This window comes from Empidonax traillii, unplaced genomic scaffold, assembly GCF_003031625.1.
Source record: "Empidonax traillii isolate 1590-97213 ecotype Southwest subspecies unplaced genomic scaffold, ASM303162v1 scaffold557:size1000685, whole genome shotgun sequence".
In the NCBI taxonomy this organism is placed as follows: domain Eukaryota; kingdom Metazoa; phylum Chordata; class Aves; order Passeriformes; family Tyrannidae; genus Empidonax; species Empidonax traillii.
The window spans coordinates 132,881-188,328 of NW_020955750.1; the positions used below are offsets into that span (position 1 = coordinate 132,881).

Here is a 55,448-nt window from a genome sequence, read left to right on the forward strand (position 1 = left end):
AGACAAGAGCCTCTCTATTCTGGTCCCTCGTCCCCACCTCTTGGATGCCACCTCTTTGCATCTGGTGGGGTAACAGCTTCTGTAACAGCCTGGGGAGTCTTTCATGGGGGTCCTCAGGTCTCAGCAGCTACTCAGCATATCCCCTGCCCCTTCCAACTTGTGCCTTGGACTGGCCAGCCTGGCATCAGAGCTGCTCATTAACACAACTTATTTGGTGGCTATTAAGCAGCAGAAAACATGCCCAGCATTGGTGGGGACCGGTTAGGGAGGATACAGCCCCCTCTGCCTGCTCATCCCTTCTTCCTGCTCCTGCAGCACCAGTGAAACCTGGGATACAACTCCATCAGCACTCACACCTGGGCTTATAGGCAAGACAGCCCAGGTGCTGCTGTTCAGGGTATTTAAGGCCTATTGGTGCCTGATGGGAAGGTATAAAAAGGCCTCTAAGCCCCTTTAAAATGTGTTTGTGCTACAGAAATGAAAGGTGGCTTGGCTGTCTGGTCTGGCAGAAATGAAAAGCTGGAAGTATTTTAACGGAATTAAGACTTCTGTTAGTTCCAGAAAGGTCAGTGAAGAGCTTTGGCTTATTTTACTCCTATTAGTTTTGTAGTAGTGGCTTTATTTTTTGTTTGAAGATGTATTTTTCTGTGATGCTGTGAAACTGTAATAGAAGCTCTTTAAAAGCTCCAAGGCATCTGTGGCAGGTGAACATTTGAAAGAAAGAAAATAAGCACCTAAAGAAGTGACAAAATAAGGGAAAGGAGTACATTTACACAGAAAGTACCCATTTCTAGGTACTAAGGAGTAAATTATAGCTAATTTCAAGTGAGTTTCCTGAAAGGTAAATAGTAACTAGCTAGAGGTTGTGTGTCTTAGTAAACTGTCTCTTTTATAGAACCAACCTCAGAAAAAGTAGTAGCTCAAACAGCTGAGGGCAGTAACTGATTTCAGGCTTTGTGGCTCTGTCTGCCAGCATTCAAAAAAATCAATGCTCTTACTGTAGTTTACTTATATTTGTTCATACTAATGATAAATTACAGATATTAAAACTATGGTTGGAGCAGGTGGGGAGCACATGTCAAAAACTACCCTCAAAAATATTGCTTGATTGATTGGTAACATTTTGCAGGAATGTGTTTGGTAAAAAAACCTCAAACAATAACAATAAAAAACAAATAAATAAAAAAAAATAACAGCCATAAAGAGAAAAACTAGCCCTAATCAGAGGTTGATTGTTAAGACTTGTCCTAAAGTTGATAATGCAAATTCAAGTCCTTGTGATACTAAGTTTAGTTTTGAGCCTGTTTCTTCAAGACACTGAAATCAAAATTGTGGTGACATCAAAAAGAAATTGTCGAATTCTTTTAAAAAATAAACTTTCATTAAAAAGCAGCATGACAAGAATAATAGGCAGCTGTGAAGTTGATATTCTGTGTTTTACGATAGTATTATAAACTCAGAAGCAACTGGCATTCTGTTCTTTCCTCTTCTATTGGGTTTTTAAATGGTCTGATTTCTTCTTTTCCTTGGTTAATGAAATAATTCAGAATTTCAATTTTCTGTGAAAAGTAGAGTTGTGGGTATTTTATTTCCATGGTTAAACCATGAGGTTTACCTTTCTCTTCTGCTTTTCCTCCCCCCTAGGGCAGGGTAGTGAGGGAAGGGCTGTGTGGTACTTGGTTGTCAGCTGATGGTTAAACCATGATGCCAACAAAAGAGAGAGGCTTGAGCTCTAGTCTCTGTTACTACTTCTTTTATTCTTAATTTAGGAATAAAATTTAGGCACAGATGGGGTCTTAGCTCAATATATATGAAGTGGAGGGAGCTGTGCTGACAGTAGAAAACCTTTGTTTCTGTTTTCCCTCTAATAGGAGTAACTCAAGGTGGAATATCTGCTTCCACAGAGCAAAAAGCCAGGCAGGCTTTAGAATGAGGGACCCAAAAATATTGGGAGCTCTCTCTTTAGCATTGGATGCTTTCACTTACCTTTTAATGTTTCAAATGGAAGAGCAGCTGGAGCTGAATGTGGCTGATGAACCAGGTGCCCTGGATTAACTGCACTTGGAAAGACCATCCCTGTGTTGCAAGTGCAGTAAATCTGGTATTAAAGCTAAATAAAAATCAAATATACTCTAAACAGATGAACCATCCAGGAGTGTTTCACTTAACCCTCAAATTAGAGAGGAGTTGTGGAGGGAGTTATAATGTATAGTTCGCAAAGTAATTTGCAGTAGATTTGGGGGTTTGTGTGTTTAAAGAAAAAATTACCAGAGTCTCAGTCTATTTCCCAGCCTTTTCTGTAACACTCAGGCTGCTCTGTAAGGTAACTGGTTCCAGAATGTCAGGGTATTCAGTATCCCCAGGAAGGAGCAGGAAGAAATGTAGGTGAAACACTATGAATTTTATCACAGTGATGTAAGCTGGGTCTAACCTGAGATTAGCTCTGCTGGTCAGAGAATGGGACAAATAACACCAGGGGTGTGAGTTTGATCCCTGCATGGGCCAATTCACTTAAGAGTTGGACTCGATGGTCCTTGTGGGCCCCTTCCAGCTTGGAATATCCTGTGATTGACTCAATCTTACAGAAGTCACTAAACTCACCTCTGTATAAAACTTGGCTAAGAGGAAACTAAGGAGAAGAATGAAATGCTGACCTTGGGGGAATGTTGTCACAGATTTGCAAAAGTAGGATTTAACCCTGGGAACAGCCTGTCTGTCCCCCTGCTGCTTTGGTGTGACTGTATTTCTGTGGTCTGTCCCTGCAAAAAGGGCTCCTGTGCCTTTGTGCTCCCGAAGAGTTGGCAGGTGTCTCCTTGTCTCTGGTGTGAGATGCGCCTGGAGCTGAAGAGCGTCCCTGTCTCGAGATGTGTGCCACTGCTACACACACAAAAATGGAGCTTCAGCTCTCAAAATCCATCTGATGGCAAAATGATGAATCTGGCAGTGTTCTGCCTTACCTTTTTTACTGAACCACCGCAACCCCAACCTGCATCGAGGCTGGAGGGGCACGCCCACAGACAGATAAACCGTTTGGATGTGTTGGGATGCCAACTGCAGCTTAGTTTTGGACATGACATCTGTAAACGCTCGGGTGGAGGTAGTGCTGCCCCAGTAACAGTGTCTGATGATGTGCTGCTGCAGTGAACAGCTGTGCAGGGGGGGTGGTGTTTGTAAAATACCTTCTGCTGGTTTTCACATTTGTTCACTGAGTACACGGGAACTTTCAGGAATGTTTCTTCCTGACTCAGCCCAAATGTGAGGGTTGAACACATGGGCCTAGCACAGCATTTAATTCCTCTACTGTGAGTGTGGCTGAGGATTAAGCTGTTAATTAGCACTCACCAGCTTTTTTCTCTTTCTGGCACCTGGAACTAGGAATTCGTGCTCTGGCCTCGTAGCCAGGATGTTAAGGAATAGGATCCTTTTTCTGCTAGGATTTCTGTGTAACTTTGACTAACTCAGTATCCCTGTGCTTTAATTTCCACCTATCAAAACAGTGCAAGTACTGTAATCCACCTCTCAGGGCTGTCTGAAGGTGAATTCCTTGCTTCTCATTACCCAGTCACAAGACTCATGGCCTTTCTAGGAGGCAACATGGACGCAAATCATGAGTTATTTGATGTGATCAGAATGCAAGGGTTTGTATTTCTCTGTGAAATGTTGTTAGCTGGTGCTTGAAAGAGCCAGTTCCTTGATGTCCCAGCCTGCAGGACACCGCTCAGGAGCAATGCCCATCCCTCACTGTGACAACTCCGAGGCAGGCCCTTGCTGTATAATATTTTTCACAAATTTACAGTGTTTCTAAAATCATAAACCTGCACAATTTCAAATTCAGCATTCTTGGATCATGAACATGCGTAGACATCACGTATCATCTTCATCCTTGGCAGGCCCCTTCCCAAGAGGCCACATAGAGACTTTCAGACAAGATCAATGTGCTGTACCATCAGCCTAAACAGTCTAAGGAAATATGTGATCACTTGGATGCATCATGTACATTGTTGATGAAATGAGGGCAAGAATGGGATAGAAACCCAAATATGGGATAACTTGCCTAGCTTGGTTAACCACTCTGTAAATATTTCCCAGTGGGTTGCAGATGGCTTTAGCTATTTCTAAATGTGCACGTTTCTTCATTCCATCCTCCCATGGTGTTGAATTTGTGGCTATTTTAACAGCAACTTCTATTAAAAAAAAAAAAAAAGGCTAATTTTTAATTTAGGATAGCTTTTGTAGCATAGCTCTTTATGGCTGGGACTGGGCCATAGGGAAAGGGAATTTCTAACTTGATCTGCTGTAGGTTTGATTGGAAATATTCATAGTGTGGCCTTGTGGGCACAGTGCTGGCCTGGGGTGTGGGTATCTGGATGCTCTTGCAAACTCTTCTGTGGGGGAAGATGGGTGAATTTTTGCCACCCTTCATTTTAAAGGGGGACAGAGAGCTGATCAAATTTTTGTGTTCATGGGAGAAAATACAAATCAATATCTATACCTAGCAATACTACCAATTATTTATACTTTATAATTATTAGTTTCCTGTTCCTTATTTGTGTCATTACAGTTGAAGGTGAATGGGTTTGGGGATAACTTCACTTTGGTAGATTAGGGCACTGAAGGCAAATTAATTTTCCAAGGCAGTATTAATATGGCTTTTGCTGTATTCTTACAGTAATTCTTTGTTGGAAAGCGTGTTTTTGGTGTATTATTTGCCTTATAGCAATTATTTGTTTTCAAGTATGCAGTGTGTTAGGGAAGGCAGATGACTGAGTGGCCTTTGGATATTTCTTTATTGCTGCATAATTAAATTGTGCAGCTGTCTCATGTAGAACTGGTTCCTTTTTGGGGAACCTGATGTGAACATCTGAGTGATTACCCAAAAAAAAAAAAAAAAAAAAAACACCAAATCCAACCAGTTCTACGGGAGTTTTGTGGTTATTATGGCTGCAACACCATCGGAACTGAAGCCCAGTAGGAGGTGAACTGGATGTGGCTGCTTTAGCACTACAGGCTGAGAGTTGTTTTTCCTTCTAAATGTCTCTGAATTTATCTGCCTCAAAGCAAGCTGATTTTTCTAATCTAATTTCTGAAGCCAATTACAGCTCCAGAAATGCCACTAATACAGCTGTCCCTGATGAGAAACAGTGAGACAACTTTCACTCGTTGACAACAGCTCAGCTTTCTGTGTGAAGATGAGCAACTGTGTGTGTGGATTTAAAGGCTTGGGATGGTGTTGGGCTAAGGACTCTGTGCTATGCTTTGCAGTGCAAACCCTTCAGGCACTTTTATCAAACCACTCAGATACCCAAGCAGCACCTCCTACCAATTACAGCTTTATAAATCTGGCCTCCAGGCTTGAAATCTGGCGGGGAAAAAAAAAAAAAAAAGTGTTAAAGAAAATTAACTACCATAGCCACACAGTCATTTTTTATAATCAGGGTGTAGAAAGTAAGAAAAAGTCATAACAAAGAAAGGAAACAAACAAACAAAAAAAAACCCAAAGAAAAATACGTGCTACTGAGGTGAGCAGGCTGGAATGGCAGAGGAGAGAGAGGATGATGATCCCAGAAAGGCAGTGTGAAAGTTGTCAGCCAAGGAAGAGTTGGAGGTGCTTAACCAGATGGAGGTGGAAGGGTCTGGATGCTGCAATGGATGTGCCAGGTTGCCTGCAGGGTGGGTGATGGCTTGGCACTGAGTCTGCTGCAGTCAGGAGCATGGAAGGTCTCAGAAGCTTAAGACTCAGAAATGGAGGTGGGTGGGAAATAGAGAACTAGACAAGGAGCCTAAAAGGTTTATATATTAGTGTGATCCATACTAAACTACTCCAAGTGTTGACTAGGACTCAAGATACAGACATTTAATGGCATTATTTGAATTGCATGAGCCCCAGTGGCATCTCAATGTGGTTATTCACGTTCTTAAAATGACCACGTGCTTGAACACTTTACTGCATGAATGTGTCAGTAATAAAGGTGTTTAAATGTGCAAACTTTGAGTGAGAACTGGTAGGAGTAATGTCATTAGTGGCACAGCTGACATAAAGTTTTGTTCATGTATCACACATACATGCACTTAAACTAGTCATAATGTAGTGTTTCAGAACAGATTCGAGTCAGGATAACCGTGATAATCAAGAAAATAGTTGTTGGTGGTTTCAGAGCACACCCCCCAGTCTTTCTGGGACACTGAGCCACTCACATGGTTCTCACAAATATTCCTGCTTCTTATTTTTAACTCCTGGAGTCATTCTGGGGGAGGAACTACATTTGTTTTACGAGACACTGAGCAAGATGTCTGTCATGTAGGACAGCCTGTTGGTAAGAACATAATTCTTACAGACTAGAACTGGTGAAAAATCCTGCTTCCCTCTCTTTGCTCAGCACCTTTGGAGCAGGTGGTGCCCTTGGTACATGTTACCTGTGAATTTAAACTACCCCAGTGCTGCCCCTCCAACACTGTCCTCAGCTGAATGTGCCTCTCTCATTCTCAAGATAAAGCAGGTAATACCTGTTATATTTATCATATAACTGGAGTGCTGCTTTTCAGTCTTCAGAAGAAGCTTTGAGGTGTAGGGTGTTTTGTTTTTTTTTATTGTCTGAGTCTGAAACTTGACTCGGTTTGATTCCTAAGTGTGTGGTGGAAAAAGAGGAAATTTAAGGGACTATTTCCTCTTCTGCAATTGTAGACAGTCCAGAGTGACAGCTTCTGTTTTGCAGATGTCCTGGACACTTCCCAATTGCTGCTCTGAGGAAAAGTGGCTGCTAGGTTCTAGCAGAACACTCAGCAGTGAGAAATAATGATGTTTGGAAAGATCCTGGAAAGGCAGAAGGAAGTGTGATGACAGATGCCTCGAGGAGGATGGTTGCTCAAAGCACCCAAATGTCATTCCTCCAGCTCACAGTGAAGAGCACAAGCTGCAGCTGTGCACTGTGATCCTGCTGCTGGGGGAGCACAGGGCTGAGCAAATCCCCCTCACAATTATCCCAGACTCTGGTGCAGCAGCAGGCATGTACTGCCCAAAGGGAGATGTGTTGCTCGAACACTTGTGTGAGAGAATTCCTCATTACGTAAATGAGAGCAGGCAGAACAGCTGTTGGCACCGCAGAAAGTGCAGCCTCGACTTTGCTAAGGCTTCTTGAGCAAGTGGTGGCAGCCACTGTAGTACCTTCAGTGTCTTCTTTCCAACCCTGACTGTTGCTCCCTGAAGGTTTGTGTGGCATGGGAAGGCAGAAGGCAGGGTCTTCCTTCTCCTTACCTGTGCTGGTTCTGCCTGGGGTGGAGTTAATTGTCTTTCCAGGGGCTGGTGTGGGGCTGTGTTTTGGATTTGTGCTGAACACAGTGATAGTTGGGGATGTTGTTGTTATTGCTGAGCTTGCACAGAGCCAAGGCCTTTGCTGCTTTTTGTGCTGCCAGGCTGGTGAAGAATTTAGGAGTGCATGGGAAACTGGGAGGAGACCCAGACAGGACAGGGGACCCCAAGGGGATATTCCAGGCCATGTGACATCATGCTCAGTGTATAAAGTGTGCAGAGGAAGAAGTGGGGGATGTTTGGAGTGATGGTGTTTGCCTTCCCAAGTCACCGTTACATGGGATGGGGTCCTGCTGTCCTGGAGATGCTGAACACCTGCCTGGCCATGGGAAGCAGGGAATTAATTCTTTGTTTTGCTCTGCTTGTGTGCTTGTTGCTTTTCCTGTTAAGCTGTCTTTATCTCAACCCATGAGTTTTCCAGCTTTTACCCTTCCAATCCTCTCCCTGATCCCACTGGTGGGGCAGTGAGTGAGCAGCTGTGAGGGGGTTGGTTGCTGGCTGGGGTTAAACCAGGACATTACCACAAGAAGCCGGTTCAGCAGGGAGCAGAAAGATATGTGAGCAATGCCTCCAGCATCACCTGCGTGGGTTGCAAAAGGCACAGGGAGAACAAGCCTCAGGTATCCAGGAGTGACTACGAAAAAACTCCCTGAACCTTCCATGTGTGTGAGGCACAACAGGTTCCGTGAGAGCAGTGGTGTTTCTTCAGGTGTCTGCGACAGAGATGAACCAAACATGTTCTGCTGTGCATCACTGCATGCCAGGCTTCCAGCCCACTCTGCCCTGCAAGTTTTGAAGTGATACACAACTGGAAAAGCAGACCTTTTCAGCTGCATTTAGAAATTTAAGCGCTTCACTTTTCAACTGCCAAATCCACGTGTTGACCATTGCGAAGTTAAGGGATTTTTTTTTTTGGCCCCGACCACCTCCAGCCCCATCCTGATCCTAATACTTTTAGCTAACTATTTGGTTCTTCAGACAGTCACAAGGACTGTGGCACAAGTATCTGCTGGCATCATGATGATTCTGGGTGTATCATCAGCTGCATCATGAAAGCACCCAAAAATAGCTGGGATGTAACGTGTCTTCTGCAAGTGGCTGCAGTCATCTCCTGTGGGCAGGCCAGTAATGAGGAGGGAGGTCACAGTCTTTCAAGACTGTGTCATATGTTCCTGTGTAACATGACTTATCTTAGCCAGACTCATTAATCAGGCTGGAAAATGATGTATGCTTTTATTACACCATACATTGTAACTTCAGTAGCAAGCCTGCCTGTTTTGCCAGATGTAATTGGGAGCCTTTGGGATAGAGTAACCTGCTATTATTTCTAATTACCTTTATAATCATAGTTCAGGTACTGAGTGCTAAGAAGCAGAGGTGCTCTGTTAGCAAAAAAAAAAAAGGTTACAAAACCATTAGACTGCAATTTAGATGATTTTAGACTCTTTTCTCACTGGTTTCTGTGGGACTGGTCATGGGAATTAGGGACATAAGTTCAGTGTCTAAAAAGAGGAGCAATACAAATCAGATGTACTTCAGGAGAGAGAGTATTGTTCTGAAGTTCAACTTTCCACTCAAGTTCCTAAACCTCCTCTTTCTGTTCTTATAAAATGTTGAGAATGTCTTTGTCTTGGGAGTGTTTTAAACATGTAGATGTGGTGCTTATGGACATGGCTTAGTGGTGGGCTTGGCAGTGCTGGGTTAGTGGTTGGACTTGGTGATCTCAGGAGATTTTTCCAACCTGAATGAGTTTATGATTTCTTAAAGCTTCCTCCCTCATAACAGCCTTTTCTGAGCTAAATGTGAGAGTGTTTCCAGATTCCCTGTGGTCCTGGTTCTTACCACCACACACTACAACTCCCAAGACTTCGTACTCGTTCCACCATCAGTTACACAGCAGAGCTGATATAACTTATTCCTCTCACTTGTCTTCTCCTGCAACCTTGGTGACCTCCACCAGGGCATCAATGTGTGACCACCTAGTGAAATGAAAGGTACCAAACTTAGGCAACAACTGATGGCCACTCATTTACTGAAGTTCACATAAAGCAGGAAGGGGGCATCAGAGTGCTAAGAGAAATTACAGCACAGGGGAGATGCTTTTATGACTTAGGAAAACTGAGTGAAAATGTACTTCCAGTTGAGAGGCAGCTGCAATGAGCACATAATTGAAATCTGCTGTGGGGATGGCCTGGAGGAAGTGCAATCTGTTGGTACTGGGCACTGACGCAGAGAGGGCAGTTCTAGGGAAAGAGGCTGTTAAAAAGAAGCTGTTGCCCAATAAGTTCTGCACTGGCAGGCTTGGGAGTTTCAGAACTGTCCTGGTTATGTTCAGTCAGTCCCTTGAGTGGCTTGTGCAGGAAACCATTCCAGGAACAAAAGGAGAGGTGTCTGAATCTGCCCACTCTGTTAAGCCTCAGAAATAAGTCTCCTTTGCTCAAAGACTAGCCTTTCTTGGGTTTACATTGAAGAACCCTGAATGAGGAACTGGGGCAAAAAAAGATGACAGACACATTTATGAGAAGGCTACAAATCCCTTCATCTCTTTGGACAGTGACTTAGTCATGGGGTTGTACACTGGGTAGGAATGAAGGCCCCCCCATGATTCCTATGGAAGCTGTGGAGCAGATAAGTTTTGGGGACAGGAGTAAGGAAAACTTCAGAAGTGCATCCCAGGAGTCCTTGGCTTCTTCCCCCCAGAATTACAAAGGAAAAGCTGTAGGATTAAGCAAAACAATAGTTACTGGACTATCTGTTACATATCTACTTGCAAATACCGTAATGCCACTCACTTTGTGCTCCATGACGATTTATGTCAGATAAATACTCCAGCACTGTGCTTTTCATCCTATAAATGTCTAGTGATATATTGCCCATTAGATCATAACAAATCTTAGTTTTAACTGCAAAACCTCAAGGAAAAAAGGTCTGTTTGTGTATAGATTCCTTGTGGTTTGTACAAAGTAGGTGAGCAGTTGGGTCTTCATCTGCTTTTTATTCCTTCTCTGTGAAGGAAGGCAAAAAAGTTAGAATGAGAAAAACAGATGTTCTATTTTCTACACATGATGTACTAATAATGTAGAATATATATATATAACAGTGTTAATAATAATGAATACAGAGGTAACATTCAGTGGTCCTTTGAATCTGCTGTTACACAGAGAAATCAACCAGTCACTTTGTAAAACACAGTTTCATGTAATCTCCTTTCAAATCCTATGCCTGACAGAAAGAGCATGTGGGAACTTTTTTCCCCCATAGTTTTCAGGGAAGGTCCAGCTGTTAATCTCTCACTGATGAATCCTAAAAGTATAGAAGGTCTGACGTCAGATGGTGGGCAGATTAATGGGGGCAGAGCTGCAGCATGTGCTGGAGGAAGGCTGGAGTGCTGCCTGGTGTTACAGCAACAGGGCAAGGGGTCTGCTGCCTACAGAGGGTAAAAGGCAAAGGAAAAAGGCCAGGCATTCCAGGAAGGGCGAGGAAAAGGGGGGCATTCAAGGACAGCCAGAGGCACAAGTGGCAGCGGTTGTAACGCCAGGAAGAGGAAGTCCTGGTGTGGTGTCTCCTTCTCTTCCAGTTGTTAATTGTAGTGAGTCACGGGGAAGAGCAGGTGAGTCCTGAGGAGGTGCTGCAGCTTGCTCAGCTCCCTGGGGCCATGAGGAGTCACCCTGCTTTGTCCTGACTTCCTGAGCCCGGTGTCTCCCAGACAGTGCTCCTCACGTTGGGCTCTTTGTCTCTGCCCCTTGGCTGCCTTGCCCTGACAGACATGCCCCCAGGCCAGCTCCCCAGTGAGCCTCAACTCTTGACTTCATGGCAAGGACATCTTTGAGAAATAACCTCCTGTCACGTCTGGATAGCAAATAGAAAGGGGAACCTTTACTTCTGTTGTTCCCTATTATAATCTTAATTATGTTCCTGGACGTACCTCAACCTCAGAAACAGTGAGGTGTGAAATGCAACCACCAAGTGGATGCCAGCAGAGCTCTGGGTGTGGAAACGCTTGCTGTAGGCTGCGGCACGTTCTCCTACACACTTGTCTATAGCAAAGGGGGTGATCTGAGACTTGCCAAAATTGAGTGAACAGCCCAGTAACAGCTGATGTGCATGGACTGAGACAGGTTGTTACTCACATTGGTGGCAGCTAATCGTGACTGAGACTTGCTATTTCCAGAGAGTGCATCCTGCTCTTTGGGGCCTGGATTTCCATGGCTCAACACTGAACAGCATTCCCTCGGTACTCATAAAAAGGCTGGGAAATGTAAGCAGGCACCAAGTGTCTCTTAAGTATTTAAATCCTTTATGCTAAGTTTGTGACGGACTAACACCTCAATCTATAAACCTATAATGCAGCAAAAGACCTAAAATTGTATTTTGGTGCTTATGCTGTTAGTTGCTCTGTGTGTATGTATATATATATATATTATTTTTTTGTGGTATAACAGGGGTAGGCGAAGCCACTTGGAAGTCTGTGAGTAGAGAAATATCGAATTAGACTGGAGAAACAGCTTATCCTGAGGATACAATGAAAGTTCCTGTCTATAAGGCATGATTATTTAGCTGAGCTTTGAAATGCCCCCATGAAATCGTGGTAAGCTTCTGGTTCTGCTTGGCAAATTTAATGCAAAATAAAGATTACTGCTAGCATTTTGTTTTTGTTTTCTGAATATGCAGAACTTGGGCTTATGTTGATCTTGGCAACAAATGAGATTAAAAGAGGTCATCTAAAGATAAGATTGCTTATCCCAACTACCTGTATTCTGTCTCCCTCTGAGTCTCCCAGTTAATCTTCACTTAGACTCTGCACGTCTGGGGTGGGAGGGGAAAAGCAGTGGTGTTTCTTCTGAGCTGTTGTAAATTATCTTCTCCCTTCCACAGAGATGATGGAACACTTTAGGTCTGGTAGGAGGAAAATACTGTGAGTTTGGAGAATAGAGAGGGTAAGAGGGTGAATCCTCTGCCTGCATGTATCACAGCTTCCTGTGATGTTGTGAATATCCGGGGAATAATCAGTATTAGCCTCATCTCTTGTGCAGCAAAATACATGTTATCCCCTTTTAGAGGTGGCAAAGAAGGGGCTGATCTGCTGAACATCATCTTTTGCTGAAATGAGGAGCACAATTCCAGCTAAATGTAATGGGGACTGTTTTTTTGCCTGGCTGTGTGTGCACGGTGGGAAATCAGTGGGCAGCAGGCTGGCAAACAGAGAGAAGGTCCCCTGGAAAAGGGGTGCACGGAATGAGGGAATTTTCTTATTCAGAACTTGGCTCCAGTGAGATTAAACTTTTACTCTTTGCTTTTGAAATTGACTGAAGCAAACAAACCTTGTTTCTCGGGTTGATCAAAGTCAGCATTGGAATTACTTAGTATTTAGACCATCATTGTACTTTTATTTTTGGAGTAATATTAATTTCACATGACAAGTCAGGGAAGAGTCTATCACTGTGGGTAAAGTTGAAGTTAAGAATTTCCCTGAATTTACCAGCTGGGATTTAAGATCAGAGTCTGGTTGTTTCATAAGATGACTGACATGATTCCACAGCCAAATTCCCTACAGCAAGCCAGCACTCAGCAGCTGGGAAAGAAGTGGCGGGAATGGCGAGCTGTGTGACACGGTGGCCTGGATTAGTAAATTAGAATGGATTAGGGAAGGGTAGAAAAGGATTTTGTGCCTTTCCAGGCATGAGAAGACGACAGTTTCTGTTTTGTACACAGTTTAAGATGGTTAAAAATGGTAAACAGCATGGTCCTCAGCAGCATTGCTCGGACATCAGGAGCACCTCAGGGGCATCTGTGTGTGCCTGGGGTGTGTACAGGGAGCAGACTGAGGGGTGGGAACGGACAGGCCAAAAAGCCCCCACCCTTTGGTCACTCTTGCCACAGCACAAGACAAACTGCAAAAGGCTGGACTTCTGGAACAACTGAGGGCAGATCCAGTCTGTTTTTTTGGGGGAAGGGCAGAGGGCAGAGGAGGTGAAGGTCAGTCTCTTCCCATGCCAGAGTCTGTCTGACCCACTAACCAGCTGTGGCTGGCACTGCGCTGTGCCCTCTCCCTCACACACCCGGGGAGGAGAGGGAAGCCTGGGCTGCCCACGGGTCACAAGCCGGCTGGAGATGTGCCTGAGCACCCACAGCCTCCTCGCACTGACCCCACCTTCAGGCTGCAGACAACCCCAGCCCACCGGCTGCCTCCTGCCAGGCAGGCACACGCTGCCTCTGGTCCCTGCTTTCCTGCTCCTTGCTGAGCCAGCTCCGCTTTTCAACCTGCAAACTGTGCTTTTGTCTTTGTGAACTGACCGATGGCTAAGCCTGAGGTCAGAGAAGCAGCAGGAGAGGGAAGGGAAGGCAGGGAGCACACACAGCCACCTCGGACCTCTCAGCTTCCCTCGCCCTCTGCTACGTGCCAGGGAGTGCCTTTCCCCAGGTCACCTCCCTTACATAAGCCATAAGGAAGCTTTTCCGTGGGTGGGGAGCTGGTGAGCAGCAGAATAATGGTGCAAGTAGAAAAATAGAGGGAAACAAAGGAGGGGAAAAAGGTATTTCTTGGCAGTGTAGCTCTTCCACCCAGCCCCCTGTGCATGGATGCTCCCGTGAGCCCAGCCTAGGGTGGCAGAGGGCTGGCACAATCTGCCTAGCTTGGTGGTGTTGCCCAAAAAAGCTCGCTGGAATTTTGTGCCTTGCAAGGCAAGCTGCATGAACTCCTGTGTGTGTGTGTGAAGTCCCTGTTCCTTTTGTGCTGGCACTGCGTGGTTCTGTCACCCAGCCTGTGCCTTGGTTTACCCATCTGCAAGGTGTAAGTGCTTGGTGTCATTTTCTTCCCTTCTCCAACTGGAAGGAAAAAAAAAAAAAATCCAAGACTTTCAAGTCCCTGGTATTTAAAGAATCAAGGGAACCAGGACTACTCCAGCAAAAGCCTATATTTATGCAATGTGTGTTTACATCCCACCCACACACTCTGCTGACAACATCTTCACCTATGTTCAGCTCCATAATCTCCTCTCTAGAATTTCTTAGGCATTTTCAGATGTTAAGAAGGGGCTAAGGCATGGCTAAGCAGCTTACTGCTCTCTGTTTACACAAACAGTCGTTTCCTTTTATTACAAATGTTGTTTTCACACTGTTCTCACCAGTTTTCACCTCTTGGGTGGGGGGATGCTGGGTGATGGAGCAGCTTTTTCTGTGTCCCCAGTCTCTCTGCAGAACGGGAACCTCTGCAAGTAGGTGAATATAAAAGGATCTTCCTGTGTGTTTCCTGGCTGATGGATCACTGTGTGCAAGACAAGGGGGCAAAATGTATCATAACTCTTGGGAGACGTTCTGCCAGAGCAAGTGTTCACTATGTACATATCTATCTATCTCTAGAATAATTCCCTAAATAGAATAGGTCATAGAGCTGGAAAGACAAATACCTTGTCTTTAGAACTATTAGAGGTTTCAGTTTCTTAGGTTAAGACCGAGGTTTGCTGAGAATCTGCCTCAGCAACTGTTAGAAGGTGCTGATTATTAGGCCTTTTATGACAACATACTAGGTCTTAAGGATGCAAGATTGTTTGCCACCTGGCAGTTACTAGATACAGCAACGTCCTTAATTGTAATTAACAATAATAATATAGTTAATGTAGAAGTGACACAGCTTAAGAGAGAAAACAGTAGCCCAACAGAAAAGGAACCTTTGCTCTGCAAGGCAAGATTTGAAAAGCCCAGCTATGGAGACTGAATTTCCCCCACAGCTTGTTAGCCACACTCTTTTTCTCTTAGTTTTCCTGTCATAAACAAAAACATATCCCTCAGAAGGATAAACAAATAATTTTAAAAAATGGAGGTTGCAGGTTAGCACTGGGCTTGGTCATTGCTGTAGCTCATTAGCAGGATAAATAAAGCTGCATGGAATCTTTTGCAATAAACTGTTGCCACACACATACCAGGCCACAAAGTTATGAAACACAAATAAAGTGAAGATCTATTTAAAATAAAAAAAAAAAAAAAATGGCCCATGTTCACGTGTAACAGTATTAGGCTACTTGTTCCATGCAATAGTTTTGAAACTATGAAGAGTAAAGGCAATGGCTGTGCTACCAGACCAGAGAACCAAATTGTAACTCTCAGGATTTATTTTTTTTTTCTCTTGGACTTTGAGAAGGAAGAACACAGATCGCACCAAGAAATCCAAGATAGGAAAATTCTTTACCTCTCCTACCAGAACCAGTCATGCTGGTTTGCAGACACCTTCTGATAGGAAAATATGCTGAGTGCTGGAGGGTTATCCCAGTGATTACCAAAGCAAGCCTCTGTCACAGCACTCGGTCACTGTTCCCAGTGCTTTAGCATCAAGTGATTATTGATTACCGGTGAGTGGATGGCACGCCCCGGGGATTAACCAGGCCCTGGCGAGCAGAACAGCGATGCCAAATGTGCCTTTTCCATGGTGCTCTCCCCTCCCTGCTGTCACTTGAAACTTTGTCTGCTCTTGAGAGAGACTTGTTTGCAAACAAATGGGCTGAGGGCAAACGCACGCTCAGTATGTTTTGTTCCTCAGAGTATGCAAGGGCTGGCGGCTGAATTAGCGTTTCAACAGCCAGGATTTTTTAGGACAGGGGCTGCACCTGGATCTGAGAGCCTCCTGTGTACTCGGAGTATCAGCAGCAGCCACAAAATGGTTTACACGAGGAAACTGCGAACCAAATAGTAGTGCACAAAGAAAGTACTGCTGGTACAGCTTCCAAAATGAAATCCCAGTTTTCTAAGAGCACGTAGGTTGAAACAGGGCCCGTAAAGGGATTTTTTCTTTTTTTTTCCCAGAGCCAGACTTACAACCCTGTACTTCAGCCATGTCCCACAGAACATAGGGTCTTCCTCTGCTTAGTGTTGGATCCTAGCAAAAGGTATTGGGTTTTATTTTCTTTTCCTTTGGAAGAAGCCTATGGAAAGCACCAGAGGTTGCTTTGACTCTCTGGTTTTAGGTTTTCTATTGCCCTTTTCATACAGATCTTCATAGTTGCTTTCCCTTTGCCCAAAAATTGCTCAAACTGCCATCACCTACTGTATCAGATGTGTAGAAACCACATTTTCAGATCAGACTTCCAAATTTCTACAGCTGTAGGAATGCAATCACCAGATGCTTAACCCAAGCCCCCAAATCCTTACCCAAACGCTAGAATCAGGCCCAAGGGAAAAGCAGGCCAGTAGCTTTCACTGAGGTGACCTGCTTTGCACCTCTTGCCAAAGAAACCTGAGAGGAGTTGAACTTGAGACCTTTGCAAGCTTAATGGGCCATGATGTGACATGCAAAGAGGAAAAAGTCCCCACCTGTGTCTTTGCTGGTGGATATCACTGTTTTGAAGCCAATAAGGGGACAGGAATGATGCTCTGTGCCAAGTGTAGTTTCTCTGTGAGGTTTAACAGTAGAGCGTAGCGAGGGTGTTTCAGCTGATGTTGCAAACAGACTAAAAACAACTAGGATTTATTTTGGCAGGAAAGTGTCGCTATCCTTTCTTTCTCCCTGCTGTCCAGTGCAGAGCTCTGAGGGTGGAAGCCAGCGGTGCACGTGGGGCCATGGCATGAGCAATGTAATGGATTCCTTGCCCAGCTTATGGTCTGTGTTTGTCCTCAGCCCACCTCCCTCTGTAACCCAACACTTCTCCATTCCTGCCCTCTGGTTCCTCATGCATTTTAAACACCAAAAGCTACTTAACACTCTTCTGGCCACTGTTCCAGTAAGATTTCCCTTATCTAGCCCAGGTAGGGTGATCATACAAAAGGAATGGAATTAATATCTCTAATTGGTTGTCATTTCTGTGACAAATCAGCATCTTCAGGGGAACATAAACAGGAATTAACCTGAATAACAGAGACAGCAGAGCTCATATTCCTTCTCCCCTGCATGCACTGAAACAAGAGGAGTGAACTTGCAGCATCCCTTATAAGAGATCTCAAAGGGAGTGTAACCAATGCCTTGGTTTTGCTCTTTTGATCCTTTTAGGGAGAGGAGAGCATGGCTTTCTATCACAAAACAAAATTATAATTCATTATTATGCATTATTCACAAAAGACACCCAAGATTTGCCAACCAATGCTTTGTGTTTCTTTAAAAAATTTCCCAGTAGAGCATTCCCAGAGGGGTGTTAAGCAGAGGTAAGGCTTTGATATTTTTAGATTAGGTAGATGATCACTTGACAAAGTCACTTGATAAGGCCACACAGACATGACAGACTGTACTGGCAACTCTCCTGGGCTCCAGAAATTGCAGTAGGTACTTTGTTATCCTTCTGGAGAAGTTCTAGGCTATGGATCGGGCTTAGCACTCAGTAAATCTGACTCTCCCTCCAACTTGGAAACCAGCCTCGCTGAGTGATACTGGGCCAACTTCACTACTTGTGTCCCTTCCCACCTCCCCCATGAAAATGGGTATCACGATACATCAAACTCTTTTCGAAGGCTTTATGCAAAGGGAGAGATCAAGGATTACTAATGAATCCCTGACCACAGAAAACATTTGCTGTTTCCAACCAGGGCTTAGCAATCACCTCTAGGAGCTCTTTCTGATGACAGAAACTGCTGTCAGATTTTCACAGCTGGCCAAATGATATGTCACCTGCCCAGTACAGCTCCTTACCTCCTGCTGGTGCTCCATCCTACGTGGCTCCTTTTCCTATCAATTATATACCTTCAGCTGGCCTAGTATTTAATTTTACACTTCTTCTAATGAGTTAAAGGCACTTTATGAGTGCACCATCAGTATTTCTCTTCTTTTATGACAGTTTGATTTAATCCATGTCTTAAGAAATCGGCATGCCTGTATCATAGCTATCCTGTTTGCTAACTGGAAAGGATTAAGGGTGGTTAGACGACAGGCAGAAGGTGTGCCTGTTGAATTCATGTGCCACACACTGGGTTGGGTTAGTGTCTGCTTACAGAAGTTTGCAAGTTTCCTGGTAGATTGTACCCCCATCAAGCTATATTTGATTTTCATCATGTGGCCTTTCAGACCCCACCTCATATTCCTGGAATTCTAGGGAAATTATTATGGACTTGATTCAGTAAAAGATTTAAGATGTGTCTGCAATGCAGGTTGCAGCACATACAGTGCATGTAGCGATATTTAATATAAACAAGGTAATCTTGAAACTGCATCCTGTACAACCACAGTGGGGTTAGCTGGTGGTGCTTGTGATGAGGCTGCATCAGATTTCTCACATGTTCCAAATTTTAGAGCTAGCTACAGGATCTGTATCCTAAACAGCTGTATGTCCAGCTAAACCTGTAATTGGAGTTCAATGAACACACCAAAAAATGTGATGGGAAAAAAAAAAAAGGAAAGAAAAAGAAGGGATTAAAATGGGCTTGGGGTAAAAGAACAATCATCTTTGTAGGCCTGGAGATAAGAGAGATGAGATTCAAATGAGATGAGATAGCCAGTGATTTGCAAAGACTTAGTGTGACAAAGTAATCTACCTTTTTGATGACAGAGCTGCTTTTCTTGGAAAGGGAAATGGGATCCATCCTGTCTATATGCACCTCGCCTTCTGGGTTTTGCTTTGTTGGTTTGTTGTTGTTGTTGTTGGTTTTTTGTTTGTTTGTGGTTTTTTTGTGGGTTTTTTGTTTTTTGGGGGGGGGGTTGTTTTGGTGGTTGTTTTTTTTGTTTGGGGTTTTTGCTTTGGTGGTTGTTTTTCGTTTGGGGTTTTTGTATTGGTGGATTGGTGGTTGTTTGTTTTTTGTTTGGGGTTTGTTTGTTTTCACAATTAATTATTTGCTAACCTAGAGGTGATGTAGGGAAAAATTGCAAGATCCTTTATATGAAGCAACCCAAGGAGATACAACCAGACCCTGCACGTGCAGGAAAGGGGAGTCCAGTGTTGGAAGCAAATTTGGTGCTGTGTACTGAGGAACTGCAACGCATTTACAAAAAAACCCTGATATAAGGTGAGCTGGGCAAGGACCTGGATTTACCACTGTATCATTTTACAGAGAGATAAGATTCCTCCTGACCGTTTGAGAAATGTGGTCCAGGAACAGCCTTAGAGTGACAGTATAGGGATTAAAAAAAACCAGAGTTGATGTCCACCAGCAAATTTGAGATTAGCACTGACAGAATCATTGATGGGATAACGTTCTGAAAACCCCCTGCTTGCCCCATTTCACTAGCTCTCCCTGTCAGATTTCTGTGGATGACCAGAAATGTCCCTCTCTGAACACCTCAGTGTCTCTTTTCCAAAACATGAAGAAATGGTCCTCTTCCACACTTAAACTCCGAGTAAACAGCACGAGAGCACACGTGGAGAGAATGGAAAACACAGCAGAACTGGCCCTTTCCTTTAGAAGAGGATGGAAAAAATACAGGAGTCACAAGCACAATTTTAATGAAATGAGACTCTTCCTAGGAAGTGTGAGCTGTGCTTTCATCTTCCGTTTCAGCTTCCTCCTCCCCTGCGCACTGAAATGGGTTCAATCCCACACCTTCCTTTTCCCTCAGACCCTTTTGAGATGTTTCACAACACCACGGTGCACGCAAGGAGCTGAAGAGGCTTTCTGCAGCCCTGGGTGAGGCAATTAAATCCTGGAGGATTTTCAGACGGGGCCGTTCTCTGGGTTTATTTTCACAGCCAGGCCCCGGGGAGCTCCCTGCTGGGCAAGGTAATTGCTGTGAATTCCCTCTGAGCTGCTCAATGTCCCCCGGCGTTACAGAGAGAGCCCGATGGAAACTCTGGGATTTGTGGCGACAGGAGTCGCACACAAATGCCAGTTCCTCTCAACAGAGGAAACCTGCCTCCTTTCACAGGGAGCTAAGCCCTGCCTGGACGTGTTCAGATGCCTTTAAGACTTTCCAGAGGATTTGAGCAGAGCAACATTTAGGGCGCCTCTCTGATCTGCAACACAGCCTACACAGAAATACCTGAATCAGTGAGCAAAATAAACCTGCAGAGCTCCAAGTATAAGGCCTTCAGGTGCTTTAAGATGGCATTATGAGACCTCTGGAAGTCCAGCAGTACCTGACACCAGCTTTTGATGCATGAGTCAGCTGGGTACTACTGAAACCTTTAGATTCCAGCCGGCCTCTAGAGTTCAGATGGCATTTTGCTGCTTTACTTGAACCTCTGCCTGTGAAATGCTGGTAGAACACTAACGCAGAAGGGCTTGCAGATTGAAATTGCAAACTGAGAGATTATTCTGGAATCTTCCTGTTGTAAACCTGGTGTTATTATCATCACGAATTTTCTCCTCTTGAAATTTCAGGATTATTAAGCAGTGCTCGCTCTTGCAGCAGATGACGGAACACCCATGGTTGTACCCGCTGGCATGGTGGATTCCTCTGAGCCTCGGATAATCAGGGTAATTGCTAAGCCCGCACCTCCCACGGGCTGCAGGGAGCGGGGCCGATCCCAGAATCCCTTCCTTTCGTACCTTCCGATGGAAGGGCGTGTTCCCCCCACTCACCCTGGCTGCCGGTACCGCATCCCACTGCTCCCCATCCCACCGACCCTAGGGACCCCACAGCTCCCCATCCCACCAATCCCTAGACCCACTGCTCCCCATCCCACCAATCCCCTGACCCACTGCTCCCCCTCCCACCGACCCTAGGGACCCCCGAACCCCCCACTCTTCCTCATCCCATCGGCACCAGGGACCCCTGGACCCCCCTGCTCCCCATCCCAGTGACCCCCCCAGACCGCACTGCTCCCCATGTCACCGACCCCCAGGCCCCGCTGCTTCCCATCCTATCGATCCCCGTACCCCGCCGCTCCAGCCGAGCCGGGAGGGGGTGAACGGGACGCGCCCAGCGGGACCGCTTCGCTGGGGGCCGTGAGCATCTAGGCGGCCCCGCAGGGTGGGAATCCGGGCACAGGCGGGGCTGGGGGGACCGATGGCACCGCGGGGTCCCAGAGCTCCGACGGTCGCGGGGTGCTGGGTGCGGGTCACCTCCCCCTCCCCGTTGCGGGGCGCGGGAGCGCGCCCTGCGCTGAGCCGGGCGGGGGGCGTGGCCTCATTTGCATGCCTCGCTCGGATTGGCTGAGGCGCCTTGGGCCACCCGGCGGCGGCTCGGGATTGGCTGCGGCGCGGGCCGGCGGCGGGGGCGCGGCCGCGGGTAACGCGCGGGGCGCCGGCGGGAGCGCGCTCAGTCTCCGGGCAGCGGCCGCCGCGCCCTGTCCGCCGCGTCTGTCCCCCGTCCCGGCGCCCTCCGTCGGTGTCCCCGCGCCCCGCCGGCCACCATGCTGGACCGCGAGGGCGGCTGGAGCGTGTCCTTCGCCGGCTGCGGCTTCCTGGGCGTCTACCACATCGGCGCGGCCACCTGCCTGCAGGAGCGCGCCCCGCACGTCATCCGCGACGCGCGGCACATCTACGGCGCCTCCGCGGGAGCGCTCGCCGGGGCCGTGCTCGTCGGGGGAGGCTCGCTGGGTGAGCAGGGGGGCTGTGCGGGGCCGGGCGAGGGGCAGGGGCGGTGGGAGCGGCCCGGGGGTCGCGGGGTGGGGGGGGGCTGTGCCGGGCTTAGCTAGGCTGGGTTTAACCGCTTGACTGCGCTGCCTGTCTGCTCCGTGTGGGGCTGGCTCCGAGCCTCCCGTTTCTCGTGTTCTGCCCCTAAAAAGGAGCGTGCTCCCTTCGGTGGAATTAAATCCATACGCGGTACGCGGCGCAAGGAATGGTCTTGGGCGATGCTTGATCCTTAGTCCCAAGTCTTGTGTAGCAGAGCGGTCGGAATTCCCTACCCTCTCCTGCCACCAGGTGTAGGGCGGGGGTTGTTTGTGTGTCCCTGGATGCTCAGGTGTGTGTTTGTCTGTCCTTCAGCCCCCAGTGTAGGAGAGGGGTGTATGGGGGTGCCTGTCCATCCCTGGACCCCCATGTGTAGGGCAGGGGATGAGGGGTGTGCGTGTCCATCCCTGGATCTGCAGGTATAGGGCAGGGGATAAGGGGTGTGCATGTCCGTCCCTGGACCCCCAGGTGCAGGACAGTGGAATGTGGGTGTCCCTCACCCCCAGGTGTGCGGTTCTGTGCCCCCCAAGGAGCTCCTGCGCCCCCCGGGGCTGTCCCAGCCGCTTTTCCCACGCCCGTGCGAAGTGCGGGGATGGAAAGCCGGGCGAGCGGGAGGGGAGGCAGCTGAGCCCAAAACACGTCCCAAGCAAGCCGGCCCAGCCTGTCCCGGTCTGTATAAACAGTGTGTTTGTGCTGCGTTAGGAAATCGAGCCTCTCTCCGCGGTTACCTTTGCACGTGGAGGGTCAGGCTGGCTTTATCTTGCATCCTCCAAAGCTTCTCCTTTCTTGGGGTAAGGCTCAGAGAGTTAAGGTCAGGGCTTAGGTTAGCTTTAACATGCTTTTCCTCTCTAATCTGGGCCCAGTGTATGTTGCAAAGGTCGCTCAGGTGTGCGATTAGGAACGGTGGAGTGATTAAAATCACTGATTTTAATTGTCATTTAAATAGGAGAGTTAATCTTGTTTCGTGTTTATACTGGGTGCAAGATGCGGGTTTGCAACTACATATAATCTGTCTTGTGAAACAAGTGGCTGTTTTCCAGCAGTAGAAGTATACCTTTTATTATTATTGATTATATATATTTACTGTATATATATATATATGTATATGTTCCTCTTGAATATGTATTATGTGCATTTATACTATCATATATTTGTTATACATATTAATAAATACTATAAATGTCATGTAGCTGTTGTTAGAATACGTTTATCTATTTAGGGCTCGTGAGAACCCAAACATACATTTATGTAGTGAATTAGACATTAAAACCAGCTTGATACAAGCTGTGCAACTATCAAGGTGTTTATTGTAGCAGCTGCAGTGCAGTTTAAAAATTTGTATGAAATGCCTGCAAAACGGTTTTCTTCTTAAACTCAAGAAATCCACCGAGTAAAAGCTTGTCAAGTTCTGACTCGACACTGTTTTTGCTAGTGGTGCCTTTGACCGGTTTAGAACTAGGAGGTCTCGTAAATTCAGATTTCATCTTGCTTAGAGGATGAGGAGAACAGTAAGTATTTATTTTGACTAAAACAAACAGAAGTTCTCTGTGGGTGCACGAGGGCAGTGCTGTGAAATGCTCGTTGTCCCTGCTGCTTAACCACTGAGCTCTAGCACATAGGCTTAATTTCTTCAAAGCTTTAGCAGGAAACTTGTGCTACTTAAAATTTCTTAATTTAATTTTGCTGTAATTTCCTGACACAGCACACTTATTATATGAGGCTAATACCGTGTTTTCCCCCAACAGCTGTTTATTTTTAGAACATACCCCGTTCTAAGCCTTGTCACTGTAAATGATTTAAGAAGGAAGCTGCTTTAAATATTCTAAGGGCTCTTAAGCACAGAAAATGTCTATTGTTTACCTGACAGTATGAGTTAGTAACAGCTTTTAAATCTTCCAGCATTGTAATCACTGAGAGTTGCAGACTTCAAGTTGCTGCTTTGTCTGTCCCCTCTCATACACCAGCTGAGATTTTTGCTTTCCTCTAACTAATAGAATATCTTGTATGTGTGTGTGATCACTGTCCAAGGTAGAGGATTTTGTGGGCAAGTGCATTTCTTCTGGAAATTTAAAAAAGCAAAAAATGAAAAAAAAAGGCATTACTTAGGAATGTTGGAAGACAATTCAAAGCCAGCCACATCCTAAAATCTGTTAATCATTGTAAATTGGTAAAACTTAGGAAGGTATTCCCATGCTGATTCTGAGTTTTCAGTTGTAGTTCTCTGTGAGCTTGTGAAAGCAGAGAGTTGTAAATAAGCTCTAAAGAAGCAGTATGTGGAACAATAATATGATGTATTTAATGAGTTTTTATTGTGCACCTCCCTTACTCTGATACACTTTGATGTGCAGTATTTGTTCTCCCTGCAGTTATGGATGTAAGTCAGTCCTCTGTTTTCACAGTTGCATTTTACTGTGGGAAGACAGAGCCAAAATCTCCTCAGGGATGAGAGGCAGCAGGCATGAGCTGGAACATGGTGAATTCAGAGGAGGTGTAAGGAAAAGACAATTACCATGAGGGTTGTAAAATAATGGAAGTTTTGGGACCTCCATCCTTGGACTTGACTGGACCAAGCCCCGAATCAGTCCGTTTGTTGGTGCCCATGAAGTGAGTGTGTATTTGTGAACAGGGGTTGTGGCTAAAATTGAAGAGCATATTTTAAATTAAAGGAGTTTCTTTTTGCTTGATGTTACCTGTTGAATAGGCAATTTCAAATTTCAATGTGCAATTTCAAATTTCAATCAAAGTCACCATTAGCCATGGAATGGAAGAAAACAAAGTGTGCTTTTCCAGACTGACAGAGAGTTTTTCTTTGTTCTATTTGGGGGATGTTGGGAAGCTTAGAGGTGACTGCTTTTGAGGATGAAGAACATTCCAGGCAGTTCCAGACTGGAATGGTTAAGTGGCACTCCTCTTGTTAGATATCTCCCATGGATGTCCTGGAGAATCTGGTGTTTTGAAAGTGCTGTGATCATCCATTCTAGTGGGACACCAAAGAGAACAGGTTTACTGGAGGCTGCAAATACAGTGTCAGGTTTTACTCTGTGGGAAACAAATAATTGGTTACATAGCATTTAAAAGTAGGAATATAGAAATATAACTAGAAACAGCTCACAATTAATAGGAACACCGATTTCTTTAGCTCTCCCGCGTTTCAAAAATAAAACAGAAGTACCAAGGTCTGTCCTGAGCTCTGGTCCTTTTTGGAGAAAGGTCCTATTTTGGAATACACCAATGTGTATTCCCGTGTTAATTCATTGTATTCTGTTGTAATGTAACTGTATTTTAGTCCTGTTGAGGAAAGAAGGCAGAAGGACAAGAAGTTGGAATACTTTGAAGCTAACAAACAACTTTTTAAAATTTTCGGTGTTTTAATATTGCGTACTGTCGGGTAGACACAATTTTATTTTTGTCTTGCTTTGGAGCTCTTCTTGTTTTTGAAATAGGTTCCAATAATCAAAATTTAGAATTTTTTCCCTTATTTTTTTTCACTATAGACTCCTTCAAGTGTAGAAATTCTTGTGCATGGAGGAGATGGGTAAACTGCTAAATCAGATTTCATTTTGATGGGTAGTTATTTTCTGAGAAGAAGCTGAAATGAGAGGAATTCAAACCAAAATTGTTAGAGGTCACCAGTTTTGCTGCCCTTTTAAGGGATATTCATAGTGTGAGCTGATACTTTTTTTTACAGTGAGAGATAAATAATGACAATACAAGGTTAATAGAGAGCACTAGTTTAGTTATTTTTTTCTGCAGAAATACAGCTGCAGTGCAAATAAGTGATGTTCTCATGCTTCAAACTTAAATAGTACCTTGAGCTTCAATGTGACAGGATGATGTCCAGAAAAACAGTGTCAGGGCCTGGCAGAGAAGTGACAACATGTATATTTATTTGTTTGCTCTTGGTCTGTATTTTAGAACAAGCAATTTACCAGAGTTTTTAAAAAGCGTCCTTATTTTGCAAAAGGCAATTACTGCATGTGCTCCAAGGCTGCTCTTCCTGGCCAGAGTTCTGGTAGTTCAGTATCCCCTGTAAAATGCCTCGTTCCTTTCTTTAGGAAGTTTTGGAAGGTTGAGCATTGCTAAATTAAAAAATAAAAAAGAGATGGTAACTTATATCTGAATGCGTGAAAATCGGAACTGTCCAAATCCTGCTTTTTGGAAACAACTTCAGTTGTCAGGCTGGGACTTGAGCAACTGTTTCATTTGTGAGCAAAAACAAACACACATTTGGCCATGAACAGTGAGCTGTGTGTGAATTGTTTGCCGTCTTCTGGGACAGGGTCAGTGGATTTGTGGCCCAAGGCTTTGATCTGGGAAAAAGGAATGAAAAAAGTCATGGTGGTAAAAATGGAGTGTTGTCTGATACCTCAGAGTTTTTCAGAGATATTGTGTTGAATGCAGACTTCTGGTTAAGAATGATCAGTCTTCAGATGCTGCTATTTGAGAGGGGAAAAAAATAACATTGTAGGAAGATAATATTGCTGGAAATTCATCAGAACTCAGAGGCTTAAGCAGAGTTGTCTCCAGGGCAGTGCTCACGTTTAAACCAGATAAATTGAATCCAGTCTATTATAATAAAATATGTAAGTTCTGAAAGTATTTTTAGATGACCTTGTAGCCTGTCACTCAGGGTGATAACCTGGTGCTTTGACCTTTGTCCCCACCCCTTTTCTTCTACCAAGTCGACAAACTTATTGGGCAATTTCCTCAAAGTGTGCCCTGGAGAAATGTGATATTATAAGTTCAGACAAAACACTGCAGGTGGGTGAGCTGCTGTTCCTCCTGTGACTCAGCGTCAAGGTGAGTTTAGTGTTCTTCAGGAACAGTCATCTATCTCTTCTGGAGTGATTTGATCTGTTTCTTCACCAGACAGCCTGTGGAGATTAAATCTGTGCATCAGATCCTGGAGGGTTTTACAGATGTTGCATATGGAATATGACCATACACGTGTGCTTATCCTTGTTTTTCTTTAAAGAATGTGCTTCTGGAATGAGTAATTCCTGGTGGAAGCTTCTTATATGGGGGTTTTACACTTAGAATCTACATCTAGATAACTTAGTCTTCACCAAGAGTTCTTTTTGAAAACCTCAAGTGATTTTTTTTTTTCCCCTCTCAGAAGACTCCTAAACTCCCTTGGTTATTTTATCCATTAGAAAGCTCCTGAATTTTCTTTCTAGCAGTCAGAGGGATTAAGTTGGGAGTTCTAGACCTGCCTTATTAGTCCCATATGTGGGTTTTGGTTTTTTGGCATATCTTCTGTTCTTAAAGTTAAATGCGTTTTCTTTTCAGCTCAAGCCTGTGCAGATGTTCTGGCATTGGCCAAGGAAGCCAGAAAGCGAAATCTTGGTCCTCTCCATCCTTCCTTTAATGTGATAAAGATAATTAGAGATGGGCTGATGAGGAATCTTCCAGAGAACACTCACCAGTTGTCGTCGGGCAGACTCTGCATCTCACTGACCAGAGTATCAGATGGCAAAAATGCACTGATATCCAATTTTAACTCTAAAGAAGAAGTTATCCAGGTACGTTTATTTCTGGCAACTTGTAGAAGTTTCTGTAATCTTAATCTAAATTTAACATCATCTGCTGGATTTCCACTTGAAACATTTTAGGATGTTTTGTGACTTGGATGGTATTTTAAAGAGGAGTTCAGGCTCTCTTACACTAAATTCACATATTAGTTTCCCCAGTCCACGTGAACTGTTTTACTGAAAAAGGTGTGAGGGATCAATCATAGAAAGGATAAATGCCTTTAAAGTGCATTGCATCTAATGAAACTGTATCCTGAGTGAATAAGGATTTTTTTTTAAGTCATTCTTACTAAAGCAATGATCAAAAAACAGTAAAAAGTTGCTTTTTAAAACTCTTAATATCTATTACAAATGTGATCTATATATCTATAGATATATCTGTTAATATGAGCCCAGGACATGGATATTTATGCTCCCAGTTATTACTTTGATTACTCAGGTAATGTATAACTTGAGTGAATGATCATAAACTTTTCCTTGCTAATTACCATTTCTAGAAATGGTCTTATAATGAGTCTTTTTTTTTTTAACATGGAATATGGTTGCATTCTAAAAAAAAACTGGAATACCCTGATCCTCTTTAAAATAATACTTAATATCCTGGGTTTTTTCCCCAATTCTTAATCAAGTGTTCTTTCTGGGGATTTTTTTTTTTTTGGTTGCTTGGTTGATTTTGCTAATATCTAAAAAAAATATTCATGTCAGCAGGTGAACAGTTAACCTTTAATTTATGTGGTCTTATTTTCTTACAGGCTTTAATCTGTAGTTCATTTGTCCCTATTTATTGTGGCCTCATTCCACCGTCGTTTAGAGGTGTGGTAAGTCTCTATTGTTAAGAACTAAAAGTAGTTCTGGATATTCTGAAGATATTCAGACAGTCTTGTTTTGGTTATCCTACTGTAAAATAAGTACCTTCATCTTAGATTTTAGTCCTGTAGCTGTAACAACTTCCCCCCCAAAAAAAAAGACAGATTGAATATGTGGAGTATCTGTTAATACATTTCAACACACACGTGCTGCCTCTCTCTCCCCCACCAAAGATGCATTAATTAAAAGGTTACTATAAGATAACAAGTATTTAACTTATGGATAAATACTTATTGAGGGAAGTGCTGCTCTTTGTTGTAGGTGCTTTAATCACAGTCTGAAAGCAGAGGTGGATTTCACATCAGGGCAGTGACATTCATTTGCTTTCCCTCCAGCTTTGTTCTCCTTACCCAAGGAGAAGGGAGGAGAGAAGGAAAACTTTAAACACCTTTAACAGTTTGGTTGGTTACAGGCTGTTCTCAAGGCAGCTTGGAAGTACTACAAGTTCAAGAACACACATGAAATGTATTTTCTTCCTCATGATGAAATTTAAGCAAAAGTGATTGGAATTGTATAGGGATTTTTCTTTTTTTATCTGTACTTCTAAACCTTGTATGTTCTCCTTAAACTCTTCCAGATTAAAGATGTTATAAAAACAAGGAAGTTGGACTGAATCCAAGGTTTAGGTGGATCCAGGCTAATCTGACTGTTTAGTTTTGGTCACCAGATGACAATGTTATTTTAAGAGGCATAGTTCAGGGCACAAAACCAGACAAATAATGTTTTATTTGGGCTTATTTTGAGGAAAGGAAGGAAGCACCGCATCCTTTTAATCTTTGCAATTGTTTTGATATGATTTTAATGCTTAGGAGGTATTTTTTGATGTAACTTGGTAAGAATAATGCAGTTGCTTATGGTTGGCATGACTCTTACAGGCTTAAGGGCAGCAGAGTGTCAAGTATGTCAACTCTGTAGTGTCTTGCTGTTTGCTGGCTTGGCATTCCTGTGTATATGGTTTAAAACAAAGACATTAGGGATTACTGGTGTTCTTTCCAGAGATGTGCCCTGATAGCTCTTTGGTTGGTGCTCTGCTTTGAGGAAGAGAAGAACAGCTCTGCCTCTTCTCCTCTGCGTGTTGTGTAGCATTATGATTTTTAAAACGCACTTTCATAACCGTGCAGAGAATCCCAACCAGAACACCTGTGGAACTACGGGTAGGAATGTTTTTTTTAGAACCTGTCAGCCTTTGAGACTCGTTCTGTCTGTTGATTTTTGCAGCGCTATGTGGATGGAGGGATCAGCGACAACTTACCTCACTACGAGTGCAAGAACACCATCACTGTGTCCCCTTTCGCTGGGGAGTGTGACATCTGCCCCAAGGGGAAGTCTGCCAACTTCCACGAGATGAATGTGACCAACACCAGCATCCAGTTCAGTCTGGGGAACCTTTATCGTTTAACACAAGCCCTGTTTCCACCAGAGCCCAAGGTAAGTCACTGCCTTTGTGTAGTTCATCAAGGTACAGGAATCTTAGCATTCCATCTACTCATATAAACTTCTCTGGGGACACTTCTCTTCTCGTTTCTATTTTTATTCATGTTTTGCCTCCATTTCTCCTTGGTTTTAGTCTCTTAGACTTGAAATGCATGTCCTGTGATTGGCTTTCAGTATTTATTTGGGAATTACCACAGGGTTCTGTCAGGAAATGAATTATTAGCTGTTAGTTTGTAGTCCTTCTGTGTTTACCTGCTAACTGGGTGCTTCAGAACTCTGAAGAATTTTTAAAGGTTAATGGTTTTGTGAAGTTCTCAATTAATACTTTTTGCAGGCAAGTTGCCTTTAAACTTAAAGTGCTGTGAGTGGCAGGTCTGATGAGGGAAATGCTCTTCCGTTGCTGTGGTGGAAGTTGAAAAAATGAAAACAAACCTTCCAAGTGGCTTGGGATATGCTACAGCAGAGAAGTAATTTTTCTGACTGCTCTTCTTACAAGAGTGAAAAGCCACTTCCATCCACCTTCCATTCTTGAAACTGTTAATCTCGAGCTGAAACTCCTTTTATTTGCCTGACTCATTTACTCTGTTTGCAGGTGCTTGGAGAGATCTGTGAGCAGGGATATTTGGATGCTCTTAAGTTCTTGAAAGAGAATGGTATGTTAAACTTGTAGATAATTATTGATGATAGTCTTGACCTGAGTTTAAAAAACAAAAACAGCGACAAAAAACCCCAAACAAAAATCCACCAAACGAACAAAAGGGGTCGAGGGGTTTGTGTTGTGTGGCTGAGAAGGGACTAGGCCTTTGAGGCTTTATAAGGGATCGTGGTAAGTTTATTTCTTGTAGAAATCACAGCTGTGGCAACTTCTCACCTGAGGTAAGTTGTGTTGCCACACAGAAATTGAACTTTTGGCGTTTTGTCAAATTTTGTGACGTGAATGTTAAGTGAAATTACCAAAGAATTCCAGTTCTAGGCAAATCATATTATTAGTTCCTTTGTGTTAATTGTGAAGGATGGGAATATGCTACTGCTTCCCACTCCTGTGAAATTTGCTGTTATCCGAGTGAATTCCTGCTAGTCCAGAACTGGGAGCTCTCTAATAAGAACATAAATTCAGTCACAGGAAAATCCCTAGTCTGTATCGTGAAAGACTTTAGAAGACTTGTAATGGAGCAGTTGTTGAGACCCTGATAAGTTTAGGAAGAAGAACTGAAAGTTGCTCTACTCCTAGAATTCTATTAACATGTTTTATATAAATAATATAAATTAATATATATTTTATGGATTAATATATTTCATTTATATTGATAATAGAATAATAAGCTTTGCATGCTTTGAGACAAACAAGTTAAAAACAGTAACCATGTGTTAAATATGATTAGTCCCTGTAGTCTTTGGGTGCAGGAGCAAATTGGTACTGGGTCAGATAGAGGACTAATGGGGATGAAAATGGGATGTTTGCACTACTACAGTAATATTTTTTAATATTTAATGAGAGTCCTGCTTTCTGCCTTTTACCAGGTGATTAAAAGCACAAGCTCCACAAAGAGTCTGTAATTTGTGGTGGCCTGTGCTGAGATGGTTTTGTTGCTGCCCTGCACCCACAGGTTTCCTGTGGGCATATTTCCACCTATATCTGACACTAATATCTGACATTCCTTGCTGTTTTTCCTTGGTCTCTTTGCCCCACTGCTGTCCTCCTTTTCACACTCCTAATCCTGTGATCAACTTTGTTTTTGTTCTGTCACAGGTTTGTTTTGCATCAAGCTTAATCAGTGATAATTATAACCTTTCCAAGGTCATTCATTATGCTTCTCCTTTCTTGTTATTTCAACTGTAGGAATTAATTTTTTTCCCCCATCCGGGACACTTCAACTAATTATTTTTTTTCTGCTAAATTCACTGTATATTCTTTTGACGTGTGTTTCAGTAGTACCTGTAAGTGGGATACAGGTTCTGTTGTATGTAGGCATGGGTCCTACTCAAATTTGGTGGTCTTTTTATCTATATAATTTTATAATGTTTTTCTGGAAATAGAGTATAAATACCCTTGTTGTATTTTCCACTTAGTACTCGTTATCTAGTGCTTATTTCTGAGGTAATTATCAGTGCCATTTCTTAATTGGCACCAGTTTTGCAATGCAACCGGTGTTGATTTAGATCTGTACTTTGGATCTACCTGGGAAACAATACTGTAACCTACTTGCTTTCCTTTTCAACCCTGTTGCAGCAACGCCTCAAAGTACCCATGTGATACCTGCCATGTCAAATTTCACAAATACCTGATGTGGTTTAGGTATTTCCTTTCAAATACACGTTGAATCAGTTCTCCTTCTCTCCTTTAAATCTTTCGCTTTCTTGCGGGAGAACAACTTTGGTGAATGACTGAATGTTTTCAGTGCGGTTCCAGTTAGTTGTTGACTCTCTCCTTTTCTTTAGAACCTGTTTTTAAAGTAAGACCTTAAACCTTCCAAAGAATTTTGACCACACATCAGAAAGAGTTAAGCATTTGTGGGATGTATTTGGCGTTGGGTGGACAATGTTCCCTCGGGATAGGTCTTTGTGCAGACACAAAGATGCTGTACAGGAGCTCTGGAGACCAGTGGATCAATCCTAAGTGGAAGCTCTTGGCTCTTTCAGGTATTTTGAATGACTCAATTTATATCCACTTGTCCTTCACAAAAAGAAATCCTCCTGAGGCTGCACAACACCCCGACCTTGCGAAGAAAAGAAAACTGGCAGAAAATAACGGGGTAGAAAGTCTGAAAATGGAGGTGCTCAATGACCAGCTAAAGCCCAGCCCGTGGCCTTTGGAGAAGAGCATATTTGAGAGTCTGCCTCCTCGGCTTCGGAAAGGTCTGTGCTTCAGGCTGTTCCCTGCAACTTTGAGTGGCAAACGTTGATTTTTATTATTTTTAAATTAATTCTTAGGCTTACTGCTTAAAAGCCCTGGGTAATACCATTTTTTAAAGTAGCACAGAGGAGGTTTATGGTAACAATGCCCTGAATTAATTCTTATGTTCTCTATCTGAGCCTTGTTCAGTAACACTTCATAACGTTAACCGAAGATTGTACAACCTTGAGAAAGTTGCTTAAACTGCTTTCAGAAAGTCTAACATCTCTCCCAAACTCATTGTTCCTAAGCACTGCAGGAAGCTTGTAAGGAACAGAATGGATTCTATGCTCAGTTCTCCAAACTCTTCCCAATGAGGGTGATATCCTACCTGATGCTGCCATACACACTCCCAGTGGAGTCTGCTTACTCCGTTGCTTTGCGGTAAGGAATCCCTCAGGAACTCCATCCAGGTAGTTCATGTCCTCCTTTATGAAGTCAGGACTGAAATCCAGTGTTTACTCACCATATAAATTCTCTTACCAGTTTTGTGGAGGCTCACACTGGAAGTTGTGCTCTTGAAATAGGGCTTGATTTGATCGGGTTTTCAGTTTTGGTAAAGGAGAAATGCTGAAAGAATGCACCGTGAACCCTAAGCCTGAGAGAATTGCAGTCCTTTAGCAGCAGATGTCATCTTCAGAAAATAATTGAAAAAATCAGATGTTCTGTAAATGAAACCACATCGAACTCCAGTGAAGTGTTCTGGTTTTGTGCCACTTGATTTGGCGCTTTTGTGCCATTTTTGGTGGATGGGGAAGCCAGATTTTTCCACAGGTTTTTGTAGGGCTTTCCTCCTTGTCCCACTCTGATCTGGCTGACTTGTGTTAAGGGTGGCATAAGGAAAAACAATACATTTGTGTGACACTGTTCTGGTTTAGCCCTCTCTTTATTCTTCCCTTGTGCTTTTCTTTTGTTCTTCCTTCCTCTTCCACTGACCAGAAAGTTCCCTCCACACAGAAAGAGGACTTGGAGACAGGAATATCAGTCAGGCCCTCAGGAGATGCAGTGAAGGAAAGACATGAGTGGGCTAGAGGGGAATTCAGGGAGCTTGAGAAGAAATGGGAATATTGGTGGGGGAGTTAACTCAGGGAGAAGGGAAGCCGTGTTGGATGGTGGGACATGGGACAGAAAAATAAAACGCAGATCAGATCTACTGCTTGCAAAAAATGTTGTTTTGATTTGGGATTTTTTGGCCTTTTTTTGTAGGTTAGTAAACTGGTTTCCTGACATGCCTGCTGATGTTCGATGGATGCAAGAGCAGCTCTGTCGGATTGCTGGGACAGTTTATTCCCAGGCTAAAAGCAAACTGTTCTGGGCATCCAGGTAAAGTGCCAAGTTTCTTTCTTACAAAAAGATGTAATGGTTTTTTCTCAAGGGTAACACAAAAAGAGCTCTCACCGCTTCAAATCTGTTTTCTGGTGCTTCTTGGGAGTCTGGACAGGAAACACTGTAAGAGTTAAAAAGTAAATAAAAAAGGAGGACAGTCTTGTAAGATAGTTGGGAAGGATTAAAATAGGGCGCATGATGGAAAATTTTTAGGAACCTCTATTTTTGTGGGAGAGAAACCTCGACTTCATTGTCTTCTCTTACTGGGGTGAGATTTGGCCTTTCAGACTTTTTATTTCTTTTTAACTTTGCAGCACTGTGTGTGTGTGGGAATGGGTGACACCTCACTGTGAATCTGAGAATCCTACCACTGTTGCATTCTTTTCCTTCTCTTTACCCAGGAAAGACGATTGTGCGTCACTGAGGAAATGTTCAAGTGTCCCATCCACTGTGGAATTTCGTTCCTCGTACTGCCACCTTAAAATGCCTCACTCTACCTCACACATTGAGAGCTGGCTCTGGGAATCTTCCTGCTTCCTTCACTCAGCTATGAAAAATCCCTCTGCTGAAATACAGGAGCATCCAGACCTAAAGTCCTATCCCAGTTTCCTCCCAAATCCTGATGAGTCTGCGCTGGACATAGATGTTGACTCTTCCTCGGAGACGAGTTTCCAAACTGCTCCAGAGTATTGATTTGGAAGCAGATTCCACACTTTCCACAATTCCAATTTGGCAGAGAAATTTAAAACCCTGAAGGACTGAAGGTCACTTTGTTTATTGCCAATAAGTCTTGGAAAATTTCTTGTTTACAGCTTCCTGACAAATCTGCCTTGGGAATTTTACTGTTTTAAGGATTATAAAAACAGTGGCTGCTACACTAAGTGACAGATTATAATTCTGTTGAAGCACCAGCTCAATCAACCGTAGTAAGACTTGTAGTTTAACAGTGTCTCTCTGGAAATAAATTTTTTAAAAATTTACTTTCAGCATAAAAATGTAAATCCTGTCAACAGATTGTTAAACGAGCATCGACAGCAAAACCTTTTTAAAGATACAATTGTTTATTGTGTGTTAGGGTTACTTTTATAGCACTTAAATGAAATTGGGACTTTTACTTCATAAAGGGAAACCCACCGATTTTTAGTGGCCTCCAGTGCCCGTTTGCCTTATGTTTAAAGATACTGTCGTGTTTGTGGAAACTTGTCTGCACGAGATGCTGTAGGAACGGTGTTACTCTAAGTTGTGGTGTGTATTTTGCAGTTCTTTTCCTCCGTGTTTCTTTCCCTCTTCAAATAATTCAAGGGAAAAAAGACACCAGAAATGGGGCGCGTTCCCCTGACGTGTAAACAGGTACAGGTTGTGATTTCAGGGGACTTTTTCTGAATAGAAAGGTTTGATACTTGACTTAAGTATTGCAGAGTAGGTAAAGTAGTGGCTGTGATGAGTTAGCAAACAGTAAATAGAGAAGGTGTTAAACTTTACAGAAGATGTTAACAAAAATCAGTGTATAGCACGTGGTGAGTGCTGTTTAGGTCATCTCTAATCATTCTCGGTATTTTTTCCCCACCCAACTTGAGAGATTTTTCTTTTCCTTCTTTCACTTCCCTCTTGCCATAGTGGGGAGGAAGAAAGGTTGTCCCCCCTGTCCCGGTGAGGTGCAACCCAAAGGAAGTTTTCCAGGACTTTTGGAAGCAGCGAGTGTGTAAGACCTACTGGAAGTATCAATATCCAGGGAGCTGTGCAAAGGTTCCAGAGCCTCAGCTCTGATTTCCTTAAGCTTGAAGTGCTGCCTTTTACGGAATTAAGATGGATTTGGGGCTGGTGAGGAGCATGGGAGGAGGTGCTGGGTTGTCCATTTCCATACTCCAGAAATCTGGTGCTATTTTACTTCAACTCTTCTATTCCTTTCTGGTGTGGTTGTGTCTTTAAACTTGCTAGAGAAGTTGGGAGTGTTCCTCTAACTACAGTTAAAATGTGCAAGATCTGTTTTATATCGTCTCCATTTGTAATTTTAAACTTTGTAAAACAAAATTATAGGATGTTCTGCAAAAACATAGTTTACCAGAATGTGTAAGAATTTAATGGTCTGTGTGTTGGAATAGTTCTATTAACTATGTTTAAATCAACCTTCACCACTTTTTCTGTTGGGCACAGCTCAAGTTTTGTCTCCTTTTTCTAAAATAAAACCACAGTTTCTTCTGTTACCTTGTTTCCTAAGCTTTCTTGAGTATAATTCACAAGTTAAATCAGAATGTGTTTGTTTCATTGAAATGTTTAAGTGATTTGATGGTTCTGAGGTGTCTTATTTTAAGGGAACTACGCTGGAGTTTGAGAGGTGCTTGTTCATTCTCTAACTGGACCAACATCACCTTAATTTAAAGTGTTTGTTTGTTTTGCAATCCATTAGTTTACAAATAGCTTGTTGCATTTAAAGAGAAACAATTAAAACCCAGAGAAAGATGTGCCTGGAGAAAGAAGACAGATGGTATCTTGCTTCTGAGTTCAAACTCTGTAATTTAGCAGGTAACTAAATATAAATAACATCTAAAATACAATAATATATAATTAGATAACATCTGCATAATAAAATATTTTGATATATTTCATATAAACATTAAAATTTATTATATAAAATATAAATAATTATAAGCAGATGACAAAATATAAATAACATTAAAATACAAATACAAGAATAATGTATAATATAAAAGTAACATGGTGTTGATTTGTTTCATTGATACATTTAATATGAATATAAAATTTATATATAAATTCTGTAAAATAGAAATTATAAGCTGATAACAATATAAAATACAAATACAATAATGATATATATAAAAGAAGATGAAGGTATCAATTTATTATGTTTAATTGATATGTTTAATATAAAAACTATATATAAATATATACCAACATGTAATAAAAATATAAGATAATAGAAATAAAATATAAGCAGATGACAAGAAAATAAAATCATATTAAATAAAAACTATTAATATAACAATTTGCTAATTCAGTATATTTAAATATAAACATTCCTACATAGATTATATAAAATAGCAATAACATAGAATATAAGCAGATAACCAAATGTAAGTAATATATAGTATTAAATAATATAATAAAATACTAACACAGTAATTTAGTAATTTATGTTCAGGCACGTACATCTTTGTTTTCCAGAAACAAAGTCTTTTAAAAACAATATTAACATTTATCTATAGGTGACTATAAAATATAAACAACAAAATGTACTATTTTATATACTATTCAAACAAAACGGGCCGTTTACATACTATTCATGTTACACGTTAACATACAACACGAATATGGAATAATAACGTATTAACATATAAAAATATTGTATATGTATATATAAAAGTGACATTGCGATACTATAATATGAAGTGAATGAGAAGATAGGATAACAGTAAAAACAGGAAGTAATATAAAGTGATACTAGCGATAATGATGCCAATCATCACACCTTATTAACACTATCGTTGTTTATTATTCCGGTTAGGCAGGTTTCAGTCGCAGGTGCTGCCGCTTTCCTCCACCCCGTGCCCGCCATCCCCCGATCCCGGCCGGGGCCGAGACGCTCCGTTCCCCGATCCCGGCCGGGGCCGTTCCCGGGGCCGTTCCCGGGGTCGCTCCCGCCCCTTCCCGCTGCTCCCGGAAGGTCCCGCCCGCTCCCCCGCCGTGCCCAATGCGCTCCGGGGCGGCGCCGCCTGGCATGGCCGCCCCCGCGCCGCGGCCCTGACCGACCTGCCCCGCCGCCGCCCGGCCCCGCCGCAGCCCGGCCCCGCCGCCGACATGGGCACCGTGCATGCCCGGGTAAGGGACGGGGCCGGGACGCGCCCGAGTGGGCCGGGCCGGGTCGGGAGCGAGGCCGCCCCCTCCGCCGCTCAGCCCGAAGGTCGTCCTGGGGCGGCCGCGCAGGGACAGCAGCGCTTGGAGCCCCAACCGGGGCTCCGTGGTGGTGGTGGTGGGGGGCTTCCCTGTCTTGTCGTAGACTCGCAGAACGCGAGGGGGTTGGAACGGAGCTTGAAGATCGTCTCGCTCCGCCACCCCCCTGCCCCCGGGAGTCCTTCCACAGGTTGCTCCAAGGGGCCGTCCGAAAGTCCTTTGGACGCTTCCAGGGATGGGGCAGCCACGGCCTCTCCGGGTGGCCGGAGCCAGGGCCTCCCCACCCTCCCTAAGTAAAGAATCCCTTCCTAAGTAAACAGTTTTTTTTCCTAAAGAGGACCCGAGTCTCTCCAGGAGTTGACCTTTCCGCGGGAGGTCGGGGCTGGTTAAAGGGGAGAGACTGTGGAAATTAAAACGGGTAAAAAAAACTGAAAAACTAAGAACCTAAGAAAAGAAAAAGCGGAAAAAAACCACACCAAACCACGAGGCAAAAAGAAGCTGCAGCTGGCGGGGTGAGAATCAGGGCCGGTGGGGCTGCAGTGCTTGGGGAGGGCTGTGCTGCCTTGCCCAGCGCTTGGAGATGGTTGTGAGCAGATGGATAAATCTCCAAATCCATCTACAAGTGCTCAAACAAGGGGCATAAAGGTTTAAGGGTTCAGTTTAACGCGGAAGGGCCTGGCTACAGAGTAGCTGATTTAGTTTCTTTATCAAATTCTTTTTCTTGTGTGATCTGTTTTGTGCTCGTGTGTAGTGTGAAGTGATACACAGTGACAATTGCCTGAAAAATTTTTGAAAGTGAGAGAAGCGTCTTCATTTAGCTTGATTTTGATATCTAACAGCAATTTACTCTTCCAGCAAAACAGGTGGAACTGTTAAGCAATTAAACAATGCAGCAAGTGCTGTGTTAGTGGCTAAGACTGAAAGTGGGTTTACTGAGTTATCTAATCCTGACCTCTGCTTTTCTCAGGGAACCCCTTATTCACTCATGCTTGAATCTGTTACTTCCTGCTAAGTCTGATTTTTAACTCTCTCAGGTATAGTAAGTAAAGCCATGCCCTGCTGGAAAACATTTTGATTAACGTGCTCCCCTCTGAGGTTCTCGAGCCTTATTTGAAAGGCTACTTCTAAAAGAAATACTGACATAAAAAAGCATGTAATTTACATGAAAAGCAAAGTGACATGCTGAGAACACCCTTCTTATTTTATTGTTCGACATTCGTACTCCTCTTCTTCCCAAAAACCCGAACTAGAGAAGTGTGACAGCCTGATTCCTTTAGGTATTGTTTTAAGAGGGCAGAATTCTTCTTTTAGCATGCCTTAAAAATGAAGGCTATTTTTGGAAGAGTGCGGAGTATTTTTGAGAAATCATTCAAAATGAAAGCTATTCAGCTTTCTTTAAGGATTTCAGTAAGCAGGTAAGTGTTTACTGTGCTGGTAATTCCCCTCATTTTAGTTCTTCTCTTTGCTCTTTTCCCTTGGGGTTTGATGATCACGCTGCCAAGAGCCATAGTTTTTTTTATCTTTGCAAAAAAGACGTAAATCATTAATCAATGTACCCTATTAAAGGCAGCTTTATTTTTATGCTTTCAGAGTTTGGAGCCTCTTCCCATGGCTGGGCCAGACTTTGGCGCCTTGGGAGAGGAGGCTGAACTGGTTGAAGTTGAACCTGAGACCAAGCAGGAAATTCTGGAAAACAAAGATGTAAGTGCCTGAATATCATCCTGATTAATTATTTTTTCTTTCGTAGAAAGAAATTACTTGGCACCCTTTCTTTCTTGTCTTTCCTAAGGCAGCTTCCTAAGATATGGATTGTGGTGTGAAAGAATTACATTTATTAGTGTGAGTTTGATGTTGTCTGGTTCCTGTTCTTTTATTCTGCTCTTTATTAGATGCAATCCTTAGAGTCATACAGATATATGTGATACAGGTGGTGTAATCTGAATAGTCTCTTTTATGAACTCTAGTACAGAATCATGGAATTGTTTAGATTGGAAAAAAAAACTCCTAAAATTATTGAGTCCAACTGTTAACCCAACACTGCCAAGGCCACCACTAAACCATGTCCCCAAGGGCACATCTGCGTGGCTTTTAAATCCCTCCTGGGCTGGTGACTCCAATCCTTGACAACCCTTGTCAGATTTTTTTTTTTTTTTTTTTTTTGACATTTACCCCTAAAATTCCCTAGAAAGGTTGAAAAAACAAGGGAAATGCAATCCCTGTGGTCCATTTCTACCAGCTGGCCCTGGAGCATGTTGTGATTTTTGCAGTAAAATTGTCTCAGATGATTATATATCAAGAGGAATTCTTTTAAGAAAACAGAAAACCTCATAATGTGAGTGATCTAGGCTTGCATTTTAAACTGCACTGCTCTGGTGGTAGTGATGATTTTAAAAGAGTTGACGTATTTGTGACGTGGAGGTTTGTTTGGGTTTTTTTTAACTCTTTGCTTACGTGTAGCTGATACAAGAAATAGCAAACAACAACTACATGTTGTGCCTTGTGTGATTTCTGTAGTTATTTGTTTGTCCATACAACACTTACAACTAAAATCCCAGCAGCTGCATTCTGTCAGTGTTTCTTTTGCTACAACCAGTAGTAACTTTTGGTATTAGAGTTGTCTTTAACTTTTGTGTTAAGGGAACAACTTCCCAGACTCACGGACAGCACTGATTTCTGATAGTGGAGGTTAGCAGTAGTTAGTCTTTCACTTGGACAGCAATATTTTTTGTGCATTGGTGGTTTTGATACTCATTATTAGATGCCAATTCAGTCTTTGTGTGTAAACTTCTGTTCAGGTGGTGGTTCAGCACGTGCACTTCGATGGACTTGGAAGGACCAAAGATGACATTATCATGTATGAAATAGCTGATGTTTTCAAGGCTAAAAATCTCATTGATGTAAGTACTGGGGTGAATATCAGACCTGCTGCTTGGAAATTCAGGTTAATTAATTAAAATTTTTCTCCCTTTCCTGCTTTGTGCTACTCCCTTATCACGTGGGGTAACTTTGTCTCGTTTTGTGATGATTCTGATCTTGTGATCAGAAACTTTAATGTAAAATACTGGCAGATGGTGCATTTTCTGATGTGTTCAGCTCAGAGACCTTGTGAGATGGCAAAGAGATGTTTTTTTCAACTTCATTCTTCCCATTTGAGAATTTCTAACTATGAAAGTGACACTTCCAGTTAATTTGTTGAAGAGAAATTATTGGGACTCAGCACAGATGACCGATGCCAGTTCCCACAGTGGAGCAAAGTGTGAATTAGGCTGAATCTCCCTAAACTTTTAGGTGGTGATCCCTTCTGGAGCATGGCTGGCAATTAGACCTGTAAATTGGCCTGAATTCAGATTGGAGTGTTTAGGGTTTTGCCAAAAACAGGGGCCCCCTGTACAAGTGTAACTACTTTCAGATGTAGAATTTGTTTGAATAATAGGTTCAAGCATTACAAGAAGTAAGGAGCAAACTAACATAAGGTAGGAATTGAGCCATAGGCTCTGGGTTGGTTCATTTCTTTACAGATGCAAGTCTTAAAACATCATAACAGATGAATTAGCATTCATCTTTTGAATGTTGTTTTTGAAGTTGCATGTATGTGCCCTTGCATACAAAATCTGTGAATATTTTACAACTTTAGCTGCATTTTAACTGTTTTTTATTTTTGGTAACCTCTGAAAGACTCAAATGGACTGGATCACCTTGAAGGTCCCTTCCAACCCAAACTATTCTGTGATTGTGGGGCTGAGCTGCTTTTCTCATCCTGTAGGTCATGAGAAAATCACACGAAGCTCGTGAAAAGCTGCTTCGTTTAGGAATCTTCAGACAGGTGGATGTTCTGATTGACACCTGTCAAGGTGAGTATTCCCTCATTAACCCTCACCTTTTTCCTCATACCCACACTTTCTGTGTGTATAATTTGCTCTCTTCTGTACCTTTGTATATTTTAAATGAACACATGGGTGTGCTGTATATACACAAAAATGTGTCTACATCCATTATCCTTAGGAAGATGTATTTTCATGTGTCTGTAAATATGTGCATTTAAGTATTGTATACATGCAAAAATGAGTGAATTTCCAGCACTTAAATAATTTCAGTAAACATCCCTTAATCCACAGTTTAAAGGAATATGTGAGGGAAAGCTTGAATATGTGCCCTGTATTTCTATAACTGGCATTAAATCATTAAAACCTGTCATCCCAAATTCTGCACTCATATCCAAATGACATCTTTTTCTCAACTAATTTCTCTTTGTAACGTGGGCTTTTAATGTCCATTAACTCAACCAGTTTTCAAATAGTTCAAGTAATCCTCTGTCTGCATTTTTTAAATAACCATAGAGATAACATACACTTGTTGGGTTTTTTTTTTTTTTATGTAGGAGATGATGCCCTTCCAAACGGTTTAGATGTGACCTTTGAGGTGACAGAATTGAGAAGGTTAACTGGAAGCTATAACACCATGGTTGGCAACAATGAAGGCAGTATGGTATGGATTATTTCAAATTATGCCTTTTGGTCTTCCTCTTAGTTTCAAACCTAGCAAGGATTTTGGTGATCCCAACCAAATTATTTTCTTGATCCAGCTTTACTAAGGCTTTGCCAGACCTTTGTGTCTAAAGAGTCTTTGTATTAGTCAGGCTTTCATTCAGCAGGAGCCTATTTTGAGCTAAGGGAGAATCCTCTGGCTTCCAGCCCAGCATGTTAATTTTTTAATTCTTGAAACTACTGGAATTATTTCTGGATAACGTTTAAGGTGTTTTATCTACTGGAGGGATAAGTAAGGAATTTGGAATTTCATTTCCGTGAGATACGTTTAAAGTATTTTTCTTCTCAGTCAAAATGCTTTATATTTGACTTGGAAAATTGTTCTTGTTTTTCACTATTTTAGCCCAGTAACGATTATTGTGGGCTGCAGAACGCAAAGTTTTCAGGGATCAGATGAACTGTGGGACTTGTTTACCTCCGATTTAATTAAAGACGCATCAGATCAAAATCCCGTGTGAAAAATACTTACCGACTGACACAAACAGTCCCAGCTGGTGGGAGCACATGGTGCTTCCAGGTGCCCATCCTGCCCCTTTCCTGCCTCCTCACGTGCACGGGGCAGCTGTGCCTGGGGCTGGGAGATAAGCCAGATCAAGGGACTCATCCCTTTCTGCTTAGGGGTATTTTTAACCCGGGTAAGATCCTGCATGATGACTCAGGGGATGGTGTTGTGCATGTGCAAGGGGAACAGGAGCTGAGAGCTGCTTATGCAGCTCCACTGCCAAAAGCCCTGTCCAAAAGGCTGTCGTGGCCTGAAGGGAACCAGCAGGGAATCCTTGTTGGTTCCTGTGCTGCTGGAAACTCACTGAAAGCTGCTTTGGTTTCCCTTTTTGGACTCAGCCTCCTCTTCTTTGAGATTTTAATTTGTTCCAGAGAAGGAAAACTTGTGAATGCTCTTAAAAACATGACTTGTATTAGCAACACATAATTATGTTTCCTTAAGAGTTGAACAGATTTGACATTTATTCTGATCTCTTAAATTCATCTGAAGCCTGAGTAATATTTCATACTAAAAGCCCTTTCTGGTTAGTTGAATAACTGCCTAGTAGCCATCATTACAAAGTTCAGGTGACTGATTTGCTTCCAATAGCTGTTAGACAAAAGCAGTCAGGATTTGGGAGCTTTTTAACTTTCTTTTGCAATAGAAGACATAACACTAGTAGAGCCCTGGTAATGTCTGTGCTTGGAGTAAACCTGCTGCCAAAAGGATGCAAGGAATTTGTGCCAGAACAGGCAAAAGTGTTCCAGTAGTTTCTGGAGAATTGCAAAGGTGTTGTGCTGCCATCAGGACTGGTGGCAAAAGGAGCTTGTTACTCAAAAATACAGGCAAGTGACTCTGGAGTGATAATTTTCCATTGGCTTTGGTTGTGATAATGTTACATAATAATTATTTTACTGCTTTTGTTGCCAGTGCAAAGACAAATCCAACCTGAAAGAAAAACACATTCGCTTACAAGCATTTTTGTCTTCATTTCTTATTCTTGGTAGATATGCTGTCTTCAGCACATGATTAAAATGCAAGACAGCAAACAATATGAAATGTTATGGTGTGGCATTTTTGTTTTGTTTTGTTTTTCTTTTCTGTAGGTCCTTGGGCTCAAGTTCCCAAATCTCCTTGGGCGTGCAGAGAAAGTAACCTTCCAGTTCTCCTATGGCACAAAGGAAACTTCATATGGCCTGTCCTTCTTCAAACCACAGCCTGGAAACTTTGAAAGAAAGTAGGGGATGCGTTTTTGAGTATTTCTTTTTTTTAACTGAATGAATATAAAGCAATTATTAAGGTCTTTAATTGAGTAATAATTACGTTTATTCCTTTCCGGGTGGGAGGGGAGGTGTGTTAATGATGGAGCAGAGCTGGTTTCTTAAGTTTTTGTGATCATTCAAAATTCCACCTACTTAAATAATTTCCTTTTAAAACCTGCCAGTAATGTTGTGTTTCAGTTTTTCAGTTAATGTGTATAAAGTGACTGGGCAGTTCCCTTGGAGCTCTCTCCGTGAAACAGATAGAGGAATATCAACAGAATTTAATGTAAGTGGAGCACAAGAGCTTGTGGAACACACACTTCATTTACACTTAATTTGGGCCACAGAGATGGCTTTTGCAAATGTGTGGGTTACTTTTTAATGCTTGAATCACTTGTGCACAGGGCTGACATGTCATTATTTGAGAAAGGTCAGCAATTTGGAAACGACAGAGGTCATGCACTTCAGTCTCTTTGTTAGAATTCGGTCTTATTTTGGCCATATAAAAATGCCAGTGTGTTTTTCTCCTAATTATCATTTCAGAGAGGTAGCTGGTTGCCTGCCTTTCTGTATCAGCCCAGTGCAAGATATTTTTTTCTGTTAGAGATGGAAAAAAGTAGTGTGGAGAAACTCTCTGGGCTGGAGCAGAATTAGCACTACTCTGAAATAAAAAAGAGTTTCTCTCTGACTCAAAGACTTTGGAAAGAAAGCCCTAGACTCCAGTATTAAAAACTGTTTTAATTTTGTAACAATCTTTTCATGTCTTACTCAATTCTTTTTTTTTTTTGTAGTTCCCAGTCTGGAAGACCAATCACACGGTGAAGTGGGAGGGTGTGTGGAGAGAGCTTGGCTGCCTTGCAAGAACAGCGTCCTTTTCTGTTCGAGAAGAAAGTGGACACTCCCTTAAATCTTCTCTCTCTGTAAGGCCTTCTCGTGGTCATTTTTTTAAACACGTTATTTTGTGTCATCTCACACCTAGGAATGATCTCTCTGTCTTAGGGTGGGTGGTGTGTTTTACCTCAAACATCTCTTGCTGCGTTTGGTCTCACCTGCCACCTGTTTTTGCAGAATTGCCTTGTTTTGTAGCAGTGGATTTCCTCGTCCTGCACTTGCCATGCCTTTTCTAAACATTCCTGTAGCAGTGTTCGGTCACTTGTCATCTTTCACAAATTGCAGATTTCTGTCACAAAATTGATGGTTTAAACTGGGGCATTTCTGCTGTTCTATTTCTGGTGTGTACCATGGGCAAAAACCAGAAAATAAGATAAAAAAATGTGTGTGTTTCATGTGGCCTCTAAATTCTAAACTGAGGGATATTTTTCTCAGATCCATGAAGCTACACTAGCCTTAGCTGCCTTCCACTGTTTGCACAGTTTTTGAAGGAAAATAGTAGTGTCACTCCGAGCTATTCAACAGATAATGAGAACCTAAACCCAATTTTTATATTCTTTTCAGCATGCCATGGTAATTGATTCCAGGAACTCCTCAATCTTGCCAAAACGAGGTGCTTTGCTGAAAATCAATCAGGTAGTATTAAACCACTTATGCTGTTATTGGGTTTTTCATCTGTGGGTTTCAGGAATTAATTTATCTAATTGATGCTCATGTTAAAAATGCCTAAAGTTAGAAATTAAACTTAAATTGACCAGGAGACAGTGAGGACCAGTATTTGCTTTTTCTGTTTACAGAACCTTTTAAAATCAGGCAACTCTTTTTTTATGGGGGCAAATTTTCATTTGTATTTATATTTTCATTCATTGGTCAGACAGCACAGCCTCTCCATGCCCCTCTCCATCAGCATTAAATTGCTTATTAGCTGAGAGACACTATTCCTGACAGTATTTACTCTGCACTTTTAACAGTTATTAATTAGTCCTTTTTTTCTAACACTGTCATGCAAGACTGTGGCCCTGTTGTTACAGAATTTTTAAGTCTAAGAATTGGAAGTGAAAAACTGAGTAAAAATAACTCCCCAAGGCATAATACACATGGATCATCTTGGCACAGAAAATGTTTTTCAGTCTTGTTCCATTCAGAGCTTTTCTAAAAGCTTGGGTTAATTCTTGCGAAGCCATAATTTCCGTAGTGCTTTAGAAGCAGATTGCTCTGAAATGCCACTGGAACTAAAAGTGCCACTTTAAGCAGCAGTGGACTGAGTGAGAAAGGTGGTTATAATTCAGGGTTTAGGTCACATACCATTTGTTAGATCCTGCCTCTAACACTGAATCAGTCCCTTCGCTGGGTATTTCCAGCCCTGCTTCAGTACACATGAAATCCCAGGTCTAGGGAAACACAGTGGGAGTCTTGATTCTGAGGCTGAAATTCTTCTGAGGCTGAATCTTCCAGCTCCATTCTTGCCTTCATTTACAAAACGGCTTAGAAAGCAACAGTTTGGTTTAATACTCGGAGGGGAAAAGCACAGCTCGTTATTCTGAGGGTCACACGTGCCTTGCTCCAAATTCAGCTGCCTCTCCATGCCAGGGCTTCTGTATTTCTTGGACAGAACACTGTGCTGATGCAGGCATGCTTTTAAGGGAAGAAATACCTAATACCTGTTAATCATCAACTTCTGTCTTTGCAGGAGCTGGCTGGTTACACAGGTGGAGATGTGAGCTTTCTGAAAGAGGACTTCGAATTTCAGTTGAACAGGCAACTTCTCTGGGACTCGGTAATTTTTTTAATAATGTTTTTTAAAATCTTTTTGTATTTAACGGTACTTGATCTGAAGTTTATCTGACATTATTGAACCTATGTCTTATGATGATTTTTCACCATGGGTTAGTAAATAGTTCCCAAAAGATGGATGATGTAGGTATCTTGGTTTGTTTCTTTGGAAAGCGGACTGCTCTTTATTTTTAATCTTACATTCCTGCCTTGCACAGTCTTTTGAGAAATGGGCATTCTGGAAGGAACACCTTGACAATTAACCACATGAACACTTTTCCATCTAGGAAAAAAAATGTTGGTCATGTCTGTTCCTTGTGATTTTTCAAAAACTTTGAGAGCTTTTGAAAAACTTCAGTGTTTTGAAACTTTGTTTCACCTGGTTATGAATATTCTGACTGATCTTGGGGTTTTGTTCTGTCCTTGAAATTATGAATGTATAACTATTAATTTTGGGATCCTAGCATGTAATTATTTCCTCTATGTAAAATTACTGGGAAAGAATGTTTCATGAGCTTCAGCTTTTCCTGAGAACAGAGAGATCCTAAGTTTCAGGGAGCTTTAACAACACAGACCTAATATTAGGTGGAAATTGGTTTTTTTCTGCTTATTGAAATGAGAATTTCAACATATCCTAGGAATATTTGTGTCTGTATTTAGAAAGAAGTTTATCCTATGGAGAATTTACTGTAAGTTCCTCTCATGGCTGAATGGGGAATTAAACAGCAACTTATTATGAAGATTTAAAAATCAGAGGTTACCATAATTTTTATCCCAAAAGTATTAACAGTAGATCTCGCTGTCTGGCAGTAGTACCTCTCCCTGGCACACAGGCAGCAAGAAACTATTAAATATGTTTGTTATAGTGACTTGGGTATCAAGAATTACTTATTATAGATAAACAGTAATGCTCTTGTGTTTAATTAATGTCAATATATTGAGCTGCAGAGGGTGGTTTCATTGAATTATAAGGCTGATTCACAGAAAGGTAATATTACCAAAAAACTGTATTTTTGGCAGTTACTTGTTGGCCTTTGGGTTTCAAATTGCCAGGAGTAATTTATGTCAGCATTGCTGTCTTATTTCCAGACAATTCATAAGAAAATAGGAGCTGGATGAGGTTGAGTGTTCCCTTAAGATGCTGTGGAAGTGGCACTTGGTTCAGATGTGCTGTGTTGATTTTTTCAAGGCACAGCACTGCATGAAAGAAAGAGGGCAGCAGCCATCCAGAGTTTCCCGAAAATCCCGCTGCAAATCCCACGCTGATGGTGTGATATCCATACATACACCGTGATCAGCTTATGGGAGCTCTGCCTGGGAGTGGTGACATCTCAGCTGTCTTAAGGAAATTAAGTGCTGCGTGTTCATAAACAACTTCTCTTCCTCTCCAAAGGTCTTTTCAGCGTCGCTCTGGGGCGGAATGTTGGTACCTATTGGAGACAAACCATCCAGTATAGCTGACAGGCAAGTTTGGAAAATGTTTGGGGTTGTTTTTTTTTCCAGTCAACACAGGTAATGTGTATAGAAAACTCTACATGAGAGAAGCAGCAGTAGCTCTGGTTCTGGGAAGAATTGAATGTCTCTCTGTAGCTTTAATTACATGTTGGTACTCCAGGCATTTTCCTATGCATGGATTTATAATTTGCTTTATGGTAGCTCTGCCTGCCAGTGTTTAGGGTTGCAAAATGGTATTTACCATCTGCAGAAGTTTGTAGCAGGCACAGGTACCGGTGTTTTTAAACACAAAGCCATAGTGTAACTGTTTGCCTTGTAGACAGTTTTACTAAAGCTGTTACAAAGTTGCCTTTCGTTGTGAAGCACTGCATTTAATTTGGCTGTACTCCCTAGGTTTTACCTTGGAGGACCAACAAGTGTGCGTGGATTCAGCATGTACAGCATTGGACCCCAGAGTGAAGGTCTGGAACCCTTAAATCCCGCTCCTCTGGCAGTACTGCAGATACTAGCGTGTCACATTCTGTCCTCAAGCTTTGTGTAGCCTGAAAAGAATTGCACTCATTCTGTACTTTGAGGAGTGTTATGGCTTTGATCTGCTGTGAACCAAGTGTGTGCTCAGACTTTCATGCTCCCAGTCTGTCACTTTAATTAGGAACAAACTTCGAGCTGAAAAAGTTCCCAAAACGTGGTTATGGCAATGGTCACATTAAATCCCTTAGGTGGTACTCTGATCCCTGCGCATATGCTCAGGTAGGTTAAAGGAAAGGGAATGTGCTCCGTAGAGGTGTTTTGAGAGCCAGGAGTTTCCTCAGTTCCATTCCTCCCTCTGTTATCAGTGGATTCAATATTCACTATAGTTTAAAGCCAACTGTTTAATTGTACCGATTTCCCATTTTGAAAACTAAGACAAGTATTGCACAGGTGTTCAGGGGATAGTTCTGATGACCCAAGAGTAGGATGAGGGAATGAAGAATAAAAGCACTTCCCTTGGATTATGTAAGTGCTGATTTTTTTCCTTTGCGATGTTGAGGTTGGAGAGAGAGAGAGAGAAGCAGGGGGTAGAAGTGCAGTGTGAAACAACTCATGGATGTTTTCTTGTACCTTTAACAACTGGTTCTTTTCATACATTCCACAGCAAAAGCTTTTATTCCATCCTTTTGCCCCAACAGGTGATTACCTGGGAGGAGAAGCCTACTGGGCTGGGGGTGTGCACCTCTACACCCCTCTCCCTTTCCGGCCAGGCCGGGGAGGGTTTGGAGATCTTTTCCGAACACACTTCTTCCTTAATGCTGGGAACCTCTGCAACCTTAACTATGGTAAGATCAGTAGAATAAAAAAAACCTTCTTCTCCATATAGAAAAGCAAAAAGGAGAGCTGCTCTGTGTCTGTTTACTCAGAAGCAGTTTGTTTACTGCATGTGTTTTGGTGCCTGTCAAAAACCTGCTGCTTTTAACTCACATATTTGACAGGTTGCCAGTAATTTAATTGAGCTCTCCACATAAATTCCAGCACATCTTGTAGGAAAGAGACCCAGGGGTGGTAAGAGTGGTAGCTGTGAACTGGTGATGTCTGCAGGCCTGTGTGGTAATTAACACTATTCTGAAGGGAGATGATTCTAATGTTTACTGGGATGAACTAAATAAAAAGCGGTGGCATGAGGGTGTGGTGACTGGTGGGATTTCTTTTCCCTCCCATGCCCAGCTTTTTTTCAAAACATATTTCAGTGATTTGGAGTATGGCTTTGCAATATAATTTCAGTCAGTTTTAGGATGCAGTGAGATTTTATGTCTGCCTGGCTTGATGTAAGAAAGGCAGCATCCCCATGGCAGGGAGACACTTTATGCACAACTGAAAGGCAGATTAACCGCTCTAAAATTATAATAGAGACATACTAATTAGAGAACAGAATCACAGAATGGTTTGGGTTGGAAGGGCACTTAAAGCTCATCTCGTTCTGCCATGGGCAGGGACACCTTCCAATATCCCAGGTTGCTCAAAGCTCCATCCAACCTGACCTGGAACTCTTCCAGGGCCGGGGCAGCCACAGCTTCTCTGGGCAACCTGTGCCAGGGCCTCCCCACCCTCACAGGGAAGAATTTCTTTCTGATATCCAATCTAAACCTGCTCTCTGTTAGTGTGAAGCCATTCCTCATATCCTGTCACTATGTGTTTTTTTTAATAGTCTCTCCAACTTTCTAAGGGAGTACTAAAAACATTTAAGGTTCTTTGTAGTAGGTCCCCCATAGTGGGAAAAGATCAGTAGCAATCCAACCAAAATCCCAGTAGTTTGAGTCCAAGGTTCTTGGCATTATGAGAGTTGTGGGCAGTGACTAAGTTTTGATTCTGCAGGAGCTGCCCCTAAGCTCTGAGACTCCACTTAGCCTGGGATCACCTCGCCAGTCTTTGATCCCAGTTCTCCTGCTCTTTTGGTTGCAGGTGATGGTCCCAGAGCTCACCTGAAGAAGCTGGCAGAGTACATCCGCTGGTCTTACGGGGCCGGAATCGTGCTCCGACTGGGAAACATTGCAAGACTAGAGCTTAACTACTGCTTCCCCATGGGAGTACAGGCTGGGGACAGGTTGGTTTCTTACACCAAATCCTTTAGCAGTAACTGGGGGTTTTTGCTGCACTTCTATCTGATTTATCACAGAGAATTGGCGCCTTTTGGTTTTGCTTGGAAGAGGTTTTTGAGCACTTGCTGCTGCTCTCCCAGCCCACTGTGTTCATGTGGGCACATCTTGGTTTAAGGCTTTGCTTCTCAGGTTTCAGAGCCCATTAAACTCGAGATCAGCTGTCGAAATGTATGAATAGCTGTGCTGCAGGATTTATTTCTTTAGGGCAGATGATCACTCCAGGTAATGGGGTTTTCTGGAGCCTTCCAGAACCAAATGACTGTATAAATAACCCAGTTTGATGTCTTTGTTTGAAAAATGGAAACAAGTTTAAGTACAGATAAAGAGAAAGGAATAACAAATTAATTTGTTAGCAACCAATTATCCTAAATCAAGCAAATATTATAGTATGCAGTAAAACACTTCAGGGGGGCCTGTTCTTGCCTGTGAATATTGTGTGAGATACTCTGTGTTTCATACAGGAGTTGGGTTACGTTTCCACTTATCATTCATGTGCAATGTGGATGAATAATAGCAATTTGAAAATCAGGGGCTTTATTTGCAAATGTAAACACTGCATAGGAATGACAGATTGACAAAGCAAAAGCCCTTTGTTGGGTAAAATTTGAATTGAAACTCTTCCAAAGATGGAAAACCTTGGGAATTTGGGGACAGGGAGAACAGATTTTAAATTCATCAGTCCCTTGTATATTACTTACAATGTTTATTATTTGTTTCTTTTCAGGATATGTGACGGTGTTCAGTTCGGAGCAGGAATAAGATTTCTATAATACAGAAACATTTTACATCACTAAATGAAATTGTGCTTTGTCATTGAAATCAAGACTATAATATACTTTGATAAGGTCTGACTTTTTTTCCTGGAAATACAGATACACATCTGAGTGATTTACCTCTTGGGCTCCCCAAGAAACTACATTAAATAATTATGCTCTAAAGGTTCTTTGTACCTCTGGTTCTTATCAAAGATGGGAGAGTGTTTGTAGGAGTGTAGCTATTTTATCTTACAGCTTTTGTGTTCCATATTTTATCTAGCTTTTAGTTGACAGTTTTTACTTAAAAATTAGAAAGTTTTGTCAGGCATTGGCTCTTGCATGCTGTTCACGTCATTATAGTTGTCACTGGCCTGCATGGCCTTCCCTGGGCCAACCACAATTCTCACAAATGGGAGTATGGTTGGAGTGGAAACTAAGGGGTTTTTCTCCATCATCACTTTCTGTGAGCAAATGACCCTGAAAAAATCTGTTGTGTCAAAAATTACACCATTTTAGTGGTTCCAAGTGCACCAAAATGTTCTGGTTTGAATCTATCTCACTGTTGTAAATCGCCTCTATTTAAATGCCTCCTACAATCTGAACTGCATACTGTAAAAATTCAAGTCATCTGTCTAGCACAACAAACAGTAAAATCAGAACTTTGAAAGGCTCAGGGTTCTCAGCTCTGAGGTGGGTTTGAGTGCTTTAATGCTCTCAGTTGCAAAAAGGGACTCTAGATGTGATGATGTGGTGCTGCCTCGTTTGCCTGTGTGTGAGAGGTTTGTCTCTACTGACTTGTTGAGGTGCAAATTTCACTTCAGAGTCACCTCCTGCTTTATCACTTGGTGTGTGTTCCAGTTTTTAAGGCTGGACTAATCCACTAGTTCAGTCCTAACTACTTATCTTGGAAGATAGTTGGATACTAATTATTTTTATATGCATCAATCCTGTGTGGTCATCCTAAGAGAGAATCTGACCTTGGAGTCCTTTTTCCCTGCATCCAGATTAACATTTCCTTTCTTACGAAGTGCTGGCAAAATTAAAATCCTAATACAAAGAAGATTCTGGGAGAATGGAAGAGAAATTTTTTTCCTGCTTGACTAAAGACAGGTTTGGAAATACTTCTTACACTGCTTGACTTAGCTGAATGCTGTCAAGACTGCCATGGAATCTTGTTCCCAGTCAAGTCAGACTCCACTCTTTTTAAAGAGACCACAGTTTTATACATTGCTTTAGCACTGGTACATACTGCTGTTGTGGTAATACAGTAGCTAACTCCGGGTTTGTTGATAGTTTTTTTAAAATATGAAGGTTAGAAGCTGGTCCTGTCTAGATTTGCAGAGCTCTGCTTGACTAAACATCTTTCCCTCCTTTATGAAGTAGCAGCAACAGGCTCACAGATGTTCCAGATTGTGTGGATGACAGAAGTCAGCCCCATTTCAGATAGCAAAATTCAATATAAAAACCTTTTCCAGTGTGTTTATCTAACAGCTACTGTGGCAAGGACATATTTAACCAAACATTTCTGATGATTTTTTTTTGTTGTTGTTATGAGATAAAATATGAAACTATGTTAAGAATGTCAACAAATGTTATTAGTTTTTCTCGAGCACTATCGACATTTTGACATGCAAACCCATTTTTAATGGGAATGTTTAGATAACAAGATACTGTTAGGGTGTTCTCCTAGGAGTTCAAAGTTAGATGTGTATTCTGTTGCCTTAAGAAATCTGTTTTGTGCACATTTTTTACTGAAGGCTGAACAAGTCTAATCCTTTAATATGACACGAGAGCCCCAAGTATCAGTTGGGGACAGTGAGGGGGTGAGCAGTCCCTCCAAACGGCACATCCAAAGTGACCACCCCTGTGGACTCTTCCTTTTATGTGAATAATGCTGAGGTTGCAGATACCATCAGAATCACAGTTTCTTCAGCTGTGATGTTACTTCACTGCCCACAGGCTGAGGGAGGCCTGGGAAGGAGAGGAGTGTGTTTTTTGGGACAAGGGTTGGATGGTGTCACTCCTGTATCAGGGGCACCCCTGAGCCAGCGAGGAGGTGGCAGCAGTGAGAAGCAGGGCCAATATTTGCACCACCATCCTGAGACAGTGGAGTTGTTCCACTTCCATTAAAAACCTGAAAACGCTCTTTCTGTGTGGGAGATGTGCAGTTACTGGGTGCTGTTAATGAGTAGGTTTCTAGGGAGCTTAGGGGAAGGTGGAGGAGGAGACTGGGAGGTTGTTAGAACGTAAGGGGCAGGTTTGCTGCCATACTGAGAGCACAACTGATTTAAAAATACAGGCTTTACAAATAAAATAGGATGCTGGCCTCAGTAATATGGAAATTGCTCCAACTTAAGTACCTTTGCCATCACTCTGTGCCTTTTTTGATACGAGAAAACCTTTACTGCCAATGGAAATCTCTGCGGAGATGTACAACTAATGTTTAATACTTACTACAACATTTAGTCAGGCACCTGTATAGGAACTGCTGTCCATGTTGTGCCCTTGGAGGGAAGCATTCCAAGTCCTTCTGTCCCACCTGTGAGCAAACACAGGGAAAACCAGTGGGAGGGGGTCAGGTTGGCTCTCCCTCCTCTGGGCTGAGCGAGCAGTTACACGAAAAATTAGGAATTTTCACTGGGATGTTACAGGGGAATAAAACACCCTTAGCCCTTTGTGGGAATATTAAGGAGCTGGTCAGATGTCTGGAAGATTATTCTGAACTTTGTGTGGGACAGCACAAGAAAATGATGCTAAAATTATAGAGTTTGAGTGTAGGCTTGTCCTGCCATTCTTGTTTTCAGAAGGGCTGGAGCCTGGCAGCCACAGCAGCAGGAATTCTTTCCAGGAGGGTTTTTGCACAGCTTCTCTGCCATGGAAGGGTTGTTGAAATAGTGTAATTGGGTGTCTGTTTTATGACAGCAGTGCTAAATGCCTGTTAGCAACTCTAGGTAAGTGCTCTTGAACGATTTTAACTTAATTGGGGCGAGACTTTGTGCTGGGTTTGTCCTGTGCGAGTCAGAGCATTCGGTTTTCTTTTGTGAGGCAAAAGAAATGCAGCCCAGTGTGCAGCTGGCAGAGCCAATGTCTGCAGGGAATAAACAGTCTCTAAAAGCTTTTCAGTTAAACAGAATACAAAACAGAAGTTGCTCTGAAGAAAATCGGTAGCATCAGTTAAGTGGTGCCTTTCTACCTCAGTATTGAATAAATAATGTTATTAAAAAAAAAAAAACAAAAAACAAAAAAACAAGCAACTGAAAAACAAACACCAGCACACACATCCCCCTGTACATTTCATTTATCTGGCAGATCAGGAAGAAAAATTAACTTTTGTGTCAATAAGGTATCTATCATGGTAGAAAATCAGTACAAGTGTTGTTAGAATAAGACTGCAATGATACCCTACTTTAAAAAGAGGGTGCTTTTGCTTTGCTTCAATACCTGAAAAATTTTCAGACGCCATATATTCAGTGTCATCATTATTTTGTGATGCATCGGATTGCAGAAATCTCAGGTAGTCCAAAATGTTGAAACCAGTATAAAATGCTGTAAGGTTAAAGCAGAGGGAACAGAAGCCTCTGTGGAAAAAAGGAGTGAGCAATGTTAAAATGAGCAAATGTGAATTCAGACTTTGAAATGTTCAGCTGAATGTTCAAGCAACAGCTCAGCACTGAAAATAAAAAGAGATTTTGAACTAAGTTTAGTCCTGCCAAGTAATTCTCTTCAATGACAGGTTTGTGCTCTGGCAGTTTTCTTAATGAGTATACACTCCACATAGGAATATTGAATATATTCCTGTAGGAATATATAGGAATCTCATCCCTGATGAGAGGGAGTGTACCAGAGGGAATTTTCTGGGTGTAGAGGGCTGGTATCTCATTCAGGATGGAGGGTTTACACAAATAATGGAGCTGAGCTTCTGAACTGG

At 42.5% G+C, this 55,448-nt stretch overlaps 2 protein-coding genes across 2 annotated transcripts; both read left to right on the plus strand.

Moving 5' to 3' along the window:
- Positions 1–21,464: 21,464 nt before the first annotated feature.
- Positions 21,465–36,021, plus strand: LOC114064564 (1-acylglycerol-3-phosphate O-acyltransferase Pnpla3-like). Its single transcript, XM_027897743.1, has 9 exons — positions 21,465–21,694; positions 27,056–27,288; positions 28,050–28,115; positions 29,383–29,592; positions 30,191–30,251; positions 32,239–32,454; positions 32,743–32,875; positions 33,698–33,814; positions 34,219–36,021. The coding sequence occupies exons 1-9, from the start codon at positions 21,508–21,510 to the stop codon at positions 34,508–34,510; spliced, it is 1,515 nt and encodes a 504-aa protein (XP_027753544.1). The 5' UTR covers positions 21,465–21,507; the 3' UTR covers positions 34,511–36,021.
- A 1,544-nt stretch (positions 36,022–37,565) lies between these two features.
- SAMM50 (SAMM50 sorting and assembly machinery component) lies at positions 37,566–51,707 on the plus strand. Its single transcript, XM_027897731.1, has 15 exons — positions 37,566–37,654; positions 39,317–39,427; positions 40,522–40,623; positions 41,490–41,577; positions 42,105–42,211; positions 43,858–43,988; positions 44,212–44,299; positions 44,805–44,933; positions 45,469–45,540; positions 46,595–46,681; positions 48,071–48,141; positions 48,526–48,593; positions 49,302–49,448; positions 50,569–50,710; positions 51,490–51,707. Exons 1-15 carry the CDS (start codon positions 37,634–37,636, stop codon positions 51,533–51,535), a joined length of 1,410 nt encoding a protein of 469 aa, XP_027753532.1. The 5' UTR covers positions 37,566–37,633; the 3' UTR covers positions 51,536–51,707.
- Positions 51,708–55,448: the final 3,741 nt, after the last annotated feature.

Coding starts and splice junctions, on each gene's coding strand:
- LOC114064564 (XM_027897743.1), top strand. CDS start 21,508: ATGCTGGACCGCGAGGGCGGCTGGAGCGTGTCCTTCGCCGGCTGCGGC. Junction 28,116..29,382: donor CACCGTCGTTTAGAGGTGTG/GTAAGTCTCTAT, acceptor TGATTTTTGCAG/CGCTATGTGGATGGAGGGAT. Junction 32,876..33,697: donor GCTTACTCCGTTGCTTTGCG/GTAAGGAATCCC, acceptor CTTTTTTTGTAG/GTTAGTAAACTGGTTTCCTG.
- SAMM50 (XM_027897731.1), top strand. CDS start 37,634: ATGGGCACCGTGCATGCCCGG. Junction 41,578..42,104: donor TCTGATTGACACCTGTCAAG/GTGAGTATTCCC, acceptor TTTTTTATGTAG/GAGATGATGCCCTTCCAAAC. Junction 42,212..43,857: donor GCAACAATGAAGGCAGTATG/GTATGGATTATT, acceptor TCTTTTCTGTAG/GTCCTTGGGCTCAAGTTCCC.